Raw genomic sequence first — 72,089 nt, forward strand, 5'->3', positions numbered from 1 at the left:
CAACACATTAAATATATAAATAAAAAGCTCTTGAAAATTTGGCTGAGATTATTCACACTGATTCCATAATGCTAAGCGTGGCAGAATTTTGATTTATTAAGGAGGAGGTCTGAGAGAAGCATATTGGTTGTATACAGAGTCTTTGAGATAAAAAATATTAAAGTTCTTTCCTTTTAAATAACTGGTATGTGAAGCCATGTCAGGAAATCACAGCCTTTTTCAAATCTTTACAAGAGAAAGCAGAGAGGCCAGATGCTGTGAACAAAGTAGCAGTCCTTTCCATTTCCAGAGGGCAAGGTTAGAGCTTTGATTCTTCCGAGTGTTTTTTTATTGTTATCAAGAATAACCTAAAAATCAGTGCTGCCACCTAAATGATGGCATTCATGCATACTCAATAAATACTAATGTAGACTTGCAAGAAGGATTGATGTAAACCATAAATCTTCCTTGTCTTTTAATTGATGTGTAAAACATTGCTTAAAGGTGATTAAAACATTAATCAGAAATGCAAATAGGCAAAATTAAAAACAAAATCCACACGATTAAATAAGAATAAAGTCAGTAATAAGTATCTCATATTAATTTTTTGTTGTGGAATTCTGCACAGTCAAATGATTTTATTGATTAATTGGCAATGGTGCTTTATTTATTAGCTATTTTTAGTATTTTTTTCAATGTTTTAATTACCTTCTCCAACTATAATGGTTCTTTTGTGCTCTTAAGTATTTTTTATATATATGCTATTTATTTCAGGTTCAACTGTAAAAAGAAACATTCAACCACATAAACCCCAGTTTCAGTTCAACCCAGCATTTACAGAAGCACCATGACAAAGTGTTGACAATTATTTCCTTTGCTCCGGAACTGGATCATCTGGGGTGAGAGATGATTGTGTTGCTATGGTTCACTGGCTCCACTTTGGTGATTCAGCACAGACACATGGTGAGCCGCTGGCACAAATCTACATCTTATTGACCCTGTTGACAGAAGGGTAAAGAAAGCAGATACTTCTGTTGATTTGTTTGATATATTAAACATGCATGTGGCACCAAGGACTGTATATTGGACAAAATGCATTGCATCTTATTCTTGAGTATCTTATAAATCAGTTGTCACCGTTGATGCAATGTTTTTTGATTTTTTTATGCCAAAGAAGAGCTGGAACATAATTGATGCTAAATTAAATATTCTTGTATTGATATTTTTTTCCTGAATATTTGTTTTTTGTAACAGGAGTGTTTCATTTTTAGCATCAGCTAATTTTATGTGCCCTGTATTTTATTTAAACTCTTCATACACATGAAGAGATGAAACTAGTGGAAGTATTTGGGGACAAACCTAACATAACAGACCACCACCTGTGGGACAACCTAGCAGGAGGGATGGATCTGGTGTTTTGGCTTCTGCATTAACTCTGGAAGGTCTGGGCTAGTTGATCAATTACAGTTAAGGAGATTTAGTGTCATGACTCCTCCCCAAAAGTAAAGACACTGGTTGCTTTCAAAAGTATCGTATTGTTTCTGAGTGCAGTATTTGGGGTTGGGGGCAATGACTAGCCTGGAACAGATAGCCCTGACACCTGCCTCTTGGTCACTTGATAGTTGTGCTGAACATAGGTTTGATGCCAATGAAATTCCCACGGAGAGCAGGTTTCTAGTGGAGGAAAGGCCAGTATTTACATCATGGCATGTTTAATACAAAAGTACTCCAGCTGCAGCTAAAAAATGGAGCTGAATGTGGACCTCAGGAGGGGGAAATCAGGAGCACATAGCCCTCAATGAGGGATCAGCAGTGGAAAGGATTAAGAACTTCATTCTTGGTTAACAAAATCTCTGAAGATCTGTCCTGGGCCTTCCATTTCAATGAAATCACTAGGAAGGCTCACTAGCAGCTATACTCTGTGAGGAGTTTGAGGAGATTTGGTATGTCAACAAAGATTCTTGGAAATGTCTGCAGGGGTACCATCTGGAATGGAGGTGCCAACGCACAGCACAGGAAAAAAAACTACCCGGAGTTGGGAACTCAGCCAGTGCCATCATGGGCATCAGTCTTAACTCCATCGAAGACATCTCCAAGAAGACGGTGTCTTAAGAAAACACCGTCTGTCCTCAAGGACCTCATCACCCAGGCTATTCCCTCCATTGGGAAGGAGGTACAGGCGTCTGAGTATGAACACCCAGCCACACAAGGACAGCTTTTTCCCTTCTGCCATCAGATTTCTAAATAAACAATGAACCAATATTTGCACTGTGTAATGCTGCCGCAATAACGTGCATTTCATGTCACATTCATGCCAATAAATTCTGTTTCTGATAAAATCAGAAACTGCCGGAAGTTCTCAAGAGGTCAGGTGGTACTGCAGAGAGTGCTTTGCTGGCACCAGCTCATCTGGAGCCCCAGCCCAATTTCTCACTGAGGTCATAACTGTGGCTATGACTTAGGGGATAGTCCCACCATAACTCCAAAACAAGCGTGCTGGAAGGAGCTGTGAAATTTCAATCTTTTATAATATTGATTTTCAGTTGATTTTATATCCATTTAAAAAATTGAAATTACATTAATCCTGATGGCAGGAGTTAGTATTGACATCAGGCAGATCACAGTACTTGGAGTGTTCACCCAACGTGACATCTATGACACAACACAGCATTTTGAAGGGGGGCGGTGGAGTCGTCATCAAAGCAGCATGCTGAAGTAGGAAATAGTGACTCATATGTCATCTGTGTTGGCTATCTTTATTAAGTCTACAAGATCAAAGACTGAAGGCTCCTTATGACTAGCTGCTGTTTTATATTTGCTAACCATGTGGTGGCACTACATCACATTAAAGCAGTTCACCTGTTTTTTTTTCACATGCAAATCAATTCCTGAGGGAGTTCCAGTTATGACCTCAGTGATATCTAGCAACAACACCTCTCGCTCCAAAGAAAGATGTTCATGGTCAAAGCAATCTGTACTATGGAATTCAAGGAAGGAACTTTCTTGTTTCCTTCTGTCAATGACAAGATCAAGAATCCCATTGCAGAGTGCAATCAATGCACATTGCCATGGGAAGAGATGTGCCTGTAAGCCAAAAGTTGTTATTTATGACTGTTCAAACAACAGAATGAGAGCTCAAGAAAAATGCCACAAAAGTACAGGCATGGAATCTCTGATCTTTCAGTTTGCCTTCAGTGAATCACACAGATGTTTATCTCTCAAATGAACGCAAATAAACTGACTTCTCTCAATCTGAACTCTGGTATGCAGGAACTCTCTACTCTATTGTTAATCTCCTCTGTTTATATCTATATCCCTTGAAACTTTCTTTCCTGTAAACATACTCAGGAAAGTTTCCTGTGGGCTTTTTTTTTGATTGGCGGACATTTAACCACCATGTGCCAACAGCAATGTGATTGCTTGTTTAAACATGGACAAAATCTGATCATTATTCTCAATATATTCTACATTGATTAATGATATAGAGCAGGGCCCTCTATGCAGCTTTTCCAGCTATTCTACAACTTGTAGCTCACAATTATTTTCTCCTTCAGGAATCTGAATCGGTAACTAATGTCACTTTAGTTTTTTGACAGTTTTTCTGATTCCTGAAAGCAGAGTTTAATGGAAACCTCAGCGACATCACATGAATATCAGTCAAGAGTCTGAGATTGCTGCTATTATTTCCAACAGATTTCCCTTGTCTGGATTTCAGGAAACATATGCCCACATACTGATTTCACCCCTGGTGTACAATGCACAGCATTCCCACATTGGAACACAAAAACCACACTTGTGTCACACACATTCAAAGATGGACGGCTGGACAATATTAATGAAGCAGGCATGCATTCTGAAATTAAATAAAAACAGAAAGGAAATGAAGGAAGGAAAACAGAATCCTGACTGTGACATTAATGAGCTTGTCTTAAGATCCAATATTGAAAACCAGTCTCGGCATATTAAATCCATACCAGGAGATTAGTGAAGCTGGCCTGCTCATGTTAGATCCTTGCAACATATGTTCTGATTGGCATTTTTTTTAAAAAGCTGAGACAGTAAACAGAGTGCCATTTTTGTGGTGTGAGGTACTTGAAAAGAAAGCCTTGCGTTTATATACAACGTTTCACATTGCACCAAAGTAGTTTTTTTAAAATTGAATTTTATATACAACAAAAAGTGTAAGATAAAGAACAATATGTTGTACAGGTACACAGTAATTACAATGTATCCTAGAATAAAAATGAATGTCACAACTAATGATAAACAAACGAACAGAATTCAGAATTATATCTCTTGTTCCTGCAGAAAAAAAAGACTAACTAATCCTAAATCTATAACCCCTAAACTAAAAAGAAAAATCCACTGGGATGCCTTAAACCACCAAAAGGGTATGTTGGCGAATTGGCTTATATGTAAATAAGTAAGTTCAGGAAGAGATTATAAACATTTTGTATGTTATAAACAGAATAGTAAAACCACTGTATTATTCATTAAACATTAAAATAGTCTACAAAAGTGAGCCAGATTTTATCAAACTTAACTTCAGTTTTCAAAACATTACATCTAATCTTCTCGAGGTTCAAGCATGATAAGGTTGGGAGGATTAGAGTCCTTTCATCTTAGCAAAATACATCTTCTAGCCATTAAAGTGACAAAAGCTATCACATAGCAATCCAACATCAATAATCGACTGTTCTCTATCACTACACCAAATAAAGCTGTAACGGGATGAAGTTGAATAGTAAGCGAGAAAATACAGGAAAATGCATTAAAAATTTCCTTCCAATAGTGATCTAATGCTGAACAGGACCAAAGCATATGAAGTAAGGAAGCAACCTCATTATGACACATACAGGGTTGATAGTAGGAAAAATCTTAGCTAATTTATCTTTGGATAAATTGAATTGAATAAATGAACGATGTGCACAAACGGAAAAGGGATGAACCAGTTTTAAACACTTGGGCCATATATCCTTCGAAAGAACAGTTTGTAAGTCACTCTCCCAAGCACTCTTAATTTTATTCATAGAAACACAAGGTATTTTAGAAATTAATCCATAAATTAATCCTATTAAACCTTTTTGAAAAGGATTTAATCAAAAAAAGGTCAATACAATTAGTTTGATGGGAGAATGGAAAAGTGGTAACTTGGTTATTCAGAAAATTTCAAACTATAAATATTTAAAAGAATGGAAATTAGGGAGATTAAATTAATGTGACAAATGCTCAAATGTCATAAAACAGCCATCTACAAATAAGTAAAAAAATAAAGTGATACCCTTTTCTCTTCATTTTTGAAAAACACGATCAAGGCAAGATGGATGAGAAAATAAATTATTAATAATCGGAGCAGATAAAGAAAACTTTTTCAGTTCAAAACAGCAGCTGAATTGAAATCAAACTTGTAATTAATTTTTGACTACTGAACTACCTATTAATTTATTTACTTTTACCAAAGAAAACAGAATGGAAGCACCAAGTAGTGTAGCCAGACAAAATTTGTTAAAACCTTTCAGCTTCATGCAGTCTGAAATGTAATGAATCCAGAAAATAATATATTTAATTTTAATAGCCCAATATTAATGTCTCAGGTTAGGCAAAGCAAAACCCCCATCTATTTTTGATTTTTGTAAATGAATTGATTCAACTTTGTTCCAAACACATGAAGAGATAATAGATTTAACCGAGTCAAAAAAATTATTTGATATAAAAATTGGAATTGCCTGGAATAAATATAAAAATTTTGGGCAGAACATTCATTTCGATGATGTTAATTCTACCAACAAGTGACATAGAAAGGGAGGAGTATTTAAATAAGGTCTCTTTCACCTATCTAAACAGAGGATTGAAGTTTTCTTTTCAAAGATCTTTGAATATCTTAGAAACTTTAACCCCTAAATAGTGAAAGATCCCTTCACTATTTTAAGTGGAATATTATTATAGATAGGAACAGAACCATTCAAGGGAAAAAGTTCATTTTTGTGCAAATTAAGTTTCTAACCTGAAAAGATACTAAAGTTTGATAACAAATTAAACATAGCAGGAATGGGCATTCTAGATGTGAGATATATAACAAGTTATCAACAAAAAGTGAAAGTTTATGATTTTTGTCTCCCTGTCCCCCTTTGAATGCACAAAAGTAGTTTACAGACAATGAAATCCATCTGGATTGTTTCACTACTGCAGAGTAAGAAACACAGCAGTTATTTTACACAGAACAAGGTCCCATAATCAGTGGTTGACAGTTATTACATCCACCTGAAATAGGGAGTGGTCCTGATAAATTATGAACTGATGGGAGTGGGGAAGCAAAGGGCAGATTTAAGGAATGAAATTGGGCAGGTAGAAGGAGTTTTTGTGAAGGGAAATGTTTGAGGTGGTGATTTTAATTCAGTTCAATGGGCATGGATATGGAAATTGTCAAAAGTCAGATTTATTTTTCTTGGCTTAGGAGTGATTCAGCAAAAGGAGACCAGAAAGAGCTAGTTGAAGGTAGACCATATCAGAGCAATGTAGTTAGAAAGAAAGATATGGGGAGTCAAGGTAGTGAAGCATGCTTTCCTTCATTGGATGGGGCACTGAGTGTAAGAACTGGGATGTCATGTTACAACTGCACAAGATGTTGGTGAAATTGCAGGTGTTTAAATTAGAGGGTGCAGAAAAGAATATTGCTGGGGTTGGAGGGTGTGGGCAAGGAGAGATTGAATAGGCTGTGATGGTTTTCTTTGGAGTGAAGGAAGCTGAGGAGTGACTTTCTAAAATCAAGAGGGATATAGATACTATAAGGTGGATGGTCACAGTCTTTCTGCAAGGATAGATGAGTCCAAAATTTGAAGGTGTAGGTTTAAGGCGAAATAGGAAACACTGAAAATTTTCACAGATTTCAAAGATAGAATGGACAGGAAGGATCTCTTTCCCTTGGCAGAGAGGGGACACTAAGGGGATTGGGTTTAAAGTTACTAATAGAAGCATAAAGCAAATTATTTTTTTTTATTTTGCCTGGTGGGTGATATGAGCCTGGAACTAATTGTTGAAAATGGTAATAGAGGCAGAAGCTCTCATCATGTTTAAACTGTAGTGGGTCATGTTCTTGAAGAGCTATTATCTCAAGTGCTGGAAAATGATATTAGGTTGAGAAACTTTTTTATTATTAGTAGCCAAACTTTTCATGATCCTTCTAAAAAAAATGTCATTTTTGACAAAGCAAGACACCCTCAGTTTGATACAGATGATTATTTTTATCTGCCTCATTCCCTGGAGGAAAGATTGAACTCATGCAATGGCTTTCTGAGAGATAAAAGTACCAGCAAAGAGTTGCATGTAAAACGTGGTCAGTGTGAAGGATTCAGTTAGAGCAGTAAGACTAATTCAAAATTATATTACAACTAGGTCATATTGACATGCATCTATAAATACTGATATGAAACACATCCTAAAATAGATTTATTTGCTTTGGTACAGGTGGCTTGTTAGAGTTAAACTAGCATAAATATATTTCATGTGCAGATCAGATTTCACTTTTGAGTGCCAAATATAATGATGGCATTATTCATTTTTTTTTAACTGTCTGTTCACGCTTCCTGTCATGGTTTGTTAAATTCTACCTCTGTAGTGGCATTCAATTGTTTCATGGATGATTGACACTTGTTAAAGGTTTCATACACATGTACATTTTTGTGCTATATAAAGATTTCTGTGTCAAGTGGAGTGAATTTAGACAAATTCTTCATTATTCAAAAGCTATTTCCACAATGATAAACATTATTTTTTTCTAAAATAATTTATCTAGGCAATTCCATAAACATTATTTTCTGATCCTTTCTCCTTGGACTTTGACTTCACTAAGGATAAAATGGGAGAAAAGTTTAGATCTCTGACGATTCCAAAGGATGTTATAGGATGATTCTAGTTGTACACTCAGGCAAAAGGAACATAAAATTCCAAAGATCTCAATTACAATCTTAATCTATGCTACTGGAAAAATGGTCAATAATTCAATCTGATTTGTGCACACTGATTTTGGAAGCTGGTAATATCCTTGTTTCATATTTCTACTGTTCAGAACTGAATTAGTGAAAGTTCATTCACGATTACCTTTAAGGGCAACTTAAATGGAGCATTTACCCAGTACTCTTTGCCATCTTAAAATGGAAAATATTTTTCTTCTGAGTTCTTGATGAGAAGATTATTTTACTAGAATTGTACAAGGTCGAGTAATGTTTGTAACTTCATGTCATTTTAATAAGTGGATGGAAACTGAATCATGATTTGGTCTTGTAGCACATGATGCTTGTAAGGTAACCACTTTCTTTTATAAATAGGACCACTGTACTATCAAAAATACTCAAATACAATTGTATTCCCTTTCTATTTACTGGCCAACTATCGATGTCAATAGTCACTTACACAAAAGTTCACATAGGTCTTTCTCCACCTATATTTCCACTTTTGAATGTGAGTCTTCAACATTGAACTATTTTTCTATAATGAATAGATGACCTGAATCAAACTTCAAGATTCATGATTCCTTTATTGTTGTGAAATAAAAACAGTACATATTACATGGAATTGCTTTTGTCTGCCATAAGCAGAAATTGCCTGAAGTGCCTCTTACAGCCAGAGAAAGAGAAGCAAGTGAGCTCCCTCAGAGACCCTGAGTGCCCGTAGATTCACATTCAGCACTACACCAGGCTCTGGAATCACACAGACTCCAGTCCAAACCATCAGCTGCTCGAGTTCCAGATTCTAACCTCCAACACAATCATGAAACCTTCAGCACCCTCATCACCCTCTCGCATGTCGGTTCCAATACCTGATACCTTTTCAGCCAGCCTCGAGCCAGTCTCCAGCAGTATGCCTCCTGGTGTAAATCCCTGGACCGCAGTCACCAGCAACTCGCAGCCTGCACAGGTTCCTCAGCTTGGGTTGCCACAGCCCACTGCCTGTGCGTTTCTCAGCCACAGAAATCCTCATTGATCCGCCACCATCCCATTAGTTACCACCTCTGCTTCTCCTTCCCAAACTTAAAACTTCCAATAAAAATAACAGGACATTCCCCAATTACTGTTTATAATTATAGAACCATAGAATACTACAGCACAGAAACAAGACCCTTTGGTCATTCTAGTCTACGGTGAACCATTTTTTTTCCCTAGTCCCACTGATTGGCACCTAGTCCATAGCCCACTATACCACTCCTCAGTGCCCTACTATATGTCGTGTATGTCCTTTCTTTGCCTTCCAAAATGCAACAACTTACACTTGTCTGCATTATATTCCATCTGCCATTTTTCACCCCATGTTCACCACCTCAGCTGTCAGCTCATTCCACACTCCCACCACTCTCTGTGTGAAGAATTTCTCCCTCATATCCCTCCAAATCTTTTACCCTTTCACTCTTTGCATCTCACCTACACTCAGTGGTAAAAGCCTATCTATGTTTACTCTTTCTATCCCCCACGTAATTTTAAATACCACTATCAAACCTCCCCTCATTCTTCTATGCTCCAGGAAATAAAATCCTAGCCTGTTTAACACTTCCCTGTAACTCAGTTCCTAAAGTCCAGCAACATCCTGGTAAATCTGTGCTATTTCTAATAGGGCTCCAAAACCCAGTAGCAACAGAAATTCACCAGACAAATGGTTACTTAAACAAAAGTGATTTTTAATTTTATTTAAACATATAAACAGGATCAAACTATAACTTATTACTATTAACGTAACCCCCTTCTAATTCTAAGTGCACGTGCATGTAATGTGTATAAGTTCAGAAAAGTTATTTGATTCACAGTCCAATCTCACGTCTCACTCCTCCAAGTTCACTGGTATCAGGCAATTCTTATACTGTGCACAGAATTTAACATTTATGAATTTTTAGCAAGCTTTGGTGTTTAAAAGTAATTGGTTTCTGCTCAGGAAGGTTCTTGTTGGTTTCAGAGAGAGATTCGTTGCTCGTTGGACACAGAAACTGATTCAATCTGATCAGCCACTTCAGTGTTTTGCCAAAGAAACTTACCCCATCAGGATTTTCGAAATTATAATCTCTTCTTCTGCAGGTCACCACAGAGTTCCTTTTGTTTCCCTTATTTCAGGTGAAACACTCTAGCCAGCCATTTCTTCTTGTATGGACCACAAGGGTTTCAACAGGCTACATTTGGAACTCACAACCCGTCTTCAAACTGGGGTTTCAACAATCTGCCAGCTTGCAATGCTGCAGAAACCAGTTCTCTCTCTCTCTCTCTCTCTCAGAAAAAGCCTGTTTGGTCTCCTCTCTTCTCCTGCTTGCAAAAACCACATGACCTTCTTAGAACAGCAAACTGCAGCCAGACAGATTGCAGCACCAGATCCAACCTTCTTTGTCCATTCATCGGTTGCTTTCAAAACAATAATCCATTACTCCATAGCATGTCCAATTAACACCAACTTGTGAAGTCTCTATAGGCATTCTTTAAAGTTTTTGCAAAGGCACTCGGAGCCTGGACTGTCTGGCTTGAGCAGAACTCTGGCATTTTAAATGAGATCTATTTTGAGAAATGTTTGTGATCTTCACTACTCCCACAATCTATCAAAAACATATCTATATACAATATAAAATGTGATATAATCTGTCACACTACCTTATTGATATAGTTAGGTACTAAAACTGCACACAATATTCCAAATGTTTTATACAACTTGCCATAACATTCCAACTCCTATACTCAATACTTTGATTTATGCAGGCCAAAAACCCAAAAGCTTTCTTTACAACCCTGTCCATCTGTGGCCACCTTCAGGAATTATGTGTCTGTATTCTCAGATCCCTCTGCTCTACTGCACTTCTCAGTGCCCTATCATTTATCATGTATTTCCTTTCTTGGTTTGTCCTTCCAAATTTAAGACCTCACACTTGTCTGCATTAAACTTTATCTGCCATTTTTCAGCCTATTTTTCCAGCTGATCCAGATCCCTCTGCAAGCTTTGAAAACCTTCTTCACCGTCTGTGGTGATACAACCTCTACACTGGCTGCACTCCTACCAGTCTATAGCAGGGGGAAAACCACTGTACCTGTAGGTAGGCAACCTGGGAGGCTTGCCCCTCTGCTGGCTGTCAATCACCAGCCCATATAAAGACTCGGGTTTGACTCTTCAGAGAGCCAGAAAAATGGAACCAACAAAGATAATAAGACTGATGTGTACGTTTAAGCTAATTAAAGCTTGTTGTACAGTCTGTGGACATTACATCAGAATTATTCACACAGCAGCACTAACACTTTCCACAACATTCCAATCTTATTGTCATCTGCAAACTTGCTGATCCAATTTACTACATTATCATCCAAATCATTGATATAGATGACAAACAACAATGGTCCCAGGACCAATCCCTGAGACATAGCACTAGTCACAGGCTTCCAGTCTCGGAAGCAATCTGACTAACCTTCCGTGCAGTACCTTGTCAAAGGCCTGATTAAAGTCCATGTAGGCAACATCCACTGTGTTTCCTTCATCAACTTTCCTGGTAACCTCCTCAAAAAATTCTTTAAGATTGATTAAACATGACCTACCATGCACAAAGTAATGTTGACTATCCCTTATCAGTATCTGGCTATCCAAATAATTGTATATCTGATCTCTTAGAACACCTTCCAATAATTTACCTACTACTGATGTAGGACTCACCAGCCTATAATTTCCAGGGTTACTTTTGTAGCAATTTTAAACAATGGAACAATGTGAGCTACCTTCCAATCCTTCAGCACCTCACCCGCAGCTAAGGACATTTTAAATATTTCTGCCAGAGCCCTGCAATTTCTACCCTAGCCTCCCCCAAGGATCAAGGGAATACCTTGACAGGCCTTGAGGATTTATCCACCCTTATTTGCTTTAAGAGAGCAAGCACTTCCTCCTCTTTAATCTATATAGGTTACATGACCTCACTGCTTGTTTTTCTTACTTCCCATGACCCTGTGTCCATTTCCTGAGTGAATACTGTTGAAAAAAGATTAGACCTCCCCTCTCTTTTGGCGACATACAAAGCCCACCACACTGATCATCATAGGGACCAACTTTGCCCCTCACTATCCTTTTGCTCTTAATATACCTGTAGACAACCTTCACATTGTCTGCCAAAGCTAACTCATGTCTTCTTCTACCCTTCATGATTTCTTTCTTGAGGTTTTTCTTGCATTTTTTATATGCCTCAAGTACTTCATTTGCTCCATGTTGCCTATATCTGCTAAACACCTCTCCCTTCTTCCAAACCAGATCCCCAATTTCCCTCAAAAGCCAATGATCCCTATGCCTGTTAACCTTGCCTTTAATTCTGAGAGGAACGTACAAACTCTGTATTCTCATAATTTCACCTTTGAAGGTCTATTTATCTCACACATCCTTGCCCAAAAACTATTTATCCCAATCCATGCAATCTAGATAATTATATTCCTGAAACTGGTAAAATTCCTTGTTGATGCTTTTCTTTATCATTTTTTTCCCTGTATTTAAAAAATCCTAACAAAGTTGTTTCTAACTCTTGATTTATCTCCAGTCTTCTCAACTGGTAGCTGTTGGTTTATATTGTTAATCACATATATAGTATAATTCCTCCTATAACTACTGAATATTAATTATTCCAGTGTGATCATTCCATTGCAAACAATACTGATTCACTTTTTAATGCCTGTTATTACAAAGTAGTTCTTGAGTGTTAATTTGGGAAGAACAGCATTGAGGTGGGTTCTAGTGCTGTTCCATTCTGCTTATCATGTGAACTAACAGTGGCATTCATGGCAGATTAGTGCTGAGTAGAATCTTCATACAGCTCACAGTCAGGTTTCAGTTCAGATCGCAGTCATCTTCCAAAATCTGCCTTACGTACAAACTGAAAATAACTCACTTCAAGATCTTCATAAAATTCTGATGCTTATGTATATTGTATAATGTATATGATAAACTCATTATCATTATTAATTTTCTAAATGACATATATAAGGCTAAAGTTGTTTTTCTTTGAATTACAACCTGCATGCTATTTCATGATATTGCTCTATTGAGAACATAGAACATTACAACTCAGTACAGGTGCTTTGGCCCTCGATGTTGTGCCAACCTATATATTCCTGCCAAAAAAACGAAACCCTTCCTACCTCATAACCTTCTATTTTTCTTCCATCCATGTGCCTAGGAGTCTCTTAAATACCCCTAATGCTTCATCCCCCACCACCATCTCTGACAAGGAAGTCCAGACCCCTAGACCTCTTTGTGTAAAAAAAAACTTATCACTAATGTCTCCCCTAAACTTTCCAACCCTCACCCTATACAGATGTCCTCTGGTGTTTGCTTTTCCTGCTCTGGGAAGAAGGCACTATTTACGCCTCTCAGAATCTTATAGACCTCTATTAAGTCTCCTCTCATCCTTCTTCACTCCAAAGAGAAAGATCCGAGCTCTGCTAACCTTGCCTCATAAGACTTATTTTCCAATCCAGGCAACATCCTGGTAAATCTCCTCTTTTACTTCCTATAATGAGGAGTCCAGAACTGAACACAATACTCCAACTGTGGTCTCAAGATTTGTAGAGTTGCGTCTCGACTCTTGAATTCCATCCTCTGACTAATGAAGCCCAGCATCCCATAGGCCTCTTAACTATCCTATCAACCTGCACGGCAACTTTGAAAAATGTATAGATTTGGATCCCCAAGGTCCCTCTGTTCTTCCACACTGTTAGATTCTGACCAAAAGGCATCACTTCACACTTATCCAGATTGAACTCCATCCGCCACTTTTCCGTCCAACTCTGCATCCTGTCTATATCCTTTTGTTCCACTGTTCTACACTATTCTCAGCAATATGCACAGAAAAGACCTGAAACTTCTTTATAGCACATTTGACTGCATTTCAAAGTTTAAAAAAAGAACTCTGAAGAAAAAGAAGTGGTATTACCAATGTTATTCATCAAGCTATGGATTAGCAAAATGTTGAATGCAAACATTATTTCTTTCATTTAAAAAAACTTTAAAATTTGAAGTGAAACAAAGATCTGATACAAATATTCTGCAAACATTAATAGTATATGACCAGCTGCCAGAATATTTCATGTGCCCACTGCAGCTAAATTATGCCTAAAGTCAAGAAAGTCCTGGTGGTGATACAATATTTGTGCATCAGTTCTAAATCTATTCAGGTGATTTTCTTCTGCAGTTCAATTAATTGATCTACATCTGTGTAAGAGTGGTAAATTGAAAAATATAAACTTATGATCTTCATTTAATATAGGTTACAGAAATTTGTAGACTTAAATTAAAAATTCACTGATATAATCCTGAGCCCTTCTTCAAGGAATAAGAATTCATCTTATTCCTTGAAGAAGGGGTCAGGCCTGAAACATCAGTAACATATCTTTGCTTTTTTGGACACTGAAAAGACTGGCTGAGTTCCTCCAGTTTTTATGTGTTTTTCCTACAATCACAGCATCTGCAGACTTTTGTGTTTCACTTAACAATAATGAACAACTGTTTATACTGTACAAGCATGGCGTCCTGATAGATGGTCTGGTAGATACATCACTGTTGTCCAGTCTCAAGTCCCCATGCTGACTCTGACACCCTATGCGCATTTTTTTCTGCTCATTTGTGGCTTTCAGAAATCGTTGTCAGGACTCAAACAATAGCAGAAAGCCCTGTGCCGCTGACTTTTATAGCAGCTGCTTTGTTTACATCCAATCATTTGTCAGAATGTCATACAGGCTTTTCGTCAATTGAACCTGACCATCTTCAATTGAGTTTGAATGAGTGGTGTTCAACCAATTGAAGAGTAATAATGCAAGACAAGTTACACTACACTGGGAAATTGACGATAGGGAGGTCAGCATAAGGCTAACATCCCAATTGTTTGTTATGGTATGGGCAGTCATCCATCCCTGCCATTTATTATGATGAACTGGGTTGGCGAAAATATTTCTGCCTTCATTAATCTTCTTCGAAAATCACTTCAATCATCAGCACGTGGGGCACTGGACACCATTAAAGAATCCTTCCAAATTCTTGAGGTGGAGGGTGACATGGAGAAGAGGCCAAGAACTTGAAAAAAACTTCCTATGAATATGAGTATTGGAATGTATATATTAAGTGAGCATCTCCTCTCACCAGATGGGATGATCTACATGGTGATTTGGAGGTGACCAATGGTGAAGGAGTTTGTGATTGCTGGAAACTATTGTATACAATTACTATGGTAATGAAATGGTCTCCTCAAACCTTGGCCAAATGTCCTCAATTTGTTGCGACTCCAGTCAAATAGAAAATCCAGGCTGCTGATTACATTCCGAACCATGTTACTTTATCTGTAGAACCCCGAAACTAATGCACCTTTGTGATGTCACAGTGACATTGTCAGGGTGGGGTCATGGGGATGAAGCTGGTTAAATGTCTTTGTATTTCATCGAAAAGTGAAAATGCACCAACTGTAACTGAAAAGTTAAAACTCTTAAGATGTGATTGATGATAATCATAATGGATTTCAACGCTTCTGTCGTAGCAAGTTCAAGTTAGACAGAAAGATTGAAAGATTTGACCTATATACAGTGTCTATTGAACAGACCTAAAAGGATTGTTATGCATACTAAATGGAGAGCAAATCCACCAATACAACTATATGGCTCCCTGACATGACCAATGGTAATATTTTCAGTCCCCACAAGATGTTTTATATTAAAATTCACCTATAAATTAACAATAAATATATCCCACCAGATTCTCACTTCAATATTCCACATTTTACACTGGGAAAGAACAATATGCACTAAATGTTTGTAGCATGAATAAAAGCTCTCACGATTGAAGGGAGAACAAACACTTTTATTAACTTATAACTATGGATAGGGTTTCACAGTCTTCAGATGGGTTCTGGGTTTAGGCGGGAAACTAAGGTTATATGTGGGCAGTTGGGAGCCAGGAGGTGGGGCCAGCCATCAGCACAACACCCTACCAGTGAATCCCAATTCACTGCATTCACCCCTTTGTGTAGAATTTAGGGTCTGTGAATGAAAACAGAGAACATGGGTTCAGAAACAAAGGTTGAAAAATGTACAGTTATTTACTAATTTACAGATTTAAGTGGTTTGGGAGTCTGGAGATCCTGGTGGAGTGCCTTAGCACCAGGGGGACCTTGGACTCCTTGGGTCTCCTGGTCCCCTTGTGAGGGAGGAGTGGTAGGCTGGATCTCCAGCTCAAAGATGGAGGGGGATGTACTTTCCTCCTGAACTGGATCCCCTGAGGCCCTGATTGGGGGTGGCGAGAATAAGCTCCGTGGCTCGCAGGGCATTTGAGGCAATGGATCCTCTGTTCTGGCGGGTGCCAGGTCCCTGATGGAGATGATATCCTCCCTGCCATCTGGGTACTCCACATAGGTGTACGTGGGATTGGCATGGAGCAGTTGCACCCTTTCCACCAGGGGGTCGGTCTTGCTCTCCTCACGTGCTTCATGAGAAGGACTGGACCAGGACTGCTGCGCCAGGTTGGGAGTGTAGTTCCTGATGCTGACCTTTTTTGAAATTGAATAGGAGCTCAGGAGGAGTAGTTTTGGTCATGGTACATAGTAGTGACCAGATGGAATGGGGCGCCATAGAGAGGACTTCCTGCCAGCGTGAGTCTGGAAGGCCTTTGACCTCAGGGCCAGTTTGACAGCCTTCCAGACCATGGTGTTCTTCTTTTCAACCTGCCCATTCCCCCAGGGGCTGTAGCTAGTAGTCCTGATGGATGCGATGCCCCTCACCAGCAGGTACTGACATAGACGTCAGTCATAAAGGCTGAGCCTAGGTTGTTATGAATATAGCTGATATACCTGAGTCTAGGGGCTTTATGACTGATGAAGTGGATGTGTTTGGTCATAGATTGGTGAATGGGAAGTGGGAGTACTCATCAATGATAGAGAGGAAAAAGGTGTTCAACACTGAGCCTTTCGAAGGGCCTGGATGACTTGATCAGGTGCGACTTTGCGTGGTGGTAGAAGTGTGGCTTGCACTCTGCACAGATAACTTCCCTGAGGTCTTCCATGGAGTAGGGCAGATTGCGCGCCTTGACAAAATGAAGCATGCGGGTGAACCCTGAATGGCAGAACTCATTATGCAGAGTTCGCAGTTGCCTGGTGTGTGCAGAGGTACAGCTTCCTCTGGATAAGGCATCTGGAGGGTAATTAAGACCTCCTGGCTGATAGGCAATGTCATAATTGTAGGTGGAGAGATCAATCCTCCACCTAGCAATCTTGTCATTTTTGATTTTTCCCCTCTTGACATTATTAAACATGAATGCGACCGCGACCGAGCACTGGTCAGTGAAGAGTGTAAATATCCTACCAGCCAGGTACTGTCTCCAGTCCCTCACAGTTTCTACAATGACTTGAACCTCCTTTTCCCATAGATGGTTTCTGGAGCTCATGGCCTTGTAATGTCCGAGAAAAAAATGCAACTGCCTGCCCGCCGGGTTGAGGGTAGTGGCCAGGGCTATGTCCTAAGTGTCGCTTTCCACTTGGAAAGGTACATTCTCATCCACCATGTGCATAGCGGCTTTTGCAATGTGGTTCCAGAAGTAGCTAAAAGCTGTATGGGCTTCAACTGAGAGAGGAAAATGAGTGGTTTTTAAGAGAGAGTGAACCTTATCAGTGTATTGAGGGATGGACTGGACGTAATATGAGAAAAACCCCAGGCATCTCCTCAAAGCCTTTGTGGTCGTGGGGATGTGGAGCTCTAACAGGGGGCGCATCCTATTGGGATTAGAGTCAATGATGCCATTCTCCACCACGTAGTCAAGGATAGCCAGACGTTTAGTCCTGAACACGCACTTGTCAGAGATAAAAGTGAAGTTCAGGGCTTTCGCCTCGTGGAGAAAAATCTGGAGGTTGGCGTCAGGTAGTGATGTTATCAAGGTAGGGGGAGGTGGCCTTCAACCCATACTTTTCCACCATTCTGTCCATCTACCTCTGGAAGATAGAAACCCTGTTAGTGATACTGAAAGGGACCCTCCGGAATTGATACAGATGACCATTAGCCTCAAATGCCGTATATGTGTACAGTCCTCAGAATGGACGATAAGCTGGCGATAAGCAGTTTTCAGGTCAATGGTCGAATAGACCTGATACTGCGCAATATCATTCAGCATGTCCAAAATTCGAGGGAGGGAGTATGCGTCCAGGAGTGTATACCGATAAATAGTTTGGCTACAGTCAATTACTAGCCTGGACTTGTTTTCCCTTTTACTATGACCACTTGCAGTCTCCACGGACTGGTGCTAGGTTGATGATACCTTCATCGAGCAGACATTGTATCTCAGAGTTATAAAATCTCGGTCTGCTGAACTGTACCTCCTTCTTTTGGTAGCAATAGGTTTGCAGTCTAAGGACAGGTTCGGGAAGAGAGGAGGGGGAATCGATATTCAGTGTGGAGAGTCTGCATGTGGGTTCTGATTTTAGGGGCCCTCTGTTCCGAACCGTTACAAGGGGAAAGGGACCAGAATAATCCAAGGTCATGCTTTTAAGGTGACACAGGAAGACCGGAGTATACAATTCATCAAGTATATACAAGCAAAATTTACAGAACTCCCCCTACCCCCATCAAACGACAGATGTACTATACAATGTTGTTGAACACGCGTAGAATGTGAATAAGATGCAAGGATAATTGGAAGGATACATCTTTAGGTTGTATTTTTGCACAGTCCGTGAGTAGAGCCTGTGTTGATCAGACATTTAATGGAATATCCATTTATCTTCATAGTATTATGAGTTACTGAGCTGGTGAGGTTTGTCCTGGTCTAGGACCATTGAGGCTGGGTACCTGGAGACTCCATACTCCTCACTCGAGTGGCCCCCAACGTCCTGGGTTGCCCTGTGTGGGTAAGATCGTGTCTACCTTGTGGCACAGCAAGATGGCCACCCTCATTCCTCTTCTGACGATGATGGCGCTGAGTTTGAATTTGGGTCTTGGCAAGATGACTGCTGAGCCTTTTTGCACTGTTTCCTCACTGTCACCCTCCATCGGCGTGTAGTGCAGCAAGTGGGTTCGGGTGAATTCGAGGCGTTGGAATTGGATTAGGGAGCAGTTCAGGCTGCGGACTTCCCCGGGCTTCCTCTTGTGTGGCAAAACCTTGCCCAATACCCTTTCTTGCCACAGCTGGAACGCACTAAGCTTTAGCTGGGCAACGAGATCGAGGATGCTACTCCTGCCGCAAAAAAGCAATTCCTAGCATGGGAAGCAGCAGCTGTTACAGCTTGGGTAGCGGGGAGCAGCCGGTCCTTGCAAGGGGTCACCTGGGTGAGCAAGCTCACTGGCTTTGAGGTCTTCATTCTCCAACTTGGCCTGTTCCAATGATTTGGCCAGTTCATCGTGGCTAGTCAAGTCCTTCTTTCCCGACTCGAGCAGTTATTGCCTCAAATACCTCGAGCGGACCCCCGCGACAAGTGTCCCAGATTTGTCTTCCTCACGAACACGGCCCGTAGCTGCTTCATACCTGCACTTCTTGGCAAGTGTCCATAGATCCAGCAGGTGAATTGTCAATACAGTTACATACTCTTCAAATGAAGATGAAATGTCACAATTATTTTTTTAAAGTGTAATAATAACCTCTGCGATGTGTTGCTATGGTTATCATCTCAATGTTTCAATCAATTTTATTTACTAAAAAACACACTTCTACAATATTTGCATCACATCAGTGTGCAGTGAACTGGGATTCACTGGTAGGGTGTTGTGCTGATGGCTGGCCTCACCTCCCAGCTCCACCCCCATCTGCTCATATCTAACTCTGGTTTCATATTTAATTAGCCATTGGCGAGTCGGTGCCTTGCTAGGATCTTGTTTTGCGACTTCAGGTACCAAGCCTTCAACGCCTTGATGGCAGCATCATATGTAGTGCTGTCCCTGATGTTTGCATACTCTTTCATTCCTACTCTCAAAACGAGTGCGGATCTCCTGAGTTCATCAGTGTGGAAGACATCTCTGGTCGCATTCATGTAGGCCTGGATGCACTCTAGCCAGTATTTGAACTCTTCAGTCGCGTCGGGGGACAGAGCATACCTTGAGAATATCAGTAGCATATCTGGCTTGAGTAGCACTTCCATCGTTTAGGGAATAAGCTAATAAAATTGTAGCGTGAATAAAAGTAGACTGGGACTTTATTCATTGGAGCGTAGAAGGTTGAGAGGGGATTGGATAGAGTTATTTAAAATTATGAAGTGAATAGATAGAGTAGATGTGAATAGGCTCTTTCCCCTGAGGGTAGGGGAGATTGGAACAAGGGGTCATAAGTTAAGGGTTAGGGGGCCAAACTTTAGGATTAATATAAGAGGATGCTTCTTCACTCAGACAGTGGTGGCTGAGTGGAATGATCTACTGGAAGAAGTAGTTGCGGCAGGGTCAATTCTGTCATTTAAGAGGAGGTTAGATGAGTACATGGATGTGAGGGGGTTGGAGGATTATGGGCAATGGAGTGGGTAGGTGGAACTAGTGGAGTTTCACGTAAATCAGTGTGGACTTGAAGGGCCGATATGGCCTGTTTCCATACTGCAAATTGTTGTATGGTTATATTTGATAAATCCTTGCAAGGCATCGGGCTTTGATGGTGTACCTGGCAGGGTACTGAAAATCGATGTAATCCAACTAGCTGGAGTATTCATGGACATTTTCAATCTCACATTGCTGCAGTCGGAGGTTCCCACCAGCTTCAGAAGGGCATCAGTCATCCCGGTGCCCATGAAGAGCAGAGAGGGCTGCCTCAATGACTATCACCTAGTTTCTCTCACATCTACTGTTTTGAAATGCTTTGAGAGGCTGGTCTTGGCCAAAATTAACTTGTACCTAATTAAAGACATGGACCCACTACAATTCGCCTATTGCCACAATGGTTCCACAGCAGATGCAATCTCACTGGGTCTCCACTCAACCCTGGATTACCAAGAAAATAGTAACACATACATCAGGCTGCTTTTCATCGATTACAGCTCAGCTTTCAACAATATCATCCCCTCAGTACAGGTCAGCAAGCTTCAAAACCTGGGCCTCTGCAGCTGGATCATTCATTGTCAGAAAACCACAGTCAGTGCAGATTAGAAACAACATCTCCTCCTCAGACAATCAACATAGGGCCACCTCAAGGATGTGTGCTTAGCACACTGTTCTACCCTCTCTACACTCATGACTGTGTGGCTAGGTGATGTGCTATCAATAACTCAAAAGCCTAGAGCAGGGGTGTCAAACTCAAATTCACGGAGGGCCAAAATTAAAAACTTGGACTAAGTCGAGGGCCGAACTAAATATTTATTGAAAATTTTCAACAACATCTCCATGTTTTCTCTTCTTTCAACATATGTAATGTTAAACTTTAGGATATAACTTTAGGAGGATAATGTTACAGGTCAGGAGTAGGTAGCTCAAGTTCACCCTTTGCTTGACCTGAGGGAAACCTATTTGGTCCCTGTGGAGATGTAATCAGCATTCACAGGCTGTGTCCATTTTGGCCTGCATCAGGACTCAGCATTTCCTGCTCACTCCTCAGGCTCTAGGCCTCTATTCACCCTCGAACCACCATCCCTTTACCTGACCAGTCCTTTACCCAACCTCTACTCACCCCTCACTCCACTCGCTCTGCCTCTACCCACCCCATCCTATACTCGGCCATCTACTGCCTCTCCCCTCAACCTGTTCCTCCCTCTACCCGTCTCTCACCCTCTAATCACCCCTACCCTACTCGCCCTGCCCCTCCCCTTTTACCTCTTCCCTATCCACCCCTCCTTCTACTCATCCCTCCCTCTAACTGCCCCTCGCACCACCATAACTTCCCCTGCCCATTACTCCTCACCTACACCCTCTGCCCACCCCTGCTTACCCACCCACTCAGGCCCAGCACGCTGCCGATCAGCCTTTGCGGACAGCCACCATCTCTCTCTTCACGTGCAGGGCCGAACCAGCCATCCCTGGGGTCCGCGCGGGTGCAAGCACTGAAGGCCGTAGCAACTGGGAGAAGTGCGCTCGTGCTGTGGAAGGGCGGTCCGGTGCCAGTTGCGCATGGCTCGCGTTGCCCGGGGGCCTTGCGCAGCCTGCCATGTTCGTCGCGCCGACAGGAAATCACAGGCGCTCGCCTATCCGCCGCACCGCTCGACAGGTGGGAGAAGTGACTGGTTGTGTGGGGAGCCTTCCAACCGGCTTGTCGGCTGATGACATCGACAGACTTCTCGTGTTACAATTTCTCGTGTTACAATGGGGAAGGATGTGCAATGAAGGGGGAGGATGGAGGGGGTGACATTACCAAAAAACAGCATCGGCTCTCGCTGCAGGGCGGGCCACCTCTAATACATTTTTGAAATGATCTTGCGGGCCAAGTATAATTATATCGTGGGCCAAATTTGGCCCGCGGGCCAGAGTTTGACATGTGTGGCCTAGAGTAACGAAACTATTGGTTTTTATTTATAATAAACGTGAAGGCCATCCTGTGCTATGACCCAGGCTTTCTGGGGTGGGGTTATGGTGTTGGAGCCTTTATACAGAGTCAAGAGGGAGGAGCCACAGGTATAGTCACAGGACAGGGCGGAGCCAGATTAATGAGTGTACAGCAGTTCACCAAATTCAAGCTTTGTTTTTTTTAAATTTTGTCCAGTGGGTTGATGAACGTCTTACAAAGGTCTTAGAGGTTAAATCTGTCCGGTGGCCTGGTCTTCCATTGTGATCGGTGGAGAGTCAGTTGCTCTGCTGTAACTGGGGCCGTTGTTTCATCCTGGACCTCCAGCATTGTGTCGATCTGCTGTGGGTGTGGTGACTCGACGGGAGTGACTGGGGTGGGGCTGGACTAGTGTGCCATGGTATATTGTGTGCATCCATGGGAGGGGAAGATGCAGTTTGGTGGGTATGCTCCTCAGTGCCCTAGAACGCGCAAGGTTCCATATGGAGATAGTTTCCTCGCCCCCCCAACCAGGTAGACGATGAACATATCTTTAGGGTTTACATGGAGGAGCTGGCCTCTTTTGAACCATGAATTGGTTTTATGGCCCCTCACGTGCTTCTGTAGCAGGACTGGCCCTAAGGGACGTCAACCAGGATGGAAGGGTGGTGCCTGACATGGACTTCCTGGGGAAGGATAAAATTTGCTCATGAGGGGGAGCATTAGTGGTAGAACATAGCAGCAACCTGATTAAATGGAATGCCTCGGGAAGGACCTCTTGCTAGTGAGAGACAGGCAGCACCCTGGACTTAAGGGCAAGGAGGATAACTTTCCACTCAAGGGAGGATGCCTGGTCACTGTGGATGTATGATGGGTATCCAAATAGGGTGAACAGTTGTGCAGTGCCCTGATGACTGTAGTGATTGCCATGTCTGGGCAATGGATGGCAAATGGGAAATGTGAATACTCATGGATGATAGTGAAGAAATACACAATGCGGTTGGTGGAGGGGAGGGGGTGCTTCAAATCCAGACACAGGCATTCAATCAACCATGTAGCTTTCACCAAGTGTGCCCTATCTCATTGGTAGAAGAACAGTTTGTACTCCATGCAGACCCAACAATCCCTGGTCATGTCTCTTATCTCCCCGATGGACTACGGCAGATTACGAGACTTGATAAAGTAGAAAAATCTCATGACACTGGAGTGGCAGATGTCATTGTGGAGGGCCTTGAGGCTGTCTATCTGGGCATTGGCACGTCCCTTGGCTTGTTGAGCTTCCCCGGCTGATACAGAATATTACAGGTGGAGAGTACAATCCACTGCCTCAAACTTTTATCATTCTTTATCTTACTTCGCTGTTTATTGTTAAACATGAATGCCATGGCCCATTGGTCCGTGAACAAGATAAAACGTCTGCCGGCCAGGTAGTGCCTCCTGTGCTGCCCCACCTCAACTATTGCCTGAGCCTCCTTCTTGATGGAGGAGTGATAGATTTCAGGGCCCTGGAGGTATGGGAAAAAAAAGCCCACGGGCTGACCCACCTGGTTCAGGGTGGCAGCCAGGGTGAAGTCTGACATATTGCTTTTGACATAAAACTGGGCAGATTCATTCAATGTATACGTTGCGGCTTTAGCGATGTCCTCTCTTATCTGACTGAAGGTTGCACGGGCCTCTCTTGTCAGGGGGAAGGATGTGGACTTGATAAGGGGGCAGGCTTTGTCTGCATAACTAGGCGCCCATTAGGCATAATAGGAAAAGAACCCCAGGCAGCTTTTCAGGTCCTTGAGGCTGTGGGAAAAGGGGAGTTCTAGCAGTGGGTGCATGTGGTCGGGGTTGGGGCCAATAACTCCATTCTCCACAACAGCCAAGGATCGCCAGGCAGATAGTGCGGAAAACACATTTATCCCTCTTGTAGTGGAGGTTTAGGCGTTTGGCTGTGTGATAAATCAGGTCCCAATTTTCAGCCTCATTTGCATGGTTTTATCATATAGTGTATAAGTCAGCTCCCCCAATTTTCTGCAAGGAACATGCTGAAGACTGGTGTCCAGCAACAACCCAAAATTTGTTACAACATCCCAATAGCCAAGTAACAAAACTGTAAATTAAGCAATCTTGTAAAAAAAAACTTTTGCTTCTGGTCAGGAAGATGCCAAACAGTGCTGGGTCCAAGCCTTCAGCATCAGCTACAGCCAGTCGGCGACTCCATTCTCAATATCGAGTGTGGTACCGCCCACATCAAAGAAGTTGCCTCGCTGCTGAAGTGTGCTTGGTGCAAAAACTACGGCTACGTGTCAGCCTCCCAGGCAGGAGCAGGGACCTTGGGCTCCAGGCAGAAGCGGGCATGTCTGGCTCCTGGGCAGGAGCAGGGACATCAGGCTCTACAATTCTAAAATGTCTGGGTGGGTTATGGCGGTGCCCAGCTGTAGCGGCGACACCAGCGGTGTGGAGGTGCTAATATACCAAATCTATGTCAAGCAGTTTTTTGAGTTAAATTTAAGGTCTCATTTTTGTATCTCGCAAATGTTGCCCCATGATTTCCAAGTGCTTTTTGAGGGTTTCAAGACTTGACTTACTTGCCGGTATATATGGTACATAGCAATATCAGCCCAGAGACTAAGGAGACAAATCTGGAGGTTGCCATTAACCAATGACTTTTTGATTCAGATGCAGCAGTGTAGATGTAGAGATAGTTACATGGCTATTATGAGCAAAAGCTTTAAAACTTGAGTAAAGATGATTATATTGTGAAACAACTGTGGGTAGTTTTTAATTTCTACCTGTTGGGATTTATGTTTTCCAGTTGTCAGTAGTGGATTTATTAATGCTTTAATTGATCTATGAGTTGGATGGATCACTTTTGGATTTCCCAACCAATTAAGCTGAGGGGGTATGATGGAGATATGCTCAATAATGGGAGGACTATTTAAAGTCAAATTGCAAGCATGCCATTTGATGGACTCTGTAAGGCCATCCCCAGATTCACCAAAGTCTCGCTGGATGCCATGGTGAGCAGGGGTATTATGTTCTCTGCTGACAAGAGGGTGAAGACTGTAGCCAGCAACAAGAATAATTTGATAGGGCTTGCATTTACTAGCAGGTTGGGTTTAAAGCAGAAGAATGACAATGATCCCTTCATAAAGACGGTGATATGTTCTGCGTGTGTACTGAGATCCAGCTCCTGTCCACTGGACACCAGCTCCTTTGCCTCCAACGTTTTCACCTGCTGACTCGCGACAAATGATTAATTCAAAATTCAAGATCCCTTTATTATCATGTACATAACACAAAGTTTGTTCATCTCTGTTTGCCATGAAGACATAAAGAGATGTCATAAGCCTGCGCCCCCACCAATGAAAGAAAGAGAAACAAAAGAGAGTTTCTTCTGAGACTCAGTGTCTGTGGATTTGTCTCCTGCACTCCTGTAACATCTGGAGCAGCACCAAATCCTTTTCATTCCAGTGGTGAACCTGATATTTCAGCCCCTTCAGGAGCTCTTCTTGCCATCAGCACCCTCATGAATTACAATCATGAATCTTGGTTACCCGAGCCATTCTCCAGCAGCCTGCACTCTGGATTGAAACCTTCATCTGTCGATAGTCTGCTCTTGTGGATAGGGTGCTCTTCTAGACTTCTCCTTCTTAGGGGATGGGTGTGGTGTTCTCCCACTCTGGTACTCTGCCCTGGTCTGCTGATTTCTTCCCCCCCCACCCCCCCCACCCCCACCACTCCCCTCCATTGGAGCCTGCAACCTTCACAGTCTTCTACCAAGCATATGTGTAACCAATCCTGGGCATGGATCTCTGTAGTGTCGTCAAGTAGATACTAAGGTGGAAAACTTCCTGCAGTGCACAAGTGCTTATGTTTGCATAAAATTAATGAACTTCTGGTGCCCAGCAAATATATTTGTTGAACATTGTAACAATTTTCAAAAGCAAAAGGCAAGAAATGCTGCAGATTTTCTGGGACTGGTTTTGTTTGGCAGAAGAATGTAAAGTAACAAGGGGTGGCTTGTTGGAGACCAACTGCATCATAGATAAGTGGCTGATGTTCTTTGTACCAATGTGAGCTGCTCTTTGGACACTTCCCGCATAATCATCTTCCTCCTTTTTGTGTGAGAATCTTTAAACTGTTGTATTATATTGTGCACCACCTCGGTTTTTGAAACTAGGGATGGTGGATTTCCAGTCAGTAAATACACTTCAAATTCACTTCTAATATTCTTCCTACTTGCTGGTTATGGTGCTCCTGTCCTTTGAAGATAAGATTGTAGTGTGTTCCTTTGGTCATAGACAGTCTCAAGGTCTTGGAGGCTTGAATGTACTGGGAGGAGAAAGGGATGCCACAGGATAAAAGAATCATTATCACCAATCCAAAATCTTCTATTCACTTGGACAAAGATCCTCTTATAATGTCTTGACTGTGGAAAATTAGTGGTTTGTGAGACAATCCAATGAATATACATTCCAGGATGACTGTGAAACGGTACTCATTCACTGGGCAGTAACATGCACATCAGCTGGCAGAGCTGAACAAATCTGTCTGAGGACTGGAAGGATCCCAAGATACAGAAGTTAAGAATTGTATCCACTTTCAGGTACAGCATATCCAGCAGGTTTTGGTTTAAAATATTGGGGTGGCACAGTTAGTGTAACGGTTCATGCCACACCAGTGACCAGGGTTCAAATCCAGTGCTGTCTGTAAGGAGTTTACGCATTTTTCCTGTGCCTGTGTGGGTTTCCTATGGGTGCTCCTGTTTCCTCCCATCGTTCAAAACATACTGGGGTTGTTGGTCAATTAGTTGCAATTGGGTGGTGCAGGCTCATGGGCCAAAAGAGCCTGTTACTGTGCTGTATGTCTAAATTTTAAAATTACAAAGATCTTTCACCTTCTGCCATGATACCCTGTTCCTGACTCCACTGTATGCACACACTCGTTGATATCCCAACATGTCAATGAAACTGATCCTCTCTTATGTACAGCTACAGGTCAATGCTGAGCAGCCTGAGGCTTCTGGGTTACATACTCTCCTTTGGGTCCCACAGTATTACCTGAGATACAGTGTAATATCCCATGCAGAGCTGCCAACTTCAATAAAACAGTTGGCAGCTACCAGTGTTCAGGGTGTTCTTCATTATTGTAATAACGAGGGAGCACTGCACTGCCGCAAACTGTACATGAAGATTAGGGTACGGCCATTTCCGAGTGCTTCCTAAAAGGGTTCTGTGAGCTAAAATGTTCGGGAAACCCTGCACTAGTGAGTCTCAGTAAACTCATGCACTCTGTATTAAATTTATAAGCTGCTGTTAAATTAATCATAAATATTAATTACAACATGTCAGTTGCCAACTCACGACTCATTTTTGGGTTTCTTAATTATAGTCTGATAGATATGGGGCAAATTAGGAAGCTACTGGATGTGGTTAAATTTTAGGCAGTGGATCTTTTTTCGGAGTTTTATTTCCCCCCACCCCCTACTTCCCCCCAGCACTCACTTCAACATCTGTTCAACCAGCTCAAATCCTTGCTCCTTCCCATCACTGACAAAGTGAGATAAATGTAACAGCGTGCAAATGTATTTTTCATGTGATGTAAACAGAAACTCTCTAAGATGTAATTCAACAAATAATAAGTTGGGATTGGTTTGAAGTGGTGACAATTGTCAGGGTAAAGGCTGTCTGAGGAGTATTCCACACTGGCAGAACATTACATATAGGCACAGGGTTGCCAGGAATGCCATTGTTGCCTGGCTTACAGCTAGACTCTTCAAAAACATTGCTCATGGGAATGTTTAATGAAGCAGTCTGCTAATTTCTTCAGAACATCTTTTTTTTAAAACACTAAGAACAAAATTTTCAAATGAAAATATTACACTAGGCAAAAGATATATTAGTCAGAACGTTACAGAATATTATTGCCATGTATGGTAATGTTGTGATTTTAGACAGAGTATGGGAGGTCCCCAGTGCTCCTCTGACGCACCCATAGATCATTGCCATGTATGGTACTGTGAGTCTAATCAAATTGTCAACTTGCCGCTGGAACGAATCCGTGATCATGCTGTTATATATTTTGGGGAAAGAGCACGTAAACCCACCCCACCAGTCAACAAACCCAGACTAACTGCAGCACAGTATATATAACGAATGGGACGTGTGTCAGACAGTCCTCCAGAAATTACTTGATTTAACTTACTAGATCATACACTAGGTGATGTTTTGGATCAGTGTTTGTTTAGTTGAAGTGTCACATTGACAGCATAATTTGTGCAATAACCATATACATTCAATCACATTCAAATAAGTTGTGAGTTTTCAGTTTTCTTGAAAGATGCACTAACTCAAAAAGTAAGTGCAGTAACAACTAGATATATCAAGAAGCAAGATCCGTTGGCACAGCAACTGAGCAAACTTTAATCTGTGGCTATGGAGTTTACTTCTGATTAGAAATGGAGAGCAGGTTTCTGACATTGTGAATGTTGGAAATTAAGATAAGCATGTAAGCTCATTTTGCATCCACTTAAATACAGTCACATTTAAATGCCTATTTTTCATTTGCATTAAGAAAATTTCTCTTCTGACCACTATGCCCCAAATATGCCCCTTATACTATTCATGAACCTTGTGCTCAGAGGAATTCTCTGTAAAGAATAGACCTGAGAAAATAACATAGATTATCTTGTAAGGTCATTTAACTCAGTTATTTACTGAAGGGGATAGAATTGCATGTGATATGGAAATAATTAATAATGAGGGCCAACTAGCCTCTTTCCATATAACATTATGTTAATGTGAATTTCCATTGATAAATAAAGTGATTTTCTGATTATTTTCCAATCGTAAACTTTGAAGATCAATTTTTAAACCTTGCAATTACCTCATGTTCTTCACAGAACATCTTGACTACAGCAGTCCTCCATGGCAATCATTGTCAAAGGAGCAGAAGACATGAAAAAAAAATTGCTTCCCCCAGCTACACAATGCATCTATTAAAAATAATTCATAGCTGGGAATACTTTCTCCACAGTTCTCAAACTTTAAGGTTCAAATGCTGGTTAGAAAGCTTGCTTTTTGAGGTTTTAACCTTCCCTAAGACCTCTCAATACCATTAATTTTTTTAATTGAATATTAGCTTTTCGAATGGAAATAACCCTCATGGCCATATTTTTAATTTTTTTTCATTAGTGCATTATTTCTCCTGTTTAAGATTTCTTTGTGCCCTTTTTCCAAGCAATTTAATTGCTCTGTAGAAGATGGATTTTTTATGTCGGTGCCTCTTGCTGGGGTTTTTGTAAATTAATGTTTCGCATTACCTACACCTTCATACAACACATTCTAATGCAATAAGTCTCTATTTCTGATTGGACAGTTGACATGATCTGATTTATAGTACTGTTACATTGCCTGAGCAGCTTTTGTTAACAGACCTCACTGAGTTCTTTTCTAGACATTCAGCAGAAAAGACATTACTGAATTACTTTATAATGCAGGGTTTCTGCCTATAGCTACTGCAACCGTCAAAAGGGAACAATAATTTCTAAACTGCTCCAATCATACAAAATTTGTTCAAAGAATAATTATTAAAAATTCTAACTTGTATACAATGGAAAAATCAGACTGTCTGGAAAATATTGACTGTAAGATAAACTAAGAAAGCTTAGGCTTATTTTTAAGTTCTTTCAAAAATAGTAGCCACATTAAAATAGAACACAAATGGTTTTTTACAACATCCCTTGAAAAATAAAAAAAAATTAAAACATCAATGCAGTTAAAATCATTGTGCATATTCATGCCAATGAATCAGCACTTGGAATATGTATCAATTAGTATTCGGTGATTTGGTTTCCACTTTAACATTTTTACAGTTGAAGCATTTAAAATATAATTGCCTAACCTCTTAAGTGGAACTGCATTTCAGAGAAAACAGACCCCCTCTGCTGAGGCCTCCAATCACGAAGATGCTTTCAGCAAAGTGGTTTGATTGAGTGAACTTTGACATTGGAATAATCACAGAGTACGAAGTGTGCTCCTCTACTGCTTATGTGTGGTCCCAGCAGACCCTGTCCTGTTGATGTCTGGTTCTGATAAGTTCAAAGTTCAACACAAGAGGCCTATCACTATACTCACTGAACTATGAAAAAGAATAGACTGGGGCAGGGAATTCTGCATGCTTTTAAGGGAGTGAATTGAAAAGAGAAAGCTTCACCTTGCTGCACTGAGGAATTGGTATAACATTTCCAATTTGTGCTATAGTTATTTACGTAAAAAAAGTTGGGGATGACTAAAGAGACATTCTTTAAAAAACACTCAAAAGTCATACAGCTCTCAAATTTCAATTTAGTCACAGTTTTACAGAGAGAAAGGTTAGAGTTAAATCCATTGGTGTGCTTTCATGCGGACTCATGCGTTAATTACATGAAATAATAAACTTCTTTAGAATCATTATATTCATGGACCTAAAGTAATGATAATCTACTGAATTATTCAATGAGGAACAATTTGAATCTTAAATGGTATGATTGACAATATAATAGAACAAATGTATTTTCAAATTTAAATTGCAACTAAGAACTTATTCTAAACAAAAAAGAGCTTTGACAAATGTGCAATGAAAGGACAGGGTTCAATAACTTTATTATTTACCCTGCTTCAGTAATGCAAGTTTGTCATCAGATTAAGTTGACAGCACAAAATTTGCGCTGTTTTTGTTTCAAAGATATAGATCACAAGCCCACAGGATACTCACAGACGAGGAAAGCATTCAATCCATCTTGATTATTGTTCCAGAACCACATTACCACACTCCAACAAGTGTTGCTTCCAGATGTTTTTAAAATGATTTCAGGGTTTTAGACACCCTGCCTGGAAATTAAATCCAAGTGTTAATCAATCCACATGTAGAGAACCACCACCTTCAGTCCTGAAGTTAGGTTTCACTAGTTCAAACCTATGACTTCTATCCTGCTCCCACTGTTGTCCATGAGTAATGGTCTGGATTCATGTTTCCTTATTTTATATGATTTAATGAAACCACTTTACAGATGTTTCCTTTCTGAAATAAAAGTCCAAGTCTCTCAACTTTCCTCATACTTCAGATCTCTGGCAACGAGAAGCATTCTTTTAGCTCATCTAAAAAGTTTACTTAGACATACAGTGTGGTCACAGGCCCTTCTGGCCCACAAACTCATACTGGACCAATACCCCAATTAAACTTACAACCCCTGTACGTTCTATTTTGAAAGGTGGGAGGAAACTGAAGCACCCAGAGGAAATCCACACAGACATGGGGAGTGTACAAACTACTTGCAGACAGTGGTATATTCGAATCTGGGTCAAAATCAGGGTCAATGTTTGGTCTGACCAAGGCACCACTCAGTTTGATACTTCACTGCTTTGCTCACATAGCAAAATGTTTATTTATTTTTGTCAATACTGCATTGGTTGGTCACATTGAGTGTTGCAGGTCAATTTTTGTTTCAACTTTAGCTGTTTGATAACCATTTAGACAACATGTATGTCATTCATTATGTTTCCTTTCTATCTGTAATAACATTCACCTTCCATTTCATAGCCCACTTACAGACAGTTTATTTGACAATAGGGCTAAATATTCTGATCCGATGGAATTCTTGGGCGCAGCATTAGCTACTAATTTATCCAGTTTTGGAATTGAGTTTTAAAACAATATTGTTTCAAAAATATTAAATGACCAAGTCACAGCATAACGGGTTTCAACAGTGCTCTCCTCATTTTTCAATTTTGTGCCTTGAAAGATACCATGGCAACAATGTCAGTCAACATTCTCTGCATTACAGCACAGAAATAACGTGAAAGAACTGTTTTCCGACTGAACCTTCAGAGGGAACCTTTAGAACTTATAAGAAATTTTACAATTCATTAATTAATATCTTGCATGTCTATTTAAAGTAATTAAAGGTTTGAACTAAAAATTAGATGCAAGATTTTACATTCTGATCACTCAAATTGCCTCTATTGTGTTCCCAAAATGCCATTCAAGTATTGGTGATCTTCGTGGAATTGAGGGATGTGATTGAGCAACATTAGGTACAGATAAACAGCTCTCCTGGACAAAATGCATTGAGCACCAGTTTGGCCTGAGGAAAGAAGGAAGCATATGTTAAATAAAGGAAGCAGGAAACAGGAAGGGCTTATGAGAAATATATGGAAGCCAGGAAGGAGCTTAAGAAAGGACTTAGGAGAGCTCGAAGGGAGCATGAGCAGGCTTTGGCATGTAGGATTAAGGACAACCCCAAGGCGTTCTACGTACATGTGATGAACAGAAGGATGACGAGGATGGAGGTGGGGCTGCTGAAGGATAAAGGAGGTGACATGCCTGGAGGTGGAAGAGGTTGGGGAGATCCTAAATTTCAGTATTCACTAGAAAAAAAGGACGATTGTCAGGGTTATGTCGAAATAGAACAGGCCTGTGTGCTGGACAATGTGGAAATTAAGGAAGCAGAAGTGTTGGATCTTCTTAAAAACATCAAGATTGATAAGTACCTGGGGCCAGAAGCGATATACCCCAGGCTGCTGTGGGAAGTAAGAGAAGAGATAGCTGGGGCAGTAGCTATGATCTTTGAATCCTCTTTGGCCGCAGGGGAAGTGCCAGAGGATTGGAGAATGGCAAATTTAGTCCCCTTGTTTAAAAGTAATAGGGAGAATCCTGGGAATTATAGACCAGTGAGTCTTATGTCGGTGATGTGCAAACTATTGAAGAAGATTCTTAGGATAGGATGTATGAGCATTTGGAGAAATGCAGTCTACTCAAGGATAGTCAGCATGGTTTTGTGAAGGGAAGGGTGTGCCTCATCAACCTAAATGAGTTTTTTGAGGAGGTAACAAAATAAATTGATGAGGGTAGGGCGATAAATGTGGTTAACATGGATTTTAGCAAGGCATTTGACAAGGTCCCCCACAGAGACTCATCCAGAAAGTCATGGGATCAATTGAACCTTGGCTCTGTGGATAAAAAAAATTGGTTTGCAGCAAGAAAGCAGTGAGTAGTAGTGGAAGGCAAGTATTCTGCCTGGAGGTTGATGACTAGTGGAGTTTTGCAAGGATCTGTTCTGGGACCCATAGTCTTTGTGATTTAAAAAAATGACCTGGATGAAGAGGCGGAAGGATGGGTCAATATGTTTGTGGATGACACCAAGGTTGGAGGGGTTGTGGATGGAGCTGAAGGTTGTTAAAGGTTGCACAAGGATATAGACAGGATGCAGTTGGGCAGAAAAGGGGCAGATGGAGTTCAATTCAGGTAAGTGTGAGGTGATGTATTTTGGAAGGACAACCAGAAGGCTGAGTACAGGGTTAATGGTTGGTTACTTATGAACAGAGGGACCTTGAGGTCAAATCCATACATCACTCAAGGTCACTGCACAGGTTGATAGGATAGTTAAGAAGGCCTATGTGATGCTGGGTTTCATGAATAGGGGGACTGAATTCAGGAGTAGAGAGGTCATGTTACAACTCTACAAATCTCTGGTAAGACCACACTTAGAGTATTGTGTTCATTTCTGGTCACCTTATTATAAGAAGGATGTGGAAACCATGGAGAGGATGCAGAAGAGATTTTTTCAGGATGTTGCCAGAATTGGAAAATAAGTCTTATGAGGCAAGGTTAGCAGAGTGAAGACTTTTCTCTTTGGAGCTTAGAAGGATGAGAGGAGATTTGAATTATGAGAGGCATAGATAGAGTGGACAACCAACACCCATTTCCCAGGGCAGAATCAGCAAACACCAGAGGACATATGTACAAAGTTAGGGGAGGGATGTTCATGGGAGATATCAGGGGTAAGTTTTTTATGCAGAGAGTTGTGGGTGGTGTCTGGAATGTCTTGCCAGGGATGGTGATGGAGGTTGAAACATTGGGGGAATTTAAGAGACTCTTAGACAGATACATGGATGGAGGAAAACTAGAGGGTAGGGTGGGTTTAGTACTTTTAGTACTTTTTTTTAAAGGAATATATGGGTCAGCACAACATCAAGGGCTGAAGGGCCTGAACTGTGCTGTAGTGTTCTATGTTCTATGGACATTCAACCAAAACAAGAAATACCTACAAGATGCTGATGCAATGGTGTAACCCACTGCATCAGAATAACATGCAGGCTAAATTTTCTGAGTTTTCAGGGAAATGTGTAATATAGATTGAGGAAAATAACTGGTCAGTTTCCTAACTCTAGATCAAAAATGTTATATCCTCAGTGGTCACTGAAATTGTAAACGTTTATTCTTGAATGATATTTTCTTTGCTGCTGTATGTAGCCTTCAGAGCAGTTTATCCTCCAACGCTGCCCCCCCAACACCTCCCCCACTTCACCACTGTTTCACCAGATGTCTACTGAATGAGGTGACACTGATATTTTTCTGTCTTTGCAATAATTGTGCAGACATACATGTGAGTGGCCTGAGGAAAATAAATTTCAAATTTTAATGACTTCTGTACATCCTGCAAAGTTTTTTTTAATGATGTTTAAATCAAGCTATTCAGAGCTAAGCAATATCCACGCTTTTCCCATGAAGTCTGACTTGGAGCTGCCTTAGAGAAAGGTGAATTCAGTCATCAGGCAATGAATCTCTCCTGTTATTGCTAGTCTATCATGAAGGAAGAGTCATGATATGCAGCAAAAGTAAATGTAGTCACATGTGTTTATTGTGTCTTCTTAACCATTTATAATTAACTCTATCACAATATTTCAATGGGCATGGTTCGTGTAGTGATTAGCACAATGCTGTTACATTGCCACCGACTTGGGTTCAAATCTGGCACTGTCTGTAAGGTATTCGTATGTTCTCCCCATGTCGGTGTGGGTTTCCTCTAGGTGCTCCGATTTACTCCACTTTTTTAAACATATGGGAGTTGTTTGGGGCATGTGGGTAGCACGGGCTTTGGGGCTGTGGAGCCTGTTTCCATGCTGTATGCCAAAATTAAATTAAATATTTATGAGCCAGAAACTTTATTTTGGCCTGATTTGTTGTAACAATGTTGCCTACAGAACAATGCATTAGCAAGCATTTTAAATTGTAAAAAGGGAATGGCAATACCAAAGCTTATTCTTTTATTAATTGGAAGATAGAAACATAGAAAAATAGGTGCAGGAGTAGGCCATCTGGCTCTCCAAGGCTACACCCCCATTCAATATGATCATGGCTGATCAGTACCAGTTCTTGCCTTCTTCCCCATACCCCTTGATCCCCTTAGCCACAAGGGCTAAATCTAACCTACTTTAAAAATATTGACAAGGAACCGGCCTCAACTATTTCCTGTGGCAAAGAATTCCACAGATCCACCACCCTCTGAGAGAAGAAATTTTTCATCATCTCAGTCCTAAAAAACTTCCCCCTTATCCTTAAACTGTGACCCCTGGTTTTTCCCAGCATTGGAAACAACCTACCTGCATCTAGTCTGTCTAAACCCTTAAGAATTTTCTATGTTTCTATAACATCCCCCCTCAATCTTCTAAATTTCAGAGAATACAAGCCTAGTCTATCCAACTTTTCTTCATATGCAAGTCCTTCCATCCCTGGTATCATTCTAGGGAAAATTCTCTGCACCCCCTCCATGACGAGGATGTCCTTCCTCAGATAAGGCGACCAAAACTGCACGTAGTACTCCAGATATAGTCTCACCAAGGCCCTGTCCAGCTGCAGCAGGATCTCCCTACTCCTGGACTCCAATCTTCTTGTTAAATGGTATAATTCTGCTATGATAGTGTAGAGCTCGTCGAAAGAATCAAAGACTTGTTGATCCAAACCAAGGCTTTTATTAGCAAAAGACAGGAACTCTTCACAGGTGGCCGACCAGTCCGGAATGATCCGACCTGGCTAGGGACACAACACTTTAAGGCCCAGACAGTAGGCGTGGCTTAGTTCTCAGCCAATCACTGTAAGCACAGTCTAGATACTGTAACTATATACACTATATACATTGGTGATAGATGTGTACTATCACAGATAGTGAAGAAAAATTTTACATACAAGTATATTGTTGCTCATTTTTGAAAGTTAATGATTGTGGTTTGAATTTTTAATACCACAAATGCTGCAAATCTCAACATTATCACATTGAGGTTTAACAATTTTAAATCTCTTCCTCTGGAAATCCATGAAGTAATTTAATTGGTATACATTATCAGCACTCCAAAGAATGTGATAACTTCCCAGTCTTTATGGGGTGTTGAATTTTAGTTAGCACTGGTCTGCACTTTTGGCAGAGGTATGGGAGTTGGTGCCTCCTCCTCAGACTATCTCACTATATCTGCAAGTCCTTTGCATGCAATGTGTCTCCTTGCCTGCAACTCATCCAGGAAGTTTAGTGGACTCGCCTAATTAAAATAATGTCTGTACTGTTCTGGCTTTTGTAACATCCCATTCTCAGCTTTGTCTGAATTTTTCAGAGCGAGGTGCCCATAAAACCAAATACCAGCTATGCTATCCACCCTGGGAGTCAACTCAATGAAGTCAAATACTTAGTTTTCATTGCTTTAATCTCACTCTGCAACCTTCAGAAGTTCCAATCCAATTTCTAAGAGTCCACAGCAGCTTAACTCATGCTACTTACTGGATTTGTGATGTAATCTGTAAATTTATTGCAACTACTAGCTTTGATTGAGGTAGAGTGCAGATGAATAGTAGACACATCTTCTAGCTCAAGGCTAAAATACCAAGCTGTGGAATTTCAAAGCAATTTGGCTTAAAATAATGCCTGTTCAAACACAGTAACAAGAAAGTAACCACAACAGCAACTTGTATTTCAACACTGTAATGTGGTAAACATTTCTCCCCACGTTTAAGATCTATGAGTAAACAGGAGGTGCTTTCACACTGTCTCTGAAAGCTGGTGTTTAATCACCTGCCTGTGTGGACATGACCAACATGGTGTTGGGGGGGTGGGGGGAGTCATTTTTATCCAGGTACTTACATGCCAATGTAGGTAGTATCAGAGCCAATGCATTTTGCATTGGCTTCAGAGTGAACAGCCTACCCGCCATCCTGGGGCCAAGATGGTGACGGATTGATGATGTTCAATGTATCCGATTTTCCCTCAGTGGTGTCATTAGGATCTTCAAAACAGATAGGGAACATTTGTGGAGGATCTGCATAGGGAAGGTTTGAGAACATTGCAAATTTGAATTAATCAAATAGCAAATTGGAATGAAAAGGAGGTGAGGGAACTCCTTTCACTCAAAGGGGAAAAGGAAATAGAAAATCATCTCACATGTACATTTAAGTATGGACCATTGTACTAGCACATGGCATAGCTAATGAAGGAGTATGGGTATTCAAGGGACAAAGCCCAGATAATCAATAAACTTAAGTCCCTCAAGTGAAAATTCCATGCAGTCAACGACCACAATTCAAGGAGCGGAAAAGGGCAGTAGGATTGGCTGTACTATGAGTAATGTTGCTTAATTTGGGGCCCAGGCTGATCCACAAACCATGTTGCCCTTGTCAGCACTATGGAGGATTCAGCCCCTCCTGAGGCGGTTTCAACGGTAGCTCAGGACTCTTGCAGCAGTGCTGCTGACTGGGATGTGACCATCGATCAGACGGGTAATAATAGTCCTGCTTGTGAATTTTTTTTCTCATGTCTTTCTATGAGTGCTTGACCATTAATAGCCATCTACCTAATTTCCCTTGTGTTTCATTTGTTCTCAGAATGCCAGCCGTGGAGTAAGTGAGATTAAGGAGGTACTCCAGGATATTGGCCAGTAAGAGCAAGAGATGGCTCTCCTTTGACAGAAAAGGCAGGTGGAGCACGAGGCATAAGCAGGTGGAGGTGGCGAGGTTGGCACGGGAGAGGGACGAAAGATGGATGGATGCCTTTACCAGACAATATGCAGCAGGAGATGCATGTACAGACTGCTCTTATGGGGGAGCTTGTTGGATCCATGGCACCTCTTGTACCATGAAAAAATTATACCGCTCCTGCTCCCATGCACTGCAGTACCCCAGTGCATCACTTACATCCTGTAACCCCATGGCAATATCATGCTGTGCCACTTAGTCACACTGAAAATCTCTCCCGCGGAGGAGGGATATGATTCATTTGATTCCTCTGCTTTCTCTTCCTACCTCCAGCTCTTGCAATAATTTAAAAGTTGGTACATGTTTTGCATTAAAAGTTGTTTATTGGTGTTTGTTCAGATTTGCCATTGTACATAGTTATTCAGAGTTGAATTCACTGCTTTAACTGTTAAATGTTATTAAAGTTTTTTGTTTTATTTGTACTACTTTTTCCTTACATGTGCAATAAACTTTTATGAAAATGCATTATTTCTTGGCGTAATTTGTTTACAGAATTGACATAATAGTTTCAAGGATAGCCTGGTGACCCTGTGCTTGTGAACCCCTGCTAACCAACTCGATCAGGCATAGGAAAGTCGGGTAGCTCAGTGATCCACTGAGGCATGAGGTGGTCCTTGCTAATTTCACATATATTGTGTAGGACACAACAGGCAACAACCATGCCTGATACCAAAATGTTACAAAGATCAAATCATTTGGCCAGTGATTTTTAAGACATCTGAAAGCATTCTCAACCACTAGTCTTGTCAAGTTCAAATGGTAGTTGAATCTTTGCTGCCGTTGATCAAAAGCTTGTTGGTCAGTAAACCACTTAATTAGCCAATTTCTGAGAGGGTAAGCGGGGTCTCCAATTAGATACATGGGGATTTCCACTTTGTTAACAATTTTGGATCTCTGTGGGTGGAGAAATGTAGATGTTAAAAAGCCTTATGTATACTCTGACCACACAGTCAGTTGACCAATGACCTTTGCACAATACAAGGATGGAATCAGACCTTCAGTCTGCCATTCCTTCAATTTATAACAATATTAATTTCACTTTGATTGCATGTGAAAAGTAAAATGATTGTTTGCATGAGCTAGACATATGTTATTGTACAATGGGAACAGATACCACCCTGGTCCTCAGCCTTTCTGTAGATGGGCAAGTTGGCTAAACAGGAGGCTTCTTAAATAACAGAAGAGACTTTACTTACTGATGTCTTCCACCATCTCAGGAAACTGTTCACACACACTCTTATACATATAAATACACCCACAGTGGTGCACTTCAGTTACTACAGTGAGAAGGGTGTATTCTTACTTGTTTACAAAATAGTTCACATTATACTGACCATATAACATCCCTCCTTCTCAAGATAAAGAAAAATTTAGTGTCTTTTATCACTTTCTTTCCTGTGCAACTTAAGTAACTGAACTTGTACACTAGTTTATTTACACAACTCTTTTAAAATAGTTCTTATCGATATCGCACTGGCGGCAGTATGTTCCTTCGCCATCTTGTGGATTTGGCTGTGACTGTTGAGCTCTGTGTTGCTGGTGCATGTGTAGGTGATGTAGCTTGTTGTGCTTCACCTGACAACTGCTGTGTTGATGTTTTGGTATTAGTGGTTGGTGTTGCAGGCTTTGCTGGTGTTAAATCTTTCTGCTTCTTCACATCTTGAGTCGGCCAGATGTGAATTCTGTTCCACCTCAGCTGATTGCCAGAGTCTGTCTCGACAATGTATGATCTTGGTGTCTTAGCTTCTTTGATGACCTTTGCTGGGGTCCATGCTTTCAACATCGGCTCTTGAATATGCACATGCTGCCCTATGAAGAGTTCTGGCAATGTTGGTGCCTGTTTGTTAAAATGCTGGTGTCCTTCTTCTTGCGTGACAGCCAGTCTTTTTCTACTATCCTCCTGGTCTTCTGGAGGGTGTATTTTGCTTGGTGGAGTTGTTTTATATCTCCTTCCATTTAGAAGTTCTGCTGGGGACTTCATGTCAGGCCTTAAAGGTGTTGCTCGTAATGATAGAAGAGCTAGGTCTGGGACTTCTTTTGTTTCGGTGAAATTTAACTAGTGTGTGTTTCACAGTTTGCACTTGTCTTTCAATGAGCCCATTACCTTTGGGGTAGTATGGGGATGATGTAGTGAAAACAGACCCATACTTTGCAGCCACCTTTCTGAATTCTTGTGACATGATCTGTGTTCCATCATCACATATTATTTGCTCAGGTATTCCTTGTTCAGCAAGGAGCGCTCTCATTTCTGAGGTGATAGTTGATGCTTGCAAGTCTTTCACCCTTTTAATGAACAGAAACTTAAGAGTAGTAACAGGCTACTATTAAATACTACTCGTGATTCTCGGTGAACAAGTCTGCTTCCACTGTGTGCGATGGCCTGGCAGGTACTTCTGTGGAAATCATTTTTTCTTTTTGTTGTGTTTCTGTTGATGCTGTTGGATATCTTCTTCATCTGGATCTCATAATTGACAACTCCTGGCATCTATGCAGACCTATAATTGCTGGTTCGTCTGCACCTACCACGTAGAATGTACAGAGGATGTTCTTTCCCTTATGGCAGCCATTGATCTTGGCTCTCCCTAGCTGATTGATCATGGGTCCACCATAGGCTGTTAATGTGACATTTCCTGTTTCAAATGCACCGTCTTTTAGAGATGCTTTTAATATATTCTCTGAGAACACCTTGTGGTAGAATTTGATTGGAAGGACATTGCTTTGTAATCCAGTATCCAACTTCAACTTTAGGTTAAATATTGTAGGCTTGTTTTGGATTGTCCTCTGTATTTGGATCCTTGTGTGGAACTCGCTTTCTTCCTTCCTCTCACCCAACAGCTTGTGAAGGGGTAAGGATTCTATGTCCAGTATCTGTGTGTCAGAGTCCTCATTGCTGTTTCCTTTTATGTGGTGAATCTTCTTGTTTTTACATTTTACTGTTTTCATATCAGACTTGCACATCTTCGCCCAGTGGTTTGCTTGACCACATGCTCTACATTCAGAACCATAGATGGGGCATTTGTTTCAGTCATTGAAAGGGTGTTGTGTGGCACACTTCCTGCAGGACCTGGGGGTTGAACTTTTCTGATTTTTCTTTATAGCATCAACCTTTCCTTCTCTTTGCTGTGGCTGGGTCTGCATAGATAGGGATTTTATTTGCACCCTCGTGGCTTCAAAGACTCTGGCTGTGTCTATAGCTTCAGCCAGCTTCAAGCTATCCTTCCCTATAAGAGACCTTTGCACTTTGGGATGGGCACCCCCTTATATTAGTTGATCATCTAATCTTTCCTCTATATCCTTAAATCTGCATTTTGCAGCAACAATTTTTAGTCTTGTGAGAAAGTTATCAACAGTTTAATCAGTCATTAAGCCTTGAAATTCATAGCATTTAATTCTATGATTAGACCTGAGTTCAAGGTGAGAAGCAAACTTTACAAATATTTGCTCTGGATCATTTTTCTTCACCTATGCAAGCTCCCAGCTATTAAATAAATCAAGGCCTCGATCTCCTGTCCAGAGAAGTATATAATTGACCTTCTTCTCTGCTGTTGCATTTTAAAAATAGCTTTTGATTGCTAAATTGTACTTCTGCTGAAACTTTTTAAATGATTGAACAATGTCTTCAGCAAGATTCAAATAAAAGAAGAGACTTTACTTACTGATGTCTTCCACCATCTCAGAAAATTGTTCACGCACGCTCTTATACATATACATACACTCACAGTGGTGCACTACAGTTACTACTGTGAGAATGGTGCATTTTTATCCGGTTACAAAATAGATCACATTATCCTGACAATCATATGTGTGACCAGGCCAATCGACATACATATCTGTGAAGCTGTAACTAAAAAGGGACAGAGTGAGGCATTATGATTGTTGAAGACATATAATTGTGACTCAGGCTGTGTTCCTTACTGGGAGTTGTGATCAACAACAACTTGAAGAACAATGGAGTGCCATCCTTTCCGATTGTCATAGGCTGCTGTGACATCATAGGGGCAATGATAGGAATATGTGTGCGATCGATGGCACCAGCACATAATGATGCCCCCATTCTGAAAATCTGTCCATTGTCTCCTGAAGATGTGCACCTCTCAGCAGGTCAACATGACATCTAAAGAGGGTCCTCTTCAACGCTCCACTAACTTGGTGCACCAACACAGATAAAGTTGCGATACCAGGTTTCAATACCATCATACCCTCAGTGCTGATCAACAAGCTCCAAAACCTGGGCCTCTTCACCCCACTCTGCAACTGGATTCTTGATTTCTTCGTCGAAAGACCACACTTAGTATGAATTGGAAACAATGACTCCTCCTCACTGACAATCATCACAGGTGCATCTCAAGGATGAGTGCTTAGCCCACTGCCCTTTGCTCTACACCCACGACTGTGTGGTTAGACACAATTCAAGTGCCATCTACATATCTGCTAATAACACCACTTTCATTGACAGAATCTCACAGGAGGGAGATAGATCAGTTAGCTGAGTAATGTCACAACAACAATCTTGCACTCAACATTAGCAAAACCAAAGAGATGTTAGTGGACTTCAAGATGGAGAAATCAGGAGAACACGACCAGTGCTCATTGAGGGGTCAGCAGTGGAAAGGGTTAAAAACTTTAAGTTCCTGGGTGTCAACATTCTCTGAAGATCTATCTTGGGGCCTTCATGTTGATTCAATGCTCACCAGCGGCTACACTTAATTTGGAGTTTGGCGAGATATGGCATGTCACCATACTTCTGCAGATGGACTGTGGAGAGCATTCTGACTGGTTTCATCACTGTCTGGTATTTTGGGGGGAGGGGAGTAGGGGGTGCACTGCTACTGCACAGGACAAGAAAAAAAAAACTACACAGAGTTGTGAACTCAGCTAGTGCCATCATGAACATCAGTCTTTATACCATCAAGAGGCAGTATCTTAAGAAAGCAGCCTCTATCCTCAAAGACTCTCATCACCCAGGCTATGCCAACTTCACACTGCTACCATAGGGAAGGAGGTACAGGTGCCTGAAACATAGAAACATAGAAACATAGAAGATAGGAGCAGGAGTAGGTCATTCGACCCTTCGAGCCTGCTCCGCCATTCAACGAGATCATGGCTGATCTTAAAGTTCAGTACCCCATCCCCGCCTTCTCTCCGTAACCTTTAATACCCTTATACTGAAGAAATATATCTAATTCCCTCTTAAATATATTTAATGAACCTGCATCTACTGCCCTCTGTGGCAATTAATTCCACAGATTCACCACCCTCTGGGTATAGAAATTCCTCCTCATCTCGGTCCTAAATGGTTTGCCTATTATCCTCAAACCATGGCCCCGGGTTCTGGATTTTCCCATCATTGGAAACATCCCATCTGCATCCATTCTGTCCAATCCTGCCACAATTTTATATGTCTCTATGAGATCCCCTCTCAATCTTCTAAACTCCAGCGAGAACAATCCCAAATTGCGCAATCTTTCCTCATAAGTCATTCCTGCCATTCCAGGTATCAGCCTGGTGAATCGCCTCTGCACTCCCTCCATTCATTGCAAGAACATCCTTCCTTAGATAAGGTGACCAAAACTGCACACAATACTCCAGGTGGGGTCTCACCAAGGCCCTGTACAGCTGCAGTAAGGTATCCTTGTTCCTATACTCAAACCCTCTTGATATGAAGGCCAACATACCATTTGCCTTTTTAACCGCCTGCTGTACCTGCATGCTCGCCTTCAGAGACTGGTGTACAAGTACCCCTAGGAGTCTCTGCACTTCCCCATCTCTTAATCTATTGCCATTCAAATAGTAATCTGCCCTCCGGTTTGTATTACCAAAGTGGATAACATCACATTTATCCACATTGTAGTGCATTTGCCATGTATCTGCCCAGTCCCTCAATTTATCCAAATCACACTGGAGCTTCCTGACCCCCTCTTCCGTGCACACAACCCCTCCTAGCTTAGTGTCATCTGCAAATTTGGAGATATTACATCCAATCCCCTCATCCAGATCATTAATGTAAATTGTGAACAGCTGGGGTCCCAGTACAGATCCACTGGTCACCGCCTACCACTCAGAAAATGAGCCAACTCTCTGTTCTCAATCCACACCAATACTTTGCCCCCAATCCCATGAGCCTTGATTTTGTAAGCCAGTCGTTTATGCGGGACCTTATCGAAGGCCTTTTGGAAGTCCAGGTACACCACATCCACTGGCTCTCCCCCATCTATTTTACCTGTCACCATCTCAAAGAATTCCAATATATTTGTCAAGCACGATTTACCTTTTGTAAATCCATGTTGACTCTGTCCGATCCCTTCTCTGCTAGTCATATGCTCCGCTATTACATTCTTAATAATGGATTCCATCATTTTGCCCACTACTGATGTAAAGCTCATGGCCTATAATTCCCCGCTTTTTCTCTACACCCTTTTTTAAATAGTGGGGTAACATTAGCTACCCTCCAATCCATGGGTACTGATCCTGAGTCTATCGAGTTCTGGAAAATAATTCTTAAAGCATCTGCTATCTGAATGGCCACTTCCTTAAGTACCCTAGGATGTAGATTATCAGGATGTAGATTATCAGGCCCTTGGGATTTATCTGCCTTCAATCCCATCAATTTCCCCAAGACCTTGTCCTTAGAGATACTGATTTCTTTCAGTTCCTCCCTTGCATTAGTCTCTATGTTTCCCAATATCCTTGGGAGGTTATTTGTATCCTCTCTTGTAAAAACAGAACTAAAGTAAGAATTTAATTGGTCTGCCATTTCCTTATTCCCCATTATATATTCCCCTGATTCCGACTGCAAAGGACGTACTCTGGATTTCACCAATCTTTTCCTCTTGACATATTTATAAAAGCTTTTGCAGTCGGTTTTTATATTTGCCGCAAGCTTACTTTCGTAATTTATTTTTGCTCTCTTGATTAATCCCTTTGTCCTCCTTTGGTGCATCTTGAACTGCTCCCAGTCTTCGGTTGTGGTACTTTTTTTGGCCAATTGATATGCTTTCTCTTTGGACCTAATGCTGTCTCTAATTTCCCTTGTTATCCACGGTTGAGTCACCTTTTTTGGTTTATTTTTATGCCAAACGATTTTTGCAATTTCTCCATTAGATCTGTGAATGCTTTCCATTGTCTATCCACAGTTAACTCCCCCATAATCACCACCCAATCAATCTTACTCAACTCCCGTCTCATACCATCATAATTCCCTTTATTTAAATTCAAATTATTTAAATTGAAGACGAACATCCAGTGGCACAAGGATAGCTTCTTCCCCTCTGCCATGAGATATCTGAATGGGTAATGAACCACAGATATTCCTCACTTTTTCTTACTTTTGCACTAATTTATTGATTTAAAAATGTAATTTATAGCAATATTTGCTCTGTGATGCTGATGTAAAACAAGAAAATTCATGAATGTGACAGAACTTTACGTATAAAAATTTAATGAAATTTAGTTCATGCTGAAAGCAAGGTCCTGAAACTGAGTAAAATGCCTCATAGTCTCAACCCAAAGTATTGACCCATAGATGTACCTGACCCATTGAGTATCTCCAGCTTCAAATTGTTTACACATCATGTGTTGGTTTGGGTAGATACTGAATTTAAATCAAATGGTATGATTGTGGTGCACTATCGAACAGAAGCAAACACACAAAACATAAAGTCTTTTCTTCAGGCTTTATTGGGAATAAACTTCCACAGAGCTGGCTGTGAGGAATGCTGTTCCAAGCTCTGAAACTGTCTTTGAAGGGCCAGATCTGGCTTATATCCCGGAGGGTGATGGACAGCTGACCGGGTGGGGCTTGGTCCATACAGGTTGGCTGATTGACAGCCGGTCAGCTGTTACGTTGTCCCCATGCTCTTCTGCAGGTACAGAGGTTTCCCCCTCCAGTAGGTTGGTGGTGTACCACCACAAAGACGGTAAAAGAAACAATGGCTAATATTTTGAAGAATTAATACCGTACATCATTCCTTGGTAACAATGATCACCCATAATCCAGTAGTCAAGTTGCAGAATGCAAACACTTGCATTTGTGCATGCTCAAAGCTTGAGCTGCAGGATATCATTGATTCATTCACTGAAGTTTACAAGTAGATGATCCTTGCACTCAACATTTGAAAGTCTAAGGTCTTAGGCCAAATTGCATCTGCTGCAAATGCTGTACTTCAATATGGGGAGACTCTAAACACATAGACCATTTATACTGAAATGAATTGAGGATTAGAAAGAAAACGGAGAAATAATTTTTGAGTTGGGAGGCTTTGATCACAGTGGGCTGAGTGTTAGGCCCAGCTGTTCACCAATAGGTTGTGAGGAGGATATAGGGAGACTTCAGAGGTTAAATAAAGTGGACAGGAACATAGCAGAGAGAATATAATGTAGAAAAATGTGAGGTCACTTATTTTGATATGAAAACAGGAAGAGTAATGTTAAATAGTGTAAGATTGAACATGAAGGCATGGCAAGCAAATCGGAAGGCAAACTTTATGTTGGCCTTTATTGAAAAGACTATTGAGTATAAAATTGGAGATACAAAGAACTCTTAAAAGGCTTGACAGGGTAGTAGAAGGGATTATGTTTTTATCTTGCTTGATTGTACTAGTTAAAAATGAGGATCATAGTTTTGAATAAGACACTGGTCTTTCAGGACTGGGATGAGAAGAAACTTGATCATTGAGAAGGTAGTAAAGATTGAGAAATCTCTACCCGGAAGGTTAAGTGGATATATATATATATATTTTAAAGATAGAAATTAATAAGCTTATAGATCAGGAATCAATGGATCTGGAGGTAGCAATGAAAGATGAGCTATAATCTTAATGAATGGCAGAGTAGGTGCAAGGGGAGAATGGCTTTTATTTTCTATCTTCTTTAATTTTGTAAATAAAGTTTACAAAACTTAAACTCTGGATTTCCTGCCTGAATGGACATAGGATCCAAATGGGTTTTACTTTTCCCATTTTAGGATTAAAGAGTATTTTTTTCAAGGAAAAACAGAAATGTTGACACACAGTCATCCTTAAAAGAAACTGTCAGATATGCACTAAGTAATTGCTTGCAAACAAAATTCAGAATTAAATTAGGATGCTGGAGCAAATTAAAAAAAAATGTCATAAACACCTCACGGTTGTTTGCAAATCTGAGGCAATGAAGTAACACTATTTCTCCATCTGACATTAACCTTATGTCAATTTCAAGTTTCAATTTTAAACTCCAAAAGGAGAAAAACATATGCTGAAAATTGGCTGCATCTGATCTATAACTGGAAAATCATCTACAGTCACTTTCACTTTGGAAGAGAAATTTTTTCTCTGATCAGTAATATCCAATAACTTAGGAACACAGAGTGGGCAGGCCACAGGCTTAGCATTAGCTTGTATGCTTGTCAGCAATTTTACCCGCTAATTCCTTTGAGGTTTCCTTTAGAAGTGAGATATTCGTCGAGAGTGACATCATTATTTATACTTTGCCTTAAGGAGCCTGCTCAGTTTAATTTAGACTTTTTTCTCTTTAAGTTAAACATTTAATGCTTTCTTGAAAACGTAGCCTAAATCCCCTCCCTTGTTGGCTGTTTGTAAGTGCCCACCACAGAGCAGCAGTCAACTGCAAAAGTGGTGTTATTTCAACAGACCAGGAGACCTACACAGGCCTATAAATATTAGTACATCCTGCAGCCCAGCTGAGAGCTGCCAGCCGGCCTGTCACAGACACAGAGTCAGGACTCAGAGACGCCAAGTTTCTGTCAAGGTCTGAACAAATTAGCACAGAAGGCAGCAGCAGAAAATGCATGATGCTGTGCTTAAGAAGGGTGGTTGGTACGGTGGGGGGCAGTGCAATAAAAGAGGTGGTGGAAGGGGAGGATAGAAGTTGAAATCTTTAAGTCTTCCCTTTTTTCGTCCAGCAGTCTTGAAGAATAACATTCTTTGTGCATTAGGTAACAGAAAATATAGCTGGCTGGGAAAGCAAAAGAAAATCTATTAAAAAAACAAATGGTAGATTTAGTTCAGGAGCAAAGTGATACTTGTTGAATTTTTTTTCTTGTGTCACTGCTGGCAAGATTAAATTAAAATGCTGCGCAGGATGTAACTTATGGACAATAGGCACAAGTGAATGAAGGCACCCTTTCACAAAACTGAATAAAAAGCAAGTTTATGTTACGATAGTTGGCCTTTTTTGATCAGTCATTTTTGATTGCATGTTGATTCTCCAATCTGCATCCAAAATCACATGAAAGAACAAGAAACTTCATGGAAGTTTGCCTGAGTTGTAATTTATATTATTGAACTTCTGAGGAATAATCTCCAATTGTGCTATTGGGTAATAACCTGGCAAAGTAGTCTGCTCACCAATCGTATTATTACCTGATCTTAATCGCACTGAAGTAGAACAAACAGAAATCGGCAGGTTTATAACATGTAGGGTAACTACTGGGACCCACTGCTGAAGCTGGTGCATTCCTTTAGATTATGTGTCAGGGTGAATATTTTCACAACGCTTGCTGTGTTGTTTTAAATCTCACAAAAGAAACATACTCACCAGTTTGGAGGGTTTGAAGCTTGGTAAGTTTCCTCACCAAGTTGGAAACAGTCTGCAGCAAAAACTTAACTCAAGTGATGACAGTAAAAGCTGTTATATTTCAAGGGCACTTCAGATACTTTTTCATGTTTGCTCCACAGGTCCCCTTCCATAGCAGCCCACCATTCATATGAATTGAAACATAACCTCTGTACACAAATTAATCTGAGATAATAGACTAGACAAAGAACAATGTACCTTTCATAAAAGATGTACATAATGAAATTGTAAGGATTACTACTCATGATCTACATAACTGAAGGGCATTCCAGTCTGAAAAAAAATCATATTTATTAGAAAAGAAATGTACTGTAAATGGAAACAAGGAAATAAATGACGGATCATAGGACTTAACCTTTCTCTTAATCACTACTCCAAAATATTAATAATGGAAATTTTTCTGACGGATCTATTTATATTATAAAATTAAGCCCACTTTTAGGCTGGATGCTGAGGGAGCATTCCACTAACTGCTGGAACAAATTCACTGAAAAAAAAATCCTGATGCTCCATTTTTGAAGCCTGAACTCAGAGAAAGAAAGATTGAAAGGCTGTTGTTCACAATTCTGTAAAGCTGTTGATCACAATTAGGTTTCAAAAACAAACAGAGATTACCCAGCAGATTTACTTCCATCTGAGTGATGAACAAATGAAGTGTACAAGACCCATCCTTTGCAAAATTTTAGCCAAATCTCTCCCAGAATCTTGCAATATCTTGAGCCAATGGAACTGAGTATTGGTGGGATTTATAACAGGTGGTGAAAGCAACATTGAATTTTGCATTCCCAGGAAAGTTGAATTTCATCCTAATTAGCTCAATGATTTAAGATACTTCTAATTTCTGTTCTTTTTGAACTGTGGTATCATTCTCTTCCATAAAAGTTTTGTCAATAATTATAGTCTTAAGGTTTATTTTTCCCAAATGAAAAATTTGAACTTGTTTGACATGCAGTATAGATTTTACAAGGAACTAATGCCGCAATCCATATTACTTCTGCTCCGTGATGTACATGATACACATTCTTCATGTATAGTAATTAGTCAAAATTACTTCAAGCTCCACTTAACTAGACACATATCAATGCATGATGCAACTCAACCTCTAAATATTCAGTGCTCTATCTCTTATCCTGTATTTCTTAAAAAATACTTTTTCAGAGAGGAAATCAATGGAAATATGAGTTGCTCCTTGTTGTACAATTTTAAATGGAAATATAAATCACAAACATGAGCAGATGGATTTAATGTATGTTTATCTCTTCAGCAGCCTATCATGAAAAACAATTCACAGGTTTTGTGACACTTCTTTGGTGCTATTAAGAATTGTAATTTGGAAAGTACTCCCTAGTTAAGTCCAGAAGAGTGACAAAGCAAATTGCAAATACAGTATAAAGTTTAAACCTTATAATACATTTACTCTCGTTTCCATTGTGAAACTTGTCATAAAGAGACACCTGTAAATTACAGGAAATGCTTCTCTTATAGTCATCGTCTTGTTCAACGTGATCTTCAGTGAGATGGTCTGGTACCAATGTGATAGATTCTTTAATCTTACTAATAAACACCATCAGCACTGCAAGATGCCTGACTCAGTTCTTGCTTTAGTATAATTAATGGGCCCCAGGGACGCAGTACATTTCTGGACATGTCATTAGAAGAAATGCTCCACTCTGATCAATCAGGAAATCTTATTGAAAAAGAATCCCATAAATGTTATTATCTTTTCAATTCAATATACCATTGTTACAAATAAAAAAACATAAATAAGGAATACCCTCCTAATAACCCAAGATACAGAAATAAGCTCAGGACTATGTTATTAACTTAAACTCATTTTTAAATGTGATTTCAATAAAAATTGAAAATAGCCTTTCTTTAGACTGACCTCCACTTTAAGGACCAATTGAGCTGATAAAAAGAGATAAAATGTGCATCAATCATGCCTGAAATTCACATATTAAAGTTCTCTGAATTACTTATTGAACCTAATACTTCTGTCAGGAACCATATAACCATATAACCATTTACGGAGCGGAAACAGGCCATATTGGCCTTTCGAGTCCACACCGGTTCACTTCTTTTTTTCTTTCTTCTTCTTTGGCTTGGCATCGCAGACAAATTCCTCAATAATTTCCTGTAGATTAGTTATGACCTCACAGGTTCGAACATCTTCCTTAACCCAATTCCTGGAATCATCTTCATTCTTCAGCGCTCCCGCTGACAAGTTCCATACACTGAGAACATTCAATGATCAAAAATTTGGAGGGTGGGAAAGGAAGGTTAAGAATCACTGCTCTAGACCCAATTGTTACTGAAATATTTTGCTTATGAAACCGTGCACAAAATGAATCAGTTAGGTATGATTCAAATGTTTTCTTTCCGCCTACATACCACCTTAAGCAATCCTTTACTAATCACAGAACAACTATAGCATAGGGAATACTTAAAGTGGTATGTGAGTGGAAAGAAAAAGATTGAGAACTACTATTGTAGACCTTTGAGGAAGTCCCGGTGCCTGATTTCTTAAGGCTGCTCTGAGATTATAGCAAGAAAGGAATAAGTAAATTAAAATGTTCCTAATGAGAACTGAAGGTTACAGAATGACATTATCCTTCAGTTATAGGTGGCTCTTGTGAGTCTACAACTTAAAGCACAGTGTGTATTATTGTTTTCTTTATTTTGGGAAAGATGTGTTGAAAGTGTTCAGGAAAAGTTTACTGGGTAAATATCTAGAATGGGCAGGTTCTCTTGAGGAAAATGTTAGGGTCTTATCTGATGGACTTTAGAAAGCAGAAAAAAACTTGAATGAAACATATCGAAGATTCGTACTGGTGTTGACAGAGTGGATGTGGAGATGGTGTTTTCTCTTGTGGGAGAACCTAGCACTAGTCTCACAGTATAATGATAGAATGGAGATGTGGGAAAACTTTAATATCTCAAGAATTGTGGTGGGGGGGGCATCAAACAACAACAGAAATGAGATACAATAGAAATGCTACTTTAACGATGCCAAAGGGAACTAAGCCACAATATTGAACGTATTTAAACCTTGCAACAACTTGCAGCTTTCAATGCTCCTGTCAATTGGCTTTCACCTATTCACTGAAATAAAAAAAAAACAAAGGGTGGAGGGTTGGTGTAGAAAACATTGATATTCAGATAACTGCAAATCCATGAAGGTTTAAGCATTTTCAAAAATGGAATGGGCTGTGTTTACTTGATGTTGATTCTATCATTTGTGGAAATGGGTTTTATTGTGGGATCTTTTTAACTGCCCATTGATGGTGCAATGATATTTTTCTGGCATACGATTGGCGTTTATCTGTCGTGACGCAATTTGTAGTCATGGAGTGACAGAGCTTTTGAAGGAAATACTTGGCGAAATTGTCCATGCTGGGCTAGCTTCTATCCGTAACTATGTATCTAATAGACATTATGGCGTTAATTCCAACAATTGTAATAATAACGCAGGTAAGTATAAATAACCCGTACACTTCAGGAAATTTTATTTTCAATTTAAATACAGTTGCAAGGTGGTGGGACATGGGAGTACTGGAAAACTAATGTTAATAAAATAATTTTATCTGATTTGGCCTTCATGTGCATCTTTGAAATTCTTCTTCTTTGGCTTGGCTTCACGGACGAAGATTTATGGAGGGGTAATGTCCACGTCAGCTGCAGGCTCGTTTGTGGCTGACAAGTCCGATGCGGGACAGGCAGACACGGTTGCAGCGGTTGCAAGGGAAAATTGGTGGGTTGGGGTTGGGTGCTGGGTTTTTCCTCCTTTGTCTTTTGTCAGTGAGGTGGGCTCTGATTTTCAAGTACCCCAATTCCATCCACAGTGATAGGGGGTCCTCATTCATGAGCGCAGAGCTGCAACAGTACCTTCTGGAGTGTGGTATCACTTCAAGCAGGACCACGAGCTATAACCCACGCGGTAATGGCCAGGTTGAGAGGGAGAATGCCACCATATGGAGAGCGGCTACACTGGCTCTCCGGTCTAAAGGTCTCCCCACCTCTCACTGGCAGGAGGTTCTCACTAGTGCCTTACACTCCATCCGCTCCCTCCTATGTACCGCAACAAATGCCACCCCCCACGAAAGGATGTTCCTTTTCCCGAGGAAATCCGAATCAGGAACCACTGTACCGGCATGGCTCACCGTCCCTGACCCCGTCCTTTTGCGATGCCACATCCGGCACTCAAAGAACGACCCTTTGGTCGACCAAGTGACTCTACTCCACGCGAACCCGCATAACGCCTACGTTGAGTTCCCAGACGGGCAGGAGGACACTGTTTCGGTGCGGGACCTAGCTCAGGACACAGTAGACCCAGCAAACCCCCCAACCCAACCTTCCCCAACTCTTTATTCCCCAGGCCCCGTGCCGCAACAGAAGGACCAACAGCACCCCAACGACCCGGGCCACCCTGCCGACAACACGACTGGGGAATGGAGCAAAGGAGCGGTCACACCTGATGAGCCCGCTGGCGACGCCACTCCAGCGACCCCAATCCCGGCACCATGGTGGTCACGCCGGATGGTCAGACCCCCTGACCGCTACAGTCCTTAACCTACCCCTTCCTTTCATTCTCTCCCTCGTTTTCTTTTTTTTTTCCAGGGTCAGTTCTCCAAGAAGGGGTGAATGTGATAGTACAGATCTATCACCAATGTATATAGTGTATATAGTTACAGTATCTAGACTGTGCTTACAGCGATTGGCTGAGAGCTTAGCCACGCCTACTGTCTAGGCCTTAAAGGGTTGTGTCCCTAGCCAGGTCGGATCATTCCAGACTGGTCGGCCACCTGTATCTTTGAAATTAATATAAGATAAAATACACCCTCAATACATGGGCCAAGGACTTGCATATGTCCCAGGACCCCTCTGCACATGCAAACTAAAATGCCATGCGAATGTATTCTCTGAAATGGGCAGTGGATTATCGTTGAGATGTTCCCTGTCAGCCTCCTCAGAAGTTAAATTAAGGGCAATGTGTTAAAGGCTGAAAAATAAAGCAATCTCTGACAGTCACAAAGCAACCACTGATCGAATTGAATGTCAAGTCCAAAAAAAAAACCTAAATTGGTGATATTCATACAAATTAGCATGGACTTTAGTGAAGTCTATATCCAATGGACTTTTAATAAAACATGTAATTTTTATCTGGTTATTTGTGCTTTATAATTTGAAGTTTGTAAATGAAGTAATAATGGGGCGGAGGGTGCCAAATTTTTGCTGGATAGTTACATAATTGCTGAGTGAACATTTAATCTAACCATAGGTGATAACCTCCATGGAAATGTACATGATTGTGTTGAAATAAAAACACCCATTGTTCAAGTTGTAATTGCCAATTCTGAAAAAAAACTTTCCTGTTGTTATATTGAGGTAACAAAATAATCTGCTAAAATTAATGCTGCTTTATCAGATTGAACAGAGGCTGCACGTTATATCAGGCCATACTAAATGCCTTGATTCCATCCAGTGTTGGAAAAGAAGAACCAGTGTTTTTGATCAGATGTGACCTGACAATGTGCTGCCGCTGCATGATCAGTTACTTTGTGACCCTGTGGTACAGTTCATAATATTGCTTAACTACAAAGCAAAAGAAAACAATGTCGCAAAACAAATGCATGATATTTCTAAATTTTAATCCCGTATTGCAAAACGCTTTGTGATTGAATAATAATTATATAATTTGAATTTGCATTAATGGAGGCGTTAAATTTGAGACAGGAATTGAAGACATAATAAAACGTGTAGTTGCTTCGGTGATGCTAGTGTTGCGTGTGGGGGTGGGGTGCATAATAACGCATTTGGGAGGGGGGATGGTCTGCTAATGCCACCCCCCTCATGACACTGACCCCGGGGGGGGGGGGGGGGGGGGGGGGGGGGGCCTTACTAAAACTCAGCCTAGGGCCCGGGTGGTAGTTAATCTGCCACTGATTGTACCACCCTGATAGTAAAATTGCAGCCAAGGACCTGTAAACCACCCTTTGTACAAGGAGCTGATTTATTCTGTGTTTCCATTGACCTCATTAATGTTACATAATAATGTAACAACCAATCAGTTTTGAAAAAGAGGAAGCTAGTGTGAAGAATTGTACTTCAGATACTGAATGTACCTTAATTAGGGTGTGGATCCAATTGAAAGGAGCAGTTAAGATGCTCAATAATCTTATTAAAGCTGAAGAGTGACTGTTATGGAGGTGGGTGGGGGGGGAGTTTTCAGCAAAGATAAGGCTTTGGCTTGTAGCTAATGTTCAAAATAGAATGTATCAAAAGGATACACTAAATAATATTCATAAAAATAATGAGAAAGATATTACACAGCAGATAATGTCATATGTCTGGACTTTGTGACTTTTCCCATTAGCTGTATCTTAAAAAGAGTAACTTAAAATGTGTTTTAAATTCTTGCTGTAAAAAGAGTTAACAGAATAGCAGAGTTACATGCATCAGAGTTAAAGCATAAGACTGAGTGGGAATTGGTTGGCTGGGAAATGGGGAGATGTCATCAAACACTTGCTAGCGTCAGGCCCAGCTCCAGTCAGCTGTCTGTCTGAAATGGGAGCTGTCAGTGATACTTAGCTACCATATATAAGTTGAGTCTTGAATCACTCAAACATCTCTCAAAAAATAGGGGTGGACTTATACGCCAGAAATACTTTTGAAACCTTAAATTCAACTTAAAAAAAAAACTCAAAGTCGATCGGCATATAAGTCGACTCTTGAAAAACAAAACAAAAAAATCCAACTGCAACAAATTTTCATGCTACCAGTATATTAGAACAAATTTATATTAAAAACAAAACACATTTAGAATCCTTCAAAATCACTTTCACTTTCATTACCTGAAGCAAAGATGGCGGCGGCAAACACGTCCATACTCTCCCTGTTTAAACAGGCATCATACATCTATATGATTTCATGAACAAGAAAAATCTTGTGTTACAACAAAAAACAAAAATTTCTCTGAAACTACCAAAAGATCTCGGTCATAAAGTTGTAAGTTTTCACCAACTTATTATATGAAACCTGCAGAAACACCAGTTTGCTTCTGCAAATATTGGAAACGGACAAAGCCCTCATGTATTCCAGCCTTTATCAGATGAGGTGGTTTCAGGTTTGTCATCAGCGTCTTGCAGTAAATCATCTTCCATATAATCAATTGCACAATAGATACTCCATTTTTTAAACAATTTTATTACAGTCTCTACTTTCACTTCATCTCATGCTTTGAGCACAAAGCCACACAGCATATCAAGTGATGCAGGACACATTGCCCTGCCTTTTGTGAACAATTTTTCTGCACTCAATATCCATGTATTCAAATTTTCGTGCTCATGGTCTTTGAATGGCTTGTTCAAGCAGACATCGAAAGGTTGCAATATAGACGTTAAATCTCCTGGGATAACTGCCATGTAAGTATTATATTGAGCTAATTACTTTTAGTCTTCTCAGTTAAGTGGCTACAAAACATATCCCAGACCAGCACTCCATTCTTTGCGTTAACCCCTTGGCTGCCTGTTCCACACATTGTCTATCCGTAGTTTTACACCATTTTCATCCATCCATCCTTTACATGAAAATGTTCAAAAATACTTGCTGGGAATTTTATTTTAGGTTTAAGTTTGAGCTTGAAGATTACCATGGGTCTTAACTTTGTCCCATCAGCCATGCATGATACACCATGGTAAACCTGGTCCTTTCATGGCCTGTAATTCTGGTTTGCACAATTTTCACATTGTTCTATTGCCTGTCATGTCGAAATTCATGACGGCTTTGTCCGTTTCCAATATTTGCTGATGCAAACTGGTGTTTCTGCAGGTTCCATATAATAAATTGGTGAAAACTTGCAACTTTATGACCAAGATCTTTTGGTAGTTTCAGATCAATTTTTGTTTTTTGTTGTAATACCAGATTTTTCTTGTTCATGAAATAGTTACACCTACTGTAGCCTCAAAATCTTTACTGAAGTCTGGGTGAGACTTGGCCCACTGCAGTGCAAATGTTCTTATTTTATTTTGCATGATTATGTAGCAATCTTGCATCTGTTCATGTACTTATTCTACAATGTAATTTTCCAACTCTGGCCAACAAGTGATTTCTCTTCTCATTGGACATGACTTTTTTGGTATTTTTCTTAAAGTCTCTTCTTTCTTTCTCCAATCTCTTACCAACTTCTCATATATATCAAATTTTCTTGCAGCAGCGCAGTTGCTGGATTTCTTGGCTATTTCATTTACTTTTAACTTAAAACTCGCTTCATACTTTCATCGATTTGCTGGAGCCTCCATGATAACAACCACCCTCAGCCAATGCCCAACAGCTCAGACATCATAAATTCTGGGGGTCGACATATGGCCAATATATGGTAAAACCATTAAAATGAGGCAGAAAATGGAGACCTGAAATTTGCCAGTCAATTTATATGTTGAAATATACGGTAAGTCGAGGGAATAACCTGTGCACATGAATGGGGAGCTGTGAGCAAGAGTCCTAGATTTTATTAATAAAAGCAGCAATTCAGCTTAAAGTCTCTGCTGTAGCTAGCTGTGCTCTGCTCCCGAGTGACTGACCTCGAGAGGGGCCAGATGTGGCAGCCAATTAGGTGGGGTTTGGTCCATTCAGGTCGACCGATTGACAGCCGGCCAGGTGTTGTTGATCCTCCAGTGATCTTCCTGCAGGTATGGTGGTCGTCCCCTGCAGTAGGCTTAGTGGTGCATTACCACAATTGGTAATGGTGATCAAAATCTGGACAAAAGATCGATCTGGCTCACAAATGTCCTTCAGGGCCTATATGTGACCCCTACCTGATTCCCTGGTAAGCCCAGCTTCATCTGTCCTCCAAGATGGTGCTATAAAGATACTCATCTCACAGAATATAAACTCTAGTCTTGAATAAAGAAAATGGAATGCAAGCTGTTTTGAAATAGAAACTTGTATTTGGTTTTCTCTCATCCCAATTCACTTCCCGTAATGAATATCTGACATCTAACCCTGTCCCTAACCCACACAATCACTCCAGCTCAAAACTCCAGGTAAAATTGGTCTCATGAAACTACCAGACCTACTAGCTTTATCCTTGCTCAGAAAGGCAGGTAAAGTACAAAGCAGTGGAGCTGGAGTAGAATGATGACAATTCATTACCTTCCTGTGCAGATTCCTTTATGCAGGTATAATTAAAGTCAAACTTCTGAAGAAAAGATCATGTAATATTTCAGCATCTGTTCACGTTGATTGTTGGTAAACCTTATTCAGTTGTTGTCAAGATGGTGCTTCATTGTTACCTTGTTGTTTACAAAGGGAACACAGTCACCAAAATGTTTCTCAGGCTGTGATGTGTTGTTGGAAAATTAAAAGAAATTAGGGAATGTCTGTTCACCCTTGGTTTGTGGGCTGAATGCTTGAGTACTGTCATTTTACATTGGTCAGGACAGAGTCTAGAATCCATAATAGTACAACATATAAACAGTTATATTAATCAGCTTCAATTCAGTACTTCCAAAAATACAGACCAATGATAAAGAAGACTAGGAATACAAACAATCAATCAAATTGTATCATTTCTTTTGTTTTATTTCAGTTCTAAGAGATAATTAATTCTTCATTAACGAGTATAAATCATTGTAAAAGCTTAAGTACAATTATATTTCTTGGAGTTATTGTGATTGTGATTCCAATCCTTTCCTCCTCTCCTCTTCCACAATAGAACAGATCATGTCTTTGGCCCAGTGTGGAGTCCTTTTGGTTCAAATTAAGTTATGATTTTGATTGAATTATGCTAAAAGGTGGACAATGTTTAAAGAGTCCAACAAGTGCTTGTGCTCAGTCACTAAATGTAACCTGCTTGAGGGACTCAGCAGGTCATTCAACATCAATGGAAGAAAAAGAATCGTCGAGGTTTTGGCCTGAAAGGCCGACCCTCTTTTTCTCCTGCTCAATCTGCTCAATTCCTCCAGCAGATTGTATTTAGTCTCAGGTTCCAGCACCTGCAGTTTCCTGTGTCTCCGTGTGATCAGTCAGATGATCTTTAAACTGAAGGGGCTCTATGACTTCTTTCAATAAGCCATATATTTATGACTTACCTAAAATTTTAAACAAGCTTTGGGTTAAATATCAGTGTATATTTAAAATGTTGAAATGTGAAATAGATTTATTGGTCAACTTGATTACATGCTTCACAGTAAAATTTTGTGCCATAATGCATTTTCAGAACACATTGTTACACGACTTGAGGGAAGTTCTTAATAAAAAGAAAGTAATACACCTGATACATGCACATTGATAATGGAACAGTATTTTTAACTATGAGACAAATTTCATTGCATTTTTCCCTCACTTGAAGCAAATTCATTTTAGTTTGACATATATCCTTAAAGCCTTCATATGCTGCTATTACTGCAGAAGAACAGGAAGGCAATCCAGATGGCCATGATATTTTGAGTCTTGGCATATATTTTTCCATGATTTAAATCACCTCACGAGAGAAGGAAGTACTTGTATTTATGTTGTAAATGAGGCCACTAATATATAAATTGCAAGCTCTGAGAGCAGCAACATGGCATTTCATTGGTGAGATTAGTTGATGAATAAAAATAATGATCAAGGAAGAACCTGTGCTTCCAGTTAATACATTGCATGCATCATATATGTGAGAATAAGAAGAAAATGACTTAGTTTAAAGCACTTCTGAAAAAGTGGATCTACCAACAACATGGTTAGTCCCTGTAAAGAAGAGCAAACATTAAAAACCAAAGTTCTGGAAGATGAATTTGGTCCACTATTTTCACTTAATGGCATTGATCTGTGCTAACCTCTAACTATGGATGACCTGGTTCTTATTATACCCTAATTTTCAAAACTCATATCACTGATTGTTCACATGGGTCAAACTTTTGTCCTCGGTAAGTATTCGCATTGTTCAAGGTATTGGGAACTCAGATGGCCAGGACTGAGTGGTAAATCTGCAGTCGGGGCATGAGGAGCTTGGATGGGCAGGAGGCCGGGGCATTGGGAGTTCAGATGGGTGAGCGACCAGGGCGATTGGGAGTTCGAATGAGTGGCCAGTGTGTTGGGAGTTCCTGTGGGCTGCTAGTGAGGCTGTCAGGACATCGGGAGCTTGGATGGATGGGCAGGTGGAGTGTCGGGAGCTCTGGTGGGCAGGCGGTCGGGGTGAGGTTCCGCTGTTGGGGCATTGCGATGGGCAGGTGGTAGGGGCCAAAAATAGAGGGGTTGACTTACAGTTCAAACAAATTCACCCAATTTTTGTGTCAAAAAAGGAGGGGGGGGGGGTGAGAGTGACACGATATTGATGAATTCACAAATATGCTGTATTCAGTAATTAATTTTCTAAATAACTTGAGGTTTTGATTTTAAGAAGTCCTTTATATATATCCTGATTTTGTATATAAATGATGTATTGACTGTGCATTGGTTACAGTGACATCATAAATGCACAGTTTCCTCTATTTTTAGCTGCATGATCATTTCAATCAAATTTGAGAAAATTATAATGACAGTTATAATACAGTCTGGAAACAGTTTTTCATCTAATGGGCTTCTGCTTAATACTAATGACTACTACGCTTCTGTGCAAGACACTAAACAAATGACAGATATCTCTCTGAGAGGGGTATATAACCTTTGGAGATCAGAATCTCTTGTACCCAGATTCATATAACCTAAATTGGGAGATTTAAAGCACTTAGCCTAATGTCAGTGGCAGGATAATTGTTGGGACCAATAAAGGATGATATTATAACCTTGATTAGAATGATAGGATTGAGTAGAATCAACACAGACAAAAGGAAAATTATGTATGACTACTTTGCTGGAGTTCTTTGAGGAGGAGTTTGGTAGAATAAATAAGGAGAAGTAGTGGATGTGGCGTTCTTGGATTTTTGAAAAGCTAGCAATAAATTCCAACACTCTCATGTAATTGGAGGTAATATATTGTTATGGATTGAGAATTGGCTACAAAATGCAAAGAATGGGAATAAACAGGTCAGGTTGGCAGGCAGTGACAAATGGAGCATTGTGGGAAATAGTGTTGGGGTCTCACTATCCATGCTGCAGGTTAATGCCTGAGGGAACCAAATGTCATATTCCCAAATTTGCTGCCAATATTAAACTAAGTGGGATTATGAATACCAAGGATGAGGTTTCAAGAGGATAGGTACAAACTAAGTGAATATGTGAGAGCTTAATAGATGCAATATAAAGTGATTTACAGCTTTGATGCATGCTGAGCTTGGGGGCTAAACTCACTTGCTGTGGCTGTTGACTCAATCAGTCGATCAGGATGGAAAAGTTGTATCTATTGGAAGTAAAAGGTAACTGTCTGCTGACTTTCCTGTTTAACTAGAAAAGTTGTGTGTTTTCTTCCAAAAGTATTAAATAAAATTATGAAAAATTACTCAGTTGAGGCATGCAATCATGTAGTGACATATAACAATTAACCATATAACAATTACAGCACTGAAACAGGCCAATTTGGCCCTTCTAGTCCACACTGATCCAAGTACCCTCCTCTAATCCCACTTCCCAGCAGTCTGTCCATATCCCTCTATTCCCCTCCCATCCATACTTATCCAGCTCTTTCTTAAATGACAAAATTGACCCTGCCTCCACCATCTTTCCCAGAAGCCCATTCCATACAGTAACCACTCTCTGAGTAAAGAAGTTCCCTCTCATGTTACTCCTAAACCTTTGCCCATCAACTTTCAACCCATGACCTCTTGTATCCATCTCTCCTACTCTCAGTGTAGGCCTATTTGCTCCTATTGGTGTTGCGAAGTTTGCAGAACTCATTGACATTTTTTTTTCTCCATGACATCAAATAATTAGTGCCTTACATCAACACATCAAGGTTATGACAATGCTATTAATCATAATCAGAAATAATTGAGAGTCATCGCTCAGCTATTTAGGACTATCAATGTAAAATATATGTTTTACATACCGTTTACTTCAGTGTGTTAACAGTGGAGAAGAGTAGATGAGAATTGTATTGCATTTCATTGAGCATGTGGTAATTATTAGCTTAATTTGGGAATGTTATTGCCTAGCATTTATATTCCATAGTTGCACTTTATAACAGTAATTTTAAGAATAGCAATTGAAGTAAAAAATTATAATATTTCATCGCTAGTCCTTTTATCTGTGGACTGAAATAATGCTTCATTCCTTACCGTGACAAACCAGAAGCTAGCTCACTATGGATCAAAATATTATAATTGAATAAAAGGCCATTGAGTCTGCCCTGACTCTTTGTAGTTCAATACATTCAGCTCATTTTCCTTGAACTTGAATGATTTATCCTTTTCTCTTCAATCTTCTTTTGAAACCTGGTTGGCTCTCTTTCAACACCTTAACAGGCTGTGAGTTTCAGTTCATTGACAATTTCTTCATAAAACTAAAATCCTCAAATTGCACTAATTCTACTATTTCTACTATGCACCTTCTCAAAGACTTTCACATCCTTCCCAAAGAGTGAATTGAATGAAATAGTTTAGTTTTGGCCTAATCATGGTTTTACATCAGTTCAAAATCAAGCTTCCTTGATTTTCCATTGCATGCTTCTGATTATCATGTCTGAGAGTCTGTACGCCTCACTGAATTTATTCTCGCACACGCCTTAGAGTAGTGCCATTTACTCTTTGCCTTGACACCGTGAACTGCAAAAAATTCTGAAGATTAACTCGGACTGGGTAAAATTTAGAAGATAGTATGGTTTTAGAAATGATTTTTTTTCCTGCATTAGCAGTTTATTATTAACAGAATTGCAACATTGTTGCATATTACAATCAGATGAATTACCACCAAGAGTTAATCAGTATTCCTAGTAATTATACTCTTCTGATATTATATCCACTATCTTGACAAATCGCAATTAAACCACATGTAATAGCACTGAATTTCATACTTTCAGTCGTGGCAGCAAAACGGTGGCCTGTGATTTGTATAATTACCTCTCAGACTTGTAACTAACACAAAACCATCTTGCTCTTTTTCATGGTTGCCATTATTTTTGCAGCATTCTATTTTAGTAAGAATGCTGTGTTGGTTCACTTCATTTGGATAGACTCATTCTGTGTTTTCTTTTTCTATTTAATATCACTTGTACCCAAGGACATAAAGCACTACAACTGCAACTATCTGTAAGCACAACTAAATTGGAGACTTTTGTATATACAGTACTATGATGGATATACAAGCATCATAGGCCAAACCAACTGATTAATCCTATCAATACACTGCATTTATTAAGATAAAATAATAGTGATTCAAGGTGTCTTGAATGTGAAGTGGATTCAATTTGTCTAATATTTAATGTCAGCAGTAAGGCAATATAGTTTCAAGTTTACAAAGCAGATCATATTGAATACAAGAGTGAACAGAATGTATTGGGCTGGTCTCCAGCTGACAAATCCTGATTAAAAGTCAGAAATGAGCTGTGTAATGATAGAGGGTTGGTGATCCTCCTGACGACGAGAGGGAGTCGAAGACTAATTGTTGCAGCTTCAGTTGGATTCAAGAAGGATGCCTCCACATGGTTGTAAATGAGTCCTATAGCTAATAAATTATTGTTGTTTTAAAATAAACCAAGTTTTGTTATTACAATAAAATAAACATCATGAGTTGGAATATCTCACCTCTCCTGCCCCACTGCAGCTGGACTCCAAGCCTCAGCACACATCTTCTGCGAAGGAATTGGGCAGAATGATTGAGGATGGAAGGGTGTGAGTACAGGCTGGATTGATCATGATCCAACTTAAATGTAATATGAGGGCATTTCTTTTGAGAATAGTGTTCCATTAATTGCACATTAAATTGAAGATGGCTGTAGGTATACAAGGGATAGTGAATAGCTTGGATTTAATCTGTCACTTTAAAATGATCTAGCAAGGAAATACTTTATATTATCCCACTAATTTTAAGTAAAGAATGCTATGCCAGTTCATTAAAAGTCCATCACAGGGAGAGTAAGCGGAACAGTAGTGATCAACAGTGACACAGATTCCATCGACAGATTGAAGTCGATGTATAGCGACTCTCCATGTTCTGCACTGGAGCCAGAGTCAGAGAACCAGTTGCACTTTTGCTGGTCAGACTGGGCATCTCCTGGCTTGCAGTATCGTATGAGGTCAGCCCGAACTGTCAGCCCTCTAGGGGGACAGTTCCAATCAGTTGCCTTCTTGCATGGCTCAGAGGGTGAGGGGGAAGAGCTGTCGCGGTCGCGTATTTACCTTCATTGGGAGCAGTGCTGGCCACTACTAATGATGTAAGTAATGCGATGCGTGGGAGTATAAGCGCACATGCGCGGGTGTGTTAAGCGTCAGTGGATGGGTGATAAATCTCAGGGGCAGCAGAGAGGAGAGTGAGAGTGTCAGGATTACCTGTGTGGCAGTGAAGTAATGAGAAGGTCAGAGGAGTTTAGCTGGGTGGTGTTTGGGGAGTTGAAGAATGCAATGTTGTGTCCAGTGAATAATAAAAAGAAACTGGACTTCATGGTGTGCTGAAGGAAATGAGTGAGTGTATCTTTTATTTGTTTGTAAGCTGTGGTGAATCAGTGATGTTACAGTCCTTTCACCTTGGGGACTTGAGCTTGAGACCAGGCCAGACCGATAGAATAAAAGCCTTTTCTTTGACAGCTGTAAGGAGTTGGTCTGAAATGAGTTTGGGCAGCCTCCATTCAATTCCGGGTAAGATTCTCCCGCACAAAATTGCCTATAATGCAGCAGCAATTAGTACCGAATTGGCAGACTCATTCAGGAAGGCTAAAGAGATGGCTGCTGTGGGAAATGGAAATGTCATTTTGATGCAGCAGCGGGTGCTTTTCTGACACTAAGGTTACATTAATTTTTGGGCCAACAGCAAATGCAACTGATGACTTTAAAGTACTTGAGCAGACAGTGAATGAAATCAACACAATCGTTGCTAATACTCAATAGCATCAAAGCTCTTCTTGTTCAGCTGTACAACTTAGAAACAATTTATAGAACCATAGAAGAAATGAATCCTGAGGAGATAGAACATATAGGATAGGACCACAAAGGAGAAAACCCTTCACCCCATAACGACTATGCAGAAAAAGATGCTAAATCAAATGAATCCGATCTGCCTGCATGACTCATGACTTCCATTTCCTGCATATTCACGTGCTTGTTGAATGCATTTGAAACCTCACTATCATATCCACCACCCATCCAGTCACCCACCACTCTATTTGTTAAAAAAATATCTTGCACGTCTCCTTTAAACTCCCCTCGCCACCCTGCCCCCCCCCCCCCCACCACCTTAAGGGTATGCTCTCTACTCTTTCACATTTAATCCATAGGAAAAAAAAGACTATCTGTCCTACCAATATCTCTCATAATTTTATAAACTTCTATCAAGTAACTCTCAGAGTAAACAATCCAAGTTTGTCCAACCTTCCCTTATCATATCACATATCCATATCACCATATACAGCACAGAACAGGCCAGTTTGGCCCTACTAGTCCATGCTGGAGCAAATCCCCACCCTCCTCGTCCCACTGACCAGCACCTGGTCCATACCCCTCTATGTAATTATCTAGTCTTTCTTTAAATGTAAATAATATAGCCAGGTGACATCCAGTGTCTTTTCCAGAACCTCTACATCCTGCCTGTAATGCAGTGTTCAGAACTGTGCACATCACCCCCAGCTGTGGAGTAACCAAAATTTTGAACAGCCATAACAACTTTTATACTCAGTGCTCTGACCAATGAAACCAAGTTTGCCATATCCCTTCTTTACCTGCTATCATATATATATATACACACACAAGATCACAAGATAAAGGAACAGAAGTAGTCCATTTTGCCCATCAAGTCTGTTTTGCCACTCCACCATAAGCTAAACCATTCTCACATCTAGTTCCCATTTCTTGCCTTTTCCCAATATTCCTTGATACCCTGTCTAATTAGATATCTATCAATCTCCTTGTAAAACTTCCCCAATGATCAGGCCTCCACAGCAGTATGTTGCCACAAATTCCACAAATCCTTATCCCTCTGGCTAAAGAAATGTCTCCTCATCTCTGTTTTAAATGGGTACCTTCTATAAGATAAGTTTCTACATTTCCTGTCTTTAAGGGGGTGGTTATTCATTTTTAACATTTTTTTCTATATATAGAGAGATATCTCTCTCTCTCTCTCTCTCTCTCTCTCTCTCTCTCTCTCTCTCTCTCTCTCTCTCTCTCTCTATATGCATACACATTATTCCATGGGATACATGCATACATGCATACACTCTATATATATATATGCATACATGCATACACTCTATATATGCATACACATTATTCCATGGGATAATGATGGCTCCTTTCAGTCAGTTTGTGCAGTTTGATAGGATACCCTACTCCTCAGAAAGGAACAGTGTGTGCGTGAATGAATTTAGGTGAGTAGGGGTTGCACAGGTCCAGATCCACCCTCTCAACATCTTCTCCCGGATCCCCAGCATGGTGAGGTCCAAGACAACTGGGGGAAGTTCTATTGAAGTGAATGGCCTGACCAAGCTTTGATGCAAAGGATGCCCTTCCTGCGCATCACGACATGTGTTTATATATGGCTGTTGACCCTACAAGAGGGGCCATCTGCCCTTTGACAGGTCTTGTTTTTCATCCTGCAGGGTATCCAGTTATCCTTTGCACCAGGCAAGCTCATGGGGGAGCAGGTTTAGTCACCAACCACCTGACCATGTGACAGGTAGTACTGGGTTACATACTACAAACACACACACACACACACACACACACACACACACACACACACACACACACACACACACACACACACACACACACACACACACACACACACACACACACACACACACCATCCAAGACCAGTTTCAATGCATTCTAGAAATTTGGTGATGACACATACTGGAAATGTTAAATTAGTATACAAGAATGAGATTTAGAATGTGGTTTGGTGGTGGCAATCTACAATTTTGCTTTCCTTGCTCTCACCATCACAAGACCAATGAGTTTCTTTTAGTTTTTAGGAAGGAAATGGAGAGGTCTGTATCTTCAAGTTCTGGGCGTCCACATATTCAAAGACCTCTATTGGAAAAATACATTGAGGTAACTGTGAAGAAACCACACTGATGTGTTTACTTTCTAAGTAGTCTGAGGAGATTGGCATGTCATCAAACACTCTATCAAATGTCTACAGATGCACTATGGCAAAATATGCTGACTGGTACATTACAGCCTTGTTTGGTGTTTGAGTGCCCAGGAACACAGAAGGCTTCAGATAGTAGCAAATATAGCCAAGTCCATCATGGGCTCTCACCTCCCAGCCATTGAAGACATTTATGTGAGGTGCTGCCTCAGGAAGACAGCCATCATCATAAAGGGCCCCATCACCCTGTAACAACTTCTTCTCACAACTATCTTCAGGCAAAATGTACAAAAGCTTTAACTCCAGCACCTATAAATTCAATAATAGTTTTTATCCAATAGCTATCATACTCTTGAACCTCCTCCTGATCAGAAACCACTCTAGCACCACAAAAGGTATTATTAAAATGGCAGCTTTTCTTGCACCTATTATAACTTTGAATATTTATTCATCTATCTATCCTTTATATTTATATGCATCTGGGATACGTTCTGGAAGTGGGGATGCAAACCAATTTGGTGTATGTTGATTATTATGGGTGAAATATACCGTACAACATAAGATACCATGCCACCCATACGTATTTACCTAAACCTCTATATTGTACATATTGTTAATAAAATGTAAATATTGTTTAGTACCTATAAAAATATATATACAGGCAATAATAGTAAAAAGACTGTATTTGTACTGCACTTACCATGACTGGTGCTGGTGTTGTATGATGTGAAGGCAGCTGCAGAGTGCAGGGACTGTACAGTACTCTTCTGATGTACAGTATAGGGTACAGTATGATCTTCAACAAAATCAATAAAATGCCAACCACGTTCCTTGCATAAATTTTAAATATTTTATTAAGCCCTTATGGTGACCTCGGATGTATCTGCAATCGGATGTTTTTGAAATGGGATAATTTATTGCATACTATTGTAGCTGGTGTATCTTGTGTAGCTGATTGGCTGAAATAGAAAGAATTTTGGTGGCTATGTGCATGGTATCGATGTGTATGAAAATAAACCATTATCATTACCATACATCACAAACACCAAAGGTCCTGGAACTGTTCTCTGGGAACACCATTGATCACAGACCTCCAATTAGAGAAATACCACTCCATCACTACTCTCTGTCTCTCATGGCCAAGCCAATTTTGAATCCAATCTACCAAGTCATCTTGGATCTCACGTGACTTCATCTTTTGGATCTGCTTACCAGGAGGTACTTGCCAAGTGTCTATCTAAAGTCCACGCAGACAACATCCATTGCTCATCCCTCTTCAATCATCTTTTATGCCTCCTTAAAAAACTCAATCATGATTGGAGTATTGCAGGGAAACATCACAAAAGCTAATTCTTTGCATGAGGAATGTTTCCAAATGGAAGCAGTACGTGGAAGTGCCAGATCTATGCTTAAAAATTGTCATGAGTCTATATACAGCCCTATCATGCAGTAGTTAATATCCATCATTCCTATTCAATCCTTAAACAATGCACAATTCAATCACTCAGATGCTAATACTGTTGCCAATTTTCACTATCCTGTCTTGAACTACTTTCTGAGTAACACATAGGTAGCTCTTTTGAGCACCTGGTTTAAGTCTTATCCCTTATTACATGTGTAAACATAATAAAGGATTTAAAAGCCTTATTCTGAACATAATGAAGGATTTAAAAGCCCTTTTCTCTCAGCATATTACCATAATGTCGTATTTAAAGTTTCTGTAATTTCCCCCTAATTCCAGCTGTGACACATTAGTTAACAACTCACCCATAGGATCTCAGCATAATGCACTGTTCCCAGTGGGACCGGGCAGAAATATGTGCAAAAACAAACTTTGTTGTTCTATGTCAGTAGTAAATCCCATGACCTATTCACTTAGTGCTGACAGGAATTATTTTTTGTAGTGCACCTTTCAGCCTTGAACAGCCATCAACCATATGTTGGAGTGGTCCTTTGGGCAAGTTTATCATTAACAGGCCGCAGCTGGAGATACAAGAACCCCATAGACTGGAATGGCATTACACTAATTGACAGAGACATCTCACTACCTTTTGGAATAATGGGTTATTATACAAAATGCATTTTGCTGACCAGTGACATAATAACTGTATAAAAGGAAGGGCATGGTGGGAACTGTGAGCTTTCTGACAGTCCAAGACAGGGAAATATTCCATCTGGTCTATTTAAAATTCCTGTTGCAGCTTTCAAATTAAAATTTAAAAAAGTAATTTATGAATGAAATCGTCATTGCTTAAGGAACCATGATCAATGACCAGCAAACCTATGAAGAATTCTTAAAATGTGATATAATGGTCTATTAAGTATCCTTGGCTTAAGCTGGTTCTGTTACTTGCTTCTAAAACCAAAATTTGTTAGCAATCCAATTACAAATTTGAATGCTGGTAACCATCTACAGTAAAAATTATGGAACACATTACTTTTACAATTTTCACCTCTCTTCCTGAATAACTATTGCCAATTAATAAAAATTGTATACAATACAATGCCTGCTTCAAGGTTATAAAATTACACAGATTTTTTTTTTAGCAGAAATCTTTCAACAGGATTGATAGCCAAAATTTATTCTTTTTTATAATCTGTTGACATTTAAGAGCTCCTCGGTTTTACATGATGTACAACATTAGGTAATAATTGAGAACAATATCCACAATTGAGCCAATTTAGCAACCATGATAATTCTCACTTGAGATGCATCAGATTTCAGGGCATCAGCAAATCAATAGATTAGACTAATCTTGAGTTCATAACTGTGAAATATATGTAACAGAAAGGAGACGGTCATAAACTCCTCTTCTATAGTTAGGTTAAAAAAGTAATTTTACCCCAGCTGATTCAAATGCAATTGCCTTCACCATAATTCAATGACAGTAAGATTTTAGATGGAAAGAGCACAAAGAAAACACATTCCTCTAATTCTATTCATACAAACATACAAAATGTTTATTTATTTTCTTCTTTCACACCAGGACTGTATCCCTGTACACTATCTATTATTTCAGAAATATTAGGCCAATTTCATTATCATTATTCTTGTTAACTCAGTGATATTGAAACTCAGTGTTGTTAGAAAACTTACTAACCCATCCATCTATTTTCTTTTAAAATCCAATATTTGCTATATGTATCACAAAAAACAGGGTTCCCCATACCTATTTCTGTGGAACACCACTGGTCATGGGCCTCATGCCACAATAACACCCTTCTTACCTTATCCTTCATCTTTTATGGGCCAACCAATTCTGAATTTAATCTTTTATATATTATCAGCTATTAACTCTTTTTCTCTTGACAGATGCTGCCTGGGCTGTTGAAAGTTTCCATCATTTTCTGCTTTAATAAAGATTTGCTAAGCATGTACTGCTTGCAAAAGTCTAAAATAAATAGGTAAATAATGTGCTAGTGAACATAGAAGTGCACTTCAGTGAAGAACCAGGACTTCAGCCCATGATGGCTGCATTGAACATAAAGCCCAAATGAAAGGAAAACTCATCTGCTTGCTGTGATATATATTCCTTTATTCCCTGCATGTTTCATGCGTCTATCTAAAAGCCTCTAAAATGCTACTATTATGATACTATTTGTATCTGCTTCCACCAATAGCTCTGCAATCCTGTTCCATGCAGCTACCATTTGTTGCATAAAACATTTGCCTTGCTCATCTCCCTTAAACTCCCCACCCTCCCTTAACTTCAGTACATTTTTACCCTGGGAAATGATTCTGACTATCTATCCTATAAATTCCTCTCATGATTTTATGAACCTCTATCAGGCTTCTCTCATCCTCCAACACCCCAGAGAGTAAAATCACCTCTCCCCACAGCCCTGCTCTCTAAAACAGGCAACATCCAGATAAATCTCTTCTGTACCATGTACAGAAGCCTCCACACCATTCCAGAATTTCTCACAATACTTCAAATGCAACCAATCCAAAATTTGATGTAGCTATAGCATGACTTCCTTACATTTATACTCAATGACCCAACAAAGTGCCACATGCCTTCTTTACACCTCATCTATTTGTGTGGCCACTTTCAAGGAGCTATTGATCTCATCCCACAGTCCCCTCTGCATATCAATGCATTTAAGAGTTCTTTCATTAACTGAATATTCTCCCCTTACAATTGATTTCCAAAACCTCAGACTGGTCTGGATTAAATTCAATGTGTCATTTTTTCTGCCTATATTTGTAACTGATCTATATCCTGTTATATTCTTTGTTAGTCCTCTACACTGTCCACAACTCTAGCAATCTTTGTGTTGTTAGAAGACATACTAACCCACCACCTACTATTTTATCCAATCATTTTATGTGTATTAAATTGCTAGGTTTCCCATGAGGAACACCGCTGGTCATGGGCCTCACACCACAATTACATGTTTCTAACATTACCCTTCATTTTCTATGGGCCAGCCAATTATGAATCCACTCTATTAATTTACTTGGATCCCATGCATTTGTACCTTGTGGATCAGCCTACCATGAGGGACCTTGTCAAATGCTTTACTGAAGTCCATATAGACAATATCCAATGCCCTACCCTCATCAATGCTGTTTGTCATCTCCTCAAAACCTCATTCAAATTTGTAGGACATGACCTGCCTCTCAAAAATCCATGCTGATTATCTATAATCAACCATGTCCTTTCAAATGTATGTACAGTACTCTCCATGATATTTGAGACAAAGACACTTTTTTCCTTTATTTTCCCCCATGCTCTATAATTTTAAATTTGTAATCAAACAATTCACATGTAATTAAAGTGCACATTTCAGATTTTATTTAAGGTCATTTCTATACATTTTGGTTTGACCACATAGAAATTACAACACTTTTTATACATAATGCTTGGGACATTTGGCTTCACAGGTGTTTGTGACTACTCAGCTATGTTTAATTGCTTCATTGGTGCAGATATAAGAGAGCTAGGCTTGCTTCTAAGCTTTTGATCACATTTGGAGTCTATAGTTGAGGACCAGAGGAACAGAGTTGTGCCAATGAAAGTCAAAGAAGCCAGTATGAGGCTGAAAAACAAGAATAAAACAGTAAGAGACATTGCCAAACCTCATATGACCAAAATCAACGGTTTAAAGAAAAGAGCATACTGGTGAGGGAAGGTCTTCACTGCTAGTGACAG

General features: G+C 40.2%; 2 long non-coding RNA genes across 2 annotated transcripts; both read right to left on the minus strand.

The window, feature by feature from the left end:
- Positions 1-794: 794 nt before the first annotated feature.
- Positions 795-15,302, minus strand: LOC138753425 (uncharacterized). Its single transcript, XR_011351159.1, has 2 exons — positions 15,214-15,302; positions 795-977 (listed from the first exon to the last, which is right to left on the minus strand). It is a non-coding gene; the product is annotated as an uncharacterized lncRNA (long non-coding RNA).
- Positions 15,303-15,816: 514 nt separating this feature from the next.
- On the minus strand, positions 15,817-42,094 carry LOC138753428 (uncharacterized). Its single transcript, XR_011351165.1, has 4 exons — positions 41,862-42,094; positions 37,319-37,493; positions 31,126-31,241; positions 15,817-15,992 (listed from the first exon to the last, which is right to left on the minus strand). It is a non-coding gene; the product is annotated as an uncharacterized lncRNA (long non-coding RNA).
- Between the last annotated feature and the right edge of the window lie 29,995 nt (positions 42,095-72,089).

The sequence above is a fragment of the Narcine bancroftii genome, chromosome 1 (assembly GCF_036971445.1).
Source record: "Narcine bancroftii isolate sNarBan1 chromosome 1, sNarBan1.hap1, whole genome shotgun sequence".
Lineage (NCBI taxonomy): Eukaryota > Metazoa > Chordata > Chondrichthyes > Torpediniformes > Narcinidae > Narcine > Narcine bancroftii.